This window comes from Durio zibethinus, chromosome 16 (genome assembly GCF_047325235.1).
Source record: "Durio zibethinus cultivar Kanyao isolate XHJ-2024 chromosome 16, ASM4732523v1, whole genome shotgun sequence".
In the NCBI taxonomy this organism is placed as follows: Eukaryota; Viridiplantae; Streptophyta; class Magnoliopsida; order Malvales; family Malvaceae; genus Durio; species Durio zibethinus.
Genome location: NC_143177.1, coordinates 11311201 through 11383289, shown reverse-complemented (window position 1 = coordinate 11383289; position 72089 = coordinate 11311201).

Genomic DNA, 72089 nt, shown 5'->3' with positions numbered 1-72089 from the left:
CAACCGACGAAACGAGCAAGCAGATGGTCGGACAGGAACTAAATCGTTTAGAGAGACGGGATGCGCAAGCCGTGGATCAATAGGGTGGTAGGTGGGTTTAGGCACATCTTCATATTGCTGCATGCCAATGCCATTTTTATGGCTTGTAAATTCATACAATGGTCCCTTAAGCATTCACGTGAAGTTTCATGGCAAGATGACTCATTTTCTATTTTTCACGATTTTTGAAACTTTTTACGGTTCGAGATTTTTTAAAATTTTTTCGGAAGGAGTTTTGGCTCCAAACTTGGTAGACGTGATCCTTGTGTTTTTTTGGGCATGCACAATAACATTCAGCTAAAAACTAGAAGTTTACAAGATTTTGTGACCATTTTGGAAAAAGTGTCCCCATTTCAGACACTTTAATGGCTACTGGCAGTGAACCTGTAAAATCTCAAAGGCTCTTTAAGGGGGTGTAAGTTCTCAAGGTTTAATTAGGGATAGGGGCCAATATATGGGCCAAGTACCAGCACCCATTGCACATCATGTGCGCACACCCCCCGACCCCCCCGATCGTCGGAACCCTAATGCCGTCGGTCAGGTTCTTTGGCGATACTTTGGCAATGGTGCCTCGGCGAAGAAAAATACGGCACCAGCGCATGCCCGAGCCTAGCATGTGCTATCGGAACCCTCGATCCGGTCCGATCTTAGACTGGGAATGAACTCCGTATGCTTAGATTGGGAATGAACTCCGTATGCCTAAGTCAACCAATGAAACAATCATGTGGGCGTTCAGCCGACCAGAGGGGTGGGATATGCAAGTCGGGGATCGATCGGGTCCCCCTCTGTGTGCTACCGATCCTACTACCGCAACCCTCGATCCAGTCTGATCTTAGACTGGGAATGAACTCTGTATGCCTAAGTCAACCCGCGGCCAGATGGGCAGGATGCGCGAGTCGAGGATCGGCCAGGTCCCCCTCTGCATGCTATCGATCCTGCTGCCGCAACCCTCGGTCCTGTCCAATCTTAGACTGGGAATGAACTCTGTATGCCTAAGCCAACTGACAAAATGAGCGGGTGGGCGGGCGGGTGGGCACTACGTCAGCCAGAGAAACGGGATGCGCATGCCGTGGATCGATAGAGTGGTAGGTGGGTTTAGGCACATCTTCATATTTCTGCATGCCAATGACATTTTTATGGCTTGTAAATTCATACAATGGTCCCCTAAGCCTTCACGTGAAGTTTCATGGCAAGACGACTCGTTTTCTATTTTTCACGATTTTCAAAACTTTTTGCGGTTCGGGATTTTTTAAAATTTTTTCAGAAGGAGTTTTGGCCCCAAACTTGGTAGATGTGATCCTTGTATTTTTGTTGGCATGCACAAAAAAATTCAGCTAAAAACTCGAAGTGTACAATATTTTGTGACTATTTGAAAAAAGTGTCCCCATTTTAGACACTTTAATGGCTACTGGCAGCAAACCTGTAAAATCTCAAATGCTCTTTAAGGGGGTGTGAGTTCTCAAAGTTTGATGAGGGATAGGGGGACAATATAAGGGCCAAGTACCAGCACCCATCGCACATCATGTGTGCACACCCCCCCGGCCCCCCCGATCGTCGGAACCCCAATGCCGCCAGTAAGGTTCTCCGACGATGCTCTGGCAATGGTGCCCCGATGAAGAAAAATGCGGCACCAGCACATGCTCGAGCCCAGCATGTTCTGCCGCAACCCTCACTCTGGTCGATCTTAGATTGGGAATGAACTCCGTATGACTAAGCCAACCGACGAAACGAATTAGCGGGCGGGCGGGCGGGCACTACGCCGGCCAGAAAGACGGGTTGCGCAAGCCATGGATTGATAGGATGGTAGGTGGGTTTAGGCACATCTTCATATTTTTGCATGCCAATGCCATTTTTATGGCTTGTAAATTCATACAATGGTCCCTTAAGCCTTCACGTGAAGTTTCAAGGCAAGACGACTCATTTTCTATTTTTCATGATTTTTGAAACTTTTTACGGTTCTGAATTTTTTAAAATTTTTTCGGAAGGCGTTTTGGTCCCAAACTTGGTAGACGTGATCCTTGTATTTTTATTGGCATGCACAAAAAAATTCAGCTAAAAACTCGAAGTGTACAAGATTTTGTGACCATTTGAAAAAAGTGTCCGCATTTTAGACACTTTAATGGCTACTGGCAGCAAACCTGTAAAATCTCAAAAGCTCTTTAAGGGGGTGTGAGTTCTTTAGGTTTGATGAGGGACAGAAGGCCAATATAAGGGCCAAGTACCAGCACCCATCGCACATCATGTGCGCACACCCCCCGGCCCCCCCGATCATCGGAACCCCAATGCCGCCGGTCAGGTTCTCCGGCGATGCTCCGGTGATGGTACCCCGACGAAGAGAAATGCGGCACCAGTACATGCCCGGGCCCAGCATGTGCTGCCGTAACACTCGGTCTGGTCCAATCTTAGACTGGGAAATGAACTCCGTATGCCTAAGCCAACTGACGAAACGAGCGGGCGGGCGGGCGGGCACTATGTCGACCAGAGAGACGAGATGCGCAAGCCGTGGATCGATAGGGTGGTAGGTGTGTTTAGGCACATCTTCATATTTCTGCATGCCAATGCCATTTTTATGGCTTGTAGATTCATACAATGGTCCCTTAAGCTTTCACGTGAAGTTTCATAGCAAGACGACTTGTTTTCTATTTTTCACAATTTTTGAAACTTTTTACAGTTCAGGATTTTTTAAAATTTTTTCGGAAAGAGTTTTGGCCCTAAACTTGGTAGACGTGATCCTTGTAATTTTGTTGGCATGCACAAAAAAAATCAGTTAAAAAATCGAAGTGTACAAGATTTTGTGACCATTTGAAAAAAGTGTCCCCATTTCAAACACTTTAATGGCTACTGGCAGGAAACCTGTAAAATCTCAAATGCTCTTTAAGGGGGTGTAAGTTCTCAAGGGAGGGATAGGGGGCCAATATAAGGGCCAAGTACCAACACCCATCGCACATCATTTGCGCACACCCCCGCCGGCCCCCTCGATCGTCGGAACACCAATTTCATCGGTCAGGTTCTCGGTGATGCTCCAACGATGGTGCCCCGGTGAAGAAAAATGCCGTACCAGCACAAGCCCGAGCCCAGCATGTGCTGCCGTAACCCTTAGCCTGGTCGGATCTTAGACTGGAAATGAACTTCATATGCTTAGACTGGGAATGAACTCTGTATGCCTAAGTCAACCCACGAAACGAGCGTGCGGGCGTTCAGCAGGCTAGAGGGGCCGGATGCGCAAGTCGAGGATCTACCGGGTCCCCCTCTGCGTGTAGCCAATCCTACTGCTGCCACCCTCGGTCTGGTCTGATCTTAGACTGGGAATGAACTCCGTATACCTAAGCCAACCGATGAAAATAGCGGGCGGGCGGGCAGGCGGGCACTGCGTCGGCCAGAGAGACGGGATGCGCAAGCCGTGGATCGATAGGGTGGTAGGTGGGTTTAGGCACATCTTCATATTTCTACATGCCAATGCCATTTTTATGGCTTGTAAATTCATACAATGGTCCCTTAAGCCTTCATGTGAAGTTTAATGGGAAGACGACTCGTTTTCTATTTTTCATGATTTTTGAAACTCATTGCGGTTCGGGATTTTATAAACTTTTTCAGAAGGAGTTTTTCCCCCAAACTTGGTAGACGTGAACCTTGTATTTTTGTTGGCACGTAAAAAAAATTCAGCTAAAAACTTGAAGTGTACAAGATTTTGTGACCATTTGAAAAAAGTGTCCCCATTTCAGACACTTTAATGGCTACTGGCAGCAAACCTGTAAAATCTCAAATGCTCTTTAAGGGGGTGTGAGTTCTCTAGGTTTGATGAGGGATAGGAGGCCAATATAAGGGCCAAGTACCAGCACCCATCGCACATCATGTGCGAACACCCCCTCGGCCCCTGCGATCATCGGAACCCTAATGCCGCCGGTCAAGTTCTCCGACGATGCTCCGGCGATGGTACCGCGGGGAAGAAAAATACGGCACCAGCACATGCCCGAGCCCAGCATCTGTTGCCGCAACCCTCGGTTCGGTCCGATCTTAGACTGGGAATGAACTTCGTATGCTTAGACTAGGAATGAACTCCGTATCCCTAAGTCAACCCACGAAATGAGCGTGCGGGCGCTCAACCAGCAAGAGGGGCAGGTTGCGCAAGCCGGGATCGATCGGGTCCCCCTCTATGTGCTGTTGATCCTACTGCTGCCACCCTCAGTCTGGTCTGATCTTAGATTGGGAATGAACTCCGTATGCCTTAGCCAACCGATGAAACAAGCGGGCAGGCGGGTGGGCGGGTGCTACGTCGGCCAGAGAAACGGGATGTGCAAACCGTGGATCGATAGGGTGGTAGTTGGGTTTAGGCACATCTTCATATTTCTACGTGCCAATGCCATTTTTATGGCTTGTAAATTCATACAATTGTCCCTTAAGCCTTCACGTGAAGTTTCATGGTAAGACGACTCGTTTTCTATTTTTCATGATTTTCAAAACTTTTTACGGTTCAAGATTTTTTAAAATTGTTTCGAAAGGAGTTTTGGCCCCAAACTTGGTAGACGTGATCCTTGTATTTTTGTTGGCATGCACAAAAAAATTTAGCTAAAAACTCGAAGTGTACAAGATTTTGTGACCATTTGAAAAAAGTGTCCCCATTTTAGACACTTTAATGGCTACTGGCAACAAACCTGTAAAATCTCAAATGCTCTTTAAGGGGGTGTGAGTTCTCGAGGATTGATGAGTGATAGGGGGCCAATATAAGGGCCAAGTACCAACACCCATCGCACAACATTTGCGCACACCCCTTCCGGCCCCCCCGATCGTCGGAACACCAATGCCGTCGGTCAGGTTCTCTGGTGATGCTCCGGCGATGGTGCCCCGACGAAGAAAAATGTGGCACCAGCACAAGCTCGAGCCCGGCATGTGTTTCTGTAACCCTCAGCCTGGTCCGATCTTAGACTGGGAATGAACTCCGTATGCTTAGACTAGGAATGAACTCCGTATGCCTAAGTCAACCCACGAAATGAGCGTGCGGGCACTCAGTCGGCTAGAGGGACGGGATACGTAAGCCGAGGATCGATCGGGTCCCCCTCTACGTGCTGCCGATCCTACTACCGTAACACTCAGTCTGATCCGATCTTAGACTGGGAATAAACTCCATATGCCTAAGCCAACCGACGAAATGAGCGGGCGGGCGGACGGGCAGGCACTACGCCGGCCAGAGAGACGGGATGTGCAAGCCGTGGATCAATAGGGTGGTAGGTGGGTTTAGGCACATCTTCATATTTCTACGTGCCAATGCCATTTTTATGGCTTGTAAATTCATACAATGGTCCTGTAAGCCTTCACGTGAAGTTTCATGGCAAGACGAAACGTTTTTTATTTTTCACGATTTTTGAAACTTTTTGTGGTTTGGGATTTTTCAAAATTTTTTTGGAAGGAGTTTTGGCCCCAAACTTGGTAGACGTGATCCTTGTATTTTTGTTGGCATGCACAAAAAAATTCAGCTAAAAACTCGAAGTGTACAAGATTTTGTGACCATTTGAAAAAAGTGTTCCCATTTCAAACACTTTAATGGCTACTGGCAGCAAACCTGTAAAATCTCAAATGCTCTTTAAGGGGGTGTGAGTTCTCGAGGTTTCATGAGGGATAGGGGGCCAATATAAGGGCCAAGTACCAGCACCCATCGCACATCATGTGCGCACACCCTCTGGCCCCCCCGATCACCGGAACCCCAATGCCGCCGGTCAAATTTTTCGACGATGCTCCGACGATGGTGCCCCAACGAAGAAAAATGCGGCACCAGCACATGCCTGAGCCTAGCATATGCTGCCGCAACCCTCGGTCCAGTTCGATCTTAGACTGGGAATGAACTCCGTATGCTTAGACTGGGAATGAACTCCGTATGCCTAAGTCAACTCACGAAATGAGCGTACGAGCGCTCAGCCAGTAAGAGGGGTAGATGCACAAGCCGAGGATCGGCCGGCCCATTCTGTGTGCTGCCGATCATGCTACCGCAACCCTCAGTCTAGTCCAATCTTAGGCTGGGAATGAACTCCGTATGCCTAAGCCAATCGACGAAATGAGCGGACGGGGGGCGGGCACTTCGTCGGCCAGAGAGACGGGATGCGCAAGCCGTGGATCGATAGGGTGGTAGGTGGGTTTAGGCACATCTTCTTATTTCTTCACGCCAATGCCATTTTTATGGCTTGTAAATTCATACAATGGTCCCTTAAGCCTTCACGTGAAGTTTCATGGCAAGACGACTCGTTCTCTATTTTTCATGATTTTCAAAACTTTTTACGGTTTGGGATTTCTTAAAATTTTTTCAGAACTAGTTTTGGCCCCAAACTAGGTAGACGTGATCCTTGTATTTGTGTTGGCATGCACAAAAAAATTCAGCTAAAAAATTGAAGTGTACAAGATTTTGTGACCATTTGAAAAAAGTGTCCCCATTTCAGACACTTTAATAACTACTAGCAGCAAACCTGTAAAATCTCAAATGCTCTTTAAGCGGGTGTGAGTTCTCGAGGTTTGATGAGGGATAGGGGGCCCATATAAGGGCCATGTACCAGCACCCATTGCACATCATGTGCGCACACCCCCCCGGCCCCCTCAATCGCCGGAACCCCAACGCCACCGGTCAGGTTCTCTGATGATGCTCTGGCGATGGTGCCCCGACAAAGAAAAATACGGCACCAGCACATGCCCGAGCCTAGCATGTGCTCCCAAAACCCTCGGTCCGGTCCGATCTTAGACTGGGAATGAACTCCGTATGCTTAGACTGGGAATGAACTCCGTATGCCTAAGTTAACCCACAAAACGAGCGTGCGGGCGCTCAGCCAGCCAAAGGGGTGGGATTGCCAAGTCGGGGATCGGTCGGGTCCTCTTTTGCGTGCTGTCGATCCTACTGCCACAACCCTCGGTTCAGTCTGATCTTAGACTGGGAATGAACTCCGTAGGCCTAAGCCAACCGATGAAATGAGCAGACTGGCGGGCGAGCGAGCACTACGCCGGCCAGAGAGACGGGATGCGCAAGCCGTGGATCGATAGGGTGGTAGGTGGGTTCAGGCACATCTTCATATTTCTACATGCCAATGCCATTTTTATGGCTTGTAAATTCATACAATGGTCCCTTAAGCCTTCACGTGAAGTTTCATGGCAAGACAACTCGTTTGTTATTTTTCACGATTTTTGATCCTTTTTTCTGTTTGGGATTGTTTAGAATTTTTTCGCGAGGCGTTTTGGCCCCAAACTTGGTAGACATGATCCATGTATTTTTGTTGGCACGTATAAAAACAGTCCGCTAAAAACTCGAACTGTACAAGATTTTGTGACCATTTGAAAAAAATGTCCCCATTTCAGACACTTTAATGGCTACTAGCAGAAAACTTGTAAAATCTCAAACGCTCTTTAAGGGGTGCGAGTTCTCGAGGTTTGATGAGGGATAGGGGGCCAATATAAGGGCCAAGTACCAGCACCCATCGCACATCATGTGCGCACACCCCCCGGCCCCCCGATCGTCGGAACCCCAATGCCATCAGTCAGGTTCTTCGGTGATGCTCCAGTAATGGTGCCCCGACGAAGAAAAAAATGGCACCAGCACATGCCCGAGCCCAGCATGTGCTGCCGCAAACCTCGGTCCGGTCCGTTCTTAGACTGGGAATGAACTCCATATGCCTAAGTCAACCCACGAAACGAGCGTGCGGGCGCTCAGCCTGTCTGAGGGGCGAGATGCACATGTCGGGGATCGACCGGGTCCCCTTCTGCGTGCTGCCGATCCTGCTATCACAACCCTCGGCCCGGTCCGATCTCAGACTAGGGATGAACTCCGTATAACTAAGCCAACCGATGAAACGAACGGGCAGGCGGGCGGGCGGGCACTACGCTGGCCAGAGAGATGGGATACGCAAGCCGTGAATCGATAAGGTGGTTGGTGGGTTTAGGCAGATCTTCATATTTCTATGTGCCAATGCCATTTTTATGGCTTGTAAATTCATACAATGGTACTTTAAGCCTTCAGGTGAAGTTTCATGGCAAGACGACTCGTTTTCTATTTTTCATGATTTTTGAAACATTTTATGGTTCGGGATTTTTTAAAATTTTTTTGAATAGAATTTTGGCCCCAAACTTGGTAGACATGATCCTTGTATTTTTTTTGGTATGCATAAAAAAATTCCGCTAAAAACTCAAAGTGTACAAGATTTTGTGACCACTTGAAAAAAGTGTCCCCATTTCAGACACTTTAATTGCTACTGGCAGCAAACCTGTAAAATCTCGAATGCTCTTTAAGGTGGTGTGAGTTTTCAAGGTTTGATGAGGGATAAGGGGCCAATATAAGGGCCAAGTACGACCACCCATTGCACATCATGTGCGCAGACCCCCCTGGCCCCCCCGATCACCAGAAACCTAATGCCACCGGTCAGGTTCTCCGACGATGCTCAGACGATGGAGCCCCGGTTAAGAAAAATGCGACACCAGCACTTGCCCGAGCCCAGCATGTGCTACTGCAACCCTCGGTCTGGTCTGATTTTAGACTGGGAATGAACTCCGTATGCCTAAGTCAACCCACGAAATGAGCGTGCGGGCAGACGGGTGGATGGGCACTACGTCGGCCAGAGAGACGGGATGCACAAGCCATGGATCGATAGGGTGGTTGGTGGGTTTAGGCACATCTTCATATTTCTACGTGCCAATGCCATTTTTATGGCTTGTAAATCCATACAATGGTCCCTTAAGCCTTCACGTGAAGTTTCATGGCAAGACGACTCGTTTTCTATTTTTCACAATTTTCAAAACTTATTACGGTTCGGGATTTTTTAAAATTTTTTCGGAAGGAGTATTGGCCATAAACTTGGTAGACGTGATCCTTCTATTTTTGTTGGCATGCACAAAAAAATTCAGCTAAAAACTCGAAGTGTACAAGATTTTGTGACCATTTGAAAAAAGTGTCCCAATTTTAGACACTTTAATGGCTACTGGCAGCAAACCTGTAAAATCTCAAATGCTCTTTAAGGGGGTGTCAGTTCTCAAGGTTTGACGAGGGATAGGAGGCCAATATAAGGGCCAAGTACCAGCACCCATCGCACATCATGTGCGCACACCCGCCCGGTCCCCCGATCGTCGGAACCCCAATTCCGTCGGTCAGGTTCTCCGGTGATGCTCCGACGATCTTGCCCCGACGAAGAAAAATACAGCACCAGCACATGCCCAAGCCCAGCATGTGCTGCCACAGCCCTCGGTCTGGACTGATCTTAGACTGGGAATGAACTCCATATGGTTAGACTGGGAATGAACTCCGTATGCCTAAGTCAACCCACGAAACGAGCGTGCGAGCGCTCAGCCGACTAGAGGGGTAGGATACGTAAATCGAGGATCGACTGGGTCCCCCTCACATGCTGCCAATCCTACTGCCACAACCCTCGGTCCGGTCCGATCTTAGACTGGGAATGAACTTTGCATGCCTAAGCCAACCAACGAAACGAACGGGCGGGCGGGCACTACATCGGCCAGAGAGACGGGATGCGTAAGCCGTGGATCGATAGGGTGGTAGGTGGGTTTAGGCACATCTTCATGTTTCTGCATGACAATGCCATTTTTATGGCTTGTAAATTCATACAATGCTCCCTTAAGCCTTCACATGAAGTTTCTTTGCAAGACGACTCATTTCTATTTTTCACGATTTTTGAAACCTTTTACAGTTTGATTTTTTTAAAATTGTTTCGGAAGGAGTTTTGGCCCCAAATGTGGTAGGCGTGATCCCTGTATTTTTGTTGGCATGCACAAAAAAATTCAGCTAAAAACTCGAAGTGTACAAGATTTTGTGACCATTGGAAAAAAGTGTCCCCATTTCAGACACTTTAATTGCTACTGGCAGCAAACCTATAAAATCTCAAATGCTCTTTAAGGGGGTGTGAGTTCTCGAGGTTTGATAAGGGATAGGGGGACAATATAAGGGCCAAGTACCAGCACCCATCACACATCATGTGCGCACACCCCCCAGCCCCCCCGATCATCGAAACCCCATTGCTGCCGATCAGGTTCTCTGGCGATGCTCCAATGATGGTGCCCCGACAAAAAAAAATGCAGCACCAACACATGCCCGAGCCCAGCATGTGCTACCGCAACCCTCGGTCTGGTCTGATCTTAGACTGGGAATGAACTTCGTATGCTTAGACTGGGAATGAACTCCGTATGCCTAAGTCAACCCACGAAACGAGTGTGCATCCCGGGGATCGGCCGGGTCCCTCTCTGCGTGCTGTCGATCCTGCTGCCGCAACCCTCGGTCTGGTCCGATCTTAGACTGGGAGTGAACTCCATATGCCTAAGCCAACCGACGAAACGAGCGGGCGGGCAGGTGGGCGGGCGGGCACAATGCCAGCCAGAGAGACGGGATGCGCAAGCCGTGGATCGATAGGGTGGTAGGTGGGTTTAGGCACATCTTCATATTTCTGCATGCCAATGCCATTTTTACGGCTTGTAAATATATACAATGGTCCCTTAAGCCTTCACGTGAAGTCTCATGGCAAGATGACTCGTTTCCTATTTTTCACGATTTTTGAAACTTTTTACGGTTCGAGATTTTTTAAAATTTTTTCGGAAGGAGTTTTGGCCCCAAACTTGGTATACGTGATCCTTTTATTTTTTTTGGCATGCACAAAACAATTCAGCTAAAAACTCGAAGTGTGCAAGATTTTGTGACCATTTGAAAAAAGTATGCCCATTTCAGAAACTTTAATGGCTACTGGCAGCAAACCTGTAAAATCTCAAATGCTGTTTTAGGGGGTGTGAGTTCTCGAGGTTTGATAAGGGATAGGGGGCCAATATAAGAGCCAAGTACCAGCACCCATTGCACAACATGTGCGCACACCCCCCCGGCCCCCACGATCGTCAGAACCCCAATCCTGTTGGTCAGGTTCTCTGACAATCCTCCGACGATGGTGCCGCGACGAAGAAAAATATGGCACCAACACATGCCCGAGCCCAGAATGTGCTGTTGCAACCCTTGGTCTGGTCTGATCTTAGACTAGGAATGAACTCCATATGCTTAGATTGGGAATGAACTCCGTATGCCTAAGTCAACCAACGAAACGAGCGTGCGGGCACTCAGTCGGCCAGAGGGGCGAGATGCGTAAGCCGGGGATCGACCGGGTCCCCCTCTGCATGACGCAGATCCTGCTACTGCAACCCTCTGTCCGGTCTGATCTTAGACTGGGAATGAACTCCATATGCCTAAGCCAACCGACGAAACGAGCGGGTGGGCGGGCGGACAGGCACTACGTCATCTAGAGAGACGAGATGCGCAAGCCGTGGATCGATAGGGTGGTAGGTGGGTTTAGGCACATCTTCATATTTCTACGTGCCAATGCCTTTTTTATGACTTGTAAATTCATACAATGGTCCCTTAAGCCTTCACGTGAAGTTTAATGGCAAGATGACTCGTTTTTTATTTTTCACGATTTTCAAAACTCTTTACGGTTCGAGATTTTTTTAAATTTTTTTGGGAGGATTTTTGGCCCTAAACATGGTAGACATGATCCTTGTATTTTTGTTGGCATGGATAAAAAAATTCAGCTAAAAAACTCGAAGTGTATAAGATTTTGTGACCATTTGAAAAAAGTGTCCCCATTTCAGACAATTTAAGGGCTACTGGCAACAAACCTATAAAATCTCAAATGCTCTTTAAGGGGGTGTGAGTTCTCGATGTTTGATGAGGGATAGGCAGCCAATATAAGGGCCAAGTACGAGCACCCACCGCACATCATGGGCGCACACCCCCCGACCCCCCCGATCGCCAGAACCCCAATGTCGCCGGTCAGGTTCTCTGACGATGCTCCGGTGATGGTGCCCCGATGAAGAAAAATGTGATACCAGCACATGCCCGAGCCCAGCATGTGCTGCCGCAACCCTCCATCTGGTCCGATCTTAGACTGGGAATGAACTTCGTATGCTTAGACGGGGAATGAACTCCGTATGCCTAAGTTAACCCACGAAACGAGCATGCATCTTAGGGATCGGCTGGGTCCCCCTCTCCGTGCTGTCGATCCTACTTCCTCAACCCTCAGTCTGGTCTGATCTTAGACTGGGAATGAATTTCGTATGCCTAAGCCAACCGACAAAACGAGCGGGCGGGCGGGTGGGCACTATGCCGACCAGAGAGACGGGATGCGCAAGCCATGAATCGATACGGTGTTAGGTGGGTTTAGGCTCATCTTCATATTTCTGTGTGCCAATGGCATTTTTATAGCTTCTAAATTCATACAATGGTCCCTTAAGCCTTCACGTGAAGTTTCATGGCAAGACGACTCGTTTTCTATTTTTCACGATTTTCAAAACATTTTACGGTTTGGGATTTTTAAAAATTTTTTTGGAAGGAGTTTTGGCCCCGAACTTGGTAGACGTGGTCCTTTTATTTTTTTTGGCATGCAAAAAAAAATTCAGCTAAAAACTCGAAGTGTACAAGATTTTGTGACCATTTGAAAACAGTGTCCCCATTTCAGAGACTTTAATTGCTACTAGCAGCAAACCTGTAAAATCTCAAATGCTCTTTAAGGGGGTGTGAGTTCTCGAGGTTTGATGAGGGATAGGGGCCAGTATAAGGGCCAAGTACCAGCATCCATCACACATCATGTGTACACACCCCCCCGGCCCCCCTGATCGTCGGAACCCCAATGCCGCCGATCAGGTTCTCCGGCGATGGTGCCCCGACGAAGAAAAATGCGACACCAGCACATGCCCGAGCCAAGCATGTGCTGCCACAACTCTCGGTCTGATCCGATCCTAGACTGGTATTGAACTCCGTATGCTTAGACTGGGAATGAACTCCGTATGCCTAAGTCAACCCATGAAACGAGCGTGCGGGCGCTAAGCCGGCCAGAGGGGCGGGCTGCGCAAGCTGGGGATCAGCCGGGTCCCCTTTTTCGTGCTGCCGATCCTGCTGCCTTAACCCTTGGTTTGGTCCTATCTTAGACTGGGAATGAACTCCATATGCCTAAGCCAACCGATGAAATGAGCGGGCGGGCAGGCGGGCAGGCGGACGGGCGTTACGTCAGCCAGAAAGACGGGATGCGCAAGCCGTGGATCGATACGGTGGTAGGTCGGTTTAGGCACATCTTCATATTTCTGCATGCCAATGCCATTTTTACAGCTTGTAAGTTTATACAATGGTCCCTTAAGCCTTCACATGAAGTTTCATGGCAAGATGACTTGTTTTCTATTTTTCACGATTTTTGAAACTTTTTACGGTTCGACATATTTTAAAATTTTTTCGGAAAGAGTTTTGGCCCCAAACTTGGTAGACGTGATCCTTGTATTTTTGTTGGCATGCATAAAACAATTCAGCTAAAAACTCGAAGTGTACAAGATTTTGTGACCATTTAAAAAAAGTGTCCCCATTTCAGACACTTCAATGGCTACTGGCAGCAAACCTGTAAAATCTCAAATGCTCTTTAAGGAGGTGTGAGTTCTCGAGGTTTGATGAGGGATAGGGGGCCAATATAATGGCCAAGTACCAGCACCCATCGCACATCATGTGCGCAGAAGCCCCCCGACCCCCCTGATCGTCGGAACCCCAAAGCCGCCGGTCAAGTTCTCCGATGATGCTCCGACAATGGTGCCCCGACGAAGAAAAATGCGGCACCAGCACATGCCCGAGCCCAGCATGTGCTGCCAAAACCCTCGGTCCGGTCTGATCTTAGACTGGAATGAACTCTGTATGCTTAAACTGGGAATGAACTCTGTATGCCTAAGTCAACCCACAAAATGAGCGTGCGGGCGTTTAGTCGGCCAGAGGGATGGGATGCGCAAGCCGAGGATCGGTTGGGTCCCCCTCTGCGTGCTGCCAATCCTGCTGTCACAACCCTTCATCTGGTCTGATATTAGACTAGGAATGAACTCCGTATGCCTAAGCCAACCGATGAAATGAGCGAGCGGGCACTACGCCGGCCAGAGAGACGGGATGCGCAAGCCATGGATCGATAGGGTGGGAGGTGGGTTTAGGTACATCTTCATATTTCTGCATGCCAATGTGATTTTTATGGCTTGTAAATTCATACAATGGTCCCTTAAGCCTTCAGGTGAAGTTTCATGGCAAGACGATTCATTTTTTATTTTTCACGATTTTTGAAGCTTTTTACGGTTTGGGATTTCTTAAAATTTTTTCGAAGGAGTTTTGGCCCCGAACTTGGTAGACATGATCCTTGTATTTTTGTTGGCATGCACAAAAAAATTCAGCTAAAAACTTGAAGTGTACAAGTTTTTGTGACCATTTGAAAAAAGTGTCCCCATTTCAGACACTTTAATGGCTATTGGTAGCAAACCTGTAAAATCTCAAATGCTCTTTAAGGGGGTGTGAGTTCTCAAGGTTTGGTGAGGGATAGGGGGCCAATATAAGGGCCAAGTACCAGCACCCATCACACATCATGTGAGCACACTCCTCCCGGCCCCCCCGATCGTCGAAACCCGAATGCCGTCGGTCAGGTTCTCCGACGATGCTTCGACGATGGTGCCCTGGCGAAGAAAAATGTGGCACCAGCACATGCTCGAGCCCAGCATCTGCTGCCACAACCCTCAGATCAATCCGATCTTAGACTGGGAATGAACTCTATATGCTGACACGGGAATGAACTTCGTATCCCTAAGTCAACCAATGAAACGATTGTGCGAGCACTCAGTCGGCCAGAGGGGCGGGATGCGCAAGTCGAGGTTCAGCCTGGTCCCCCTATGTGTGCTGCCGATCCTGTTGCTGCAACCCTCGGTTCGATCCAATCTTAGACTGGGAATGAACTCCGTATGCCTAAGCCAATCGGTGAAACATGCGGGCGGGCGAGCGGGCAGGCACTACGCCGGCCAGAGAGACGGGATGCGCAAGCTGTGGATCGATAGGGTGGTTGGTGGGTTTAGGCACATCTTCATATTTCTACATGCCAATTTCATTTTTATGGCTTGTAAATTCATACAATGGTCCCTTAAGCCTTCACGTGAAGTTTCATGGCAAGACGACTCGTTTTCTATTTTTCATGATTTTTGAAACTTTTTACAGTTCGAGATTTTTTTAAATTTTTTTGAAAGGAGTTGTGGCCCCAAACTTGGTAGACGTGATCCTTTTATTTTTATTGGCATGCACAAAGAAATTTAGCTAAAAACTCGAAGTGTACAAGATTTTGTGACCATTTGAAAAAAGTGTCCCCATTTCAAACACTTTAATGGCTACTGGCAGCAAACCTGCAAAATCTCAAATGCTTTTTAAAGGGGTGTGAGTTCTCAAGGTTTGATGAGGGATAGGGGGCCAATATAAGGGCCACGTACCAGCACCCATCGCACATCATGTGCGCACACCCCCCCCGGCCCCCTCGATCGCTGGAACCCCAATGCCGCCGGTCAGGTTCTCCGGCGATGCTCCGGCGATGGTGCCCCAGGGAAGAAAAATGCAGCACCAGCACATGCCCAAGCCCAGCATGTGCTACCGCAACTCTCGGTCCAGTCCGATCTTAGACTGGGAATGAACTCCATATGCTTAGACTGGGAATGAACTCCGTATGCCTAAGTCAACCCACAAAACGAGTGTACGGGCGCTCAATCGGCCAGAGGGGCAGGATGCGCAAGCCGAGGATCGACCGGGTCCCCCTCTATGTGCTGGTGCTCCTATTGCTGCAACCCTCGGTTCGGTCTGATCTTAGACAGGGAATGAACTCCGTATGCCTAAGCCAACCGACGAAACGAACGGGCGGGCGGGCACTACGTCGACTAGAGAGACGGGATGCGCAAGATGTGAATCGATAGGGTGGTAGGTGGGTTTAGGCACATCTTCATATTTCTGTGCGCCAATGCGATTTTTATGGCTTGTAAATTCATACAATGGTCCCTTAAGCCTTCACGTGAAGTTTCATGGCAAGACGACTCGTTTTCTATTTTTCATGATTTTAGAAACTTTTTGCGGTTCGGGATTTTTTAAAATTTTTTCGGAAGAAGTTTTGGTCCCAAACTTGGTAGACGTGATCCTTGTATAAGATTTTGTGACCATTTGAAAAAATGTCCACATTTCAGAGACTTTAATCGCTACTGGCAGCAAACCTGTAAAATCTCAAATGCTCTTTAAGGGGGTGTGACTTCTGGAGGTTTGATGAGGGATAGGGGGCCCATATAAGGGTCAAGTACCAGCACTCATCGCACGTCATGTGCGCAGACCCCCCCGGCCCCCCCGATCGCCAAAACCCCAACGCCGCCGGTTAGGTTCTCCGACGATGCTCCGGCGATGGTGCCCCGACGAAGAAAAATGCGACACCAGCACATTTCAGATACTTTAATGGCTACTGGCAGCAAACCTGTAAAATCTCAAATGCTCTTTAAGGGGGTGTGAGTTCTCGAGGTTCGATGAGGGATAGGCGGCCAATATAAGGGCCAAGTACCAACACCCACCGCACATCATGTGCGCACACCCCCCCGACCGCCCAATCATCGAAACCCCAATGCCGTCGGTTAGGTTCTCCAGCGATGCTATGGCGATCGTGCCCCGACGAAAAAAATTGTGGCACCAGCACATGCCGGAGCCCAGCATTTGCTGGCGCAACCCTCGGTTCGGTCCGATCTTAGACTGGGAAAGAACTCCATATGCTTAGACTGGGAATGAACTCCATATGCCTAAGTGAACCCACGAAACAAGCGTGCGGGCGCTCAGCCTGCCAAAGTGGTGGTATACGCATGCCAGGGATTGGTCGGGTCCCCCTCTACGTGCTGCCGATCTTGCTGCCGCAACCCTCAATCCATTCTGATCTTAGACTGGGAATGAACTCTGTATGCTTAAGCCAACCGACGAAACTAGTGGGCGGGTGGGCAAGCAGGCACTACGCCGGCCAGAGAGACGGGATGCGCAAGCCGTGGATCGATAGGGTGGTAGGTGGGTTTAGGCACATCTTAATATTTCTACATGCCAATGCCATTTTTATGGCTTGTAAATTCATACAATGGTCCCTTAAGCCTTCACGTGAAGTTTCATGGCAAGACGACTCATTTTTTATTTTTCATGATTTTGAAAACTTTTTGCGGTTCGGGATTTTTTAAAAATTTTTTGAAAGGAGTTTTGGCCCCAAACATGGTAGACGTGGTCCTTGTATTTTTGTTGGCATGCACAAAAAATTCAGCTAAAAACTCGAAGTGTACAAGATTTTGGGACCATTTGAAAAAAGTGTCCCCATTTCAGACACTTTAATGGCTACTGGCAGCAAACCTGTAAAATCTCAAATGCTCTTTAAGGGGGTGTGAGTTCTGGAGGTTTGATGGGGGATAGGGGGCCAATATAAGGGCCAAGTACCAGCACCCATCACACATCATGTGTGCACACCCCCGGCCCCCCCGATCGCCAGAACCCAAATGTCGCCGGTCAGGTTCTCCGGCGATGCTCCGACGATGGTGCCCCGAAGAAGAAAAATGCGGCACCAACACATATTCAAGCCCAGCATGTGCTGCCGCAACCCTCGGTTCAGTCTGATCTTAGACTGGGAATGAACTCTGTATGGTTAGACTGGGAATGAACTCCATATGCCTAAGTCAACCCATGAAACGAGCGTGCGGGCGCTCAGCCGGCCAAAGGGGCGGGATGCACAAACCAGGGATCGATCGGGTCCCGCTTTGTGTGCTGTCGATCTTGCTACCGTAACCCTCGGTCTAGTCTGATCCTAGACTGGGAATGAACTCCATATACCTAAGCCAACCGATGAAATGAGCGGGCGAGCGGGCGAGCGGGCGGGTAGGCGCTATGCCAGGTAGAGAGACGGGATGCGCGAGCCTTGGATCGATTGGGTAGTAGGTGGGTTTCGGCACATCTTCATATTTCTGCATGCGAATGCCATTTTTATGGCTTGTAAATTCATACAATGGTCCCTTGAGCCTTCATGTGAAGTTTCATGGCAAGACGACTCATTTTTTATTTTTTATGATTTTTAAAACTTTTTGCGGTTTGAGATTTTTTTAAATTTTTTTGGAAGGTGTTTTGTCCCAAACTTGGTAGACGTGATCCTTGTATTTTTGTTGCCATGCATAAAAAAATTCAGCTAAAAACTCGAAGTGTACAAGATTTTGTGACCATTTGAAAAAGTGTCCACATTTCAGAGACTTTAATATCTACTGGCAGCAAACCTATAAAATCTCAAATGCTCTTTAAGGGGGTGTGACTTCTCAAGGTTTGATAAGGGATAGGGGGCCGATATAGGGGCCAAGTACCAGCACCCATTGCACATCATGTGTGAACACCCCCCGGCCCCCCCGATCGTCGAAACCCTAATGTCGTCGGTTAGGTTCTCCGACGATGGTGCCCCGATGAAGAAAAATACGGCACCAGCACATGCCCGAGCCCAACATATGCTACCGCAACCCACGGTTCGGTCTGATCTTAGACTGGGAATGAACTCCGTATGCCTAAGTCAACCCACGAAATGAGCGTGCGGGTGCTCAACAGGCCACAGGGGCGGGATGCGCAAGTCGGGGATCGGTCGGGTCCCCCTTTGGGTGCTGCTGATCCTGCTGCCCCAACCCTCGATCTGGTCCGATCATAGACTGGGAATGAACTCCGTATGCCTAAGCCAACCGACAAAACGAGCGGGCGGACGGGGGGTCGGGCACTACGTCGGCCAGAGAGACGGGATGCGTAAGCCGTGGATCGATAGGGTGGTAGGTTGGTTTAGGCACATCTTCACATTTCTACGTGCCAATGCCATTTTTATGGTTTGTAAATTCATACAATGGTCCCTTAAGCCTTCACGTGAAGGTTCTCTCGTGATGCTCCGATGATGGTGCCCCGGCGAAGAAAAATGCGACACCAGCACATGCCCGAGCCCAGCATGTGCTGCCGTAACCCTCGGTCCGATCCAATCTTAGACTCAGAATGAACTCCGTATGCCTAATCCAACCGACGAAAGAAGCGGGTGGGTAGGCGGGCGGGCACTACGTCGGTCAGAGGGACGGTATGCGCAAGCCGTAGATCTATAGGGTGGTAGGTGAGTTTAGGCATATCTTCATATTTCTACGTGCCAATGCCATTTTTATGGCTTGTAAATTCATACAATGGTCCTTTAAGCCTTCACGTGAAGTTTCATGGCAAGATGACTCGTTTTCTATTTTTTATGATTTTTGAAACTTTTTAGGTTTGGGATTTTTTAAAATTTTTTCGGAAGGATTTTTGGCCCCAAACCTGGTAGACATGATCCTTGCATTTTTGTTGGCATGCACAAAAAAATTCAGCTAAAAACTCAAAGTGTACAAGATTTTATGACCATTTGAAAAAAGTGTCCCCATTTCAGACACTTTAATTGCTACTGGCAGCAAACCTATAAAATCTCAAATGCACTTTAAGGGGGTGTGAGTTCTCGAGGTTTGATGAGGGATAGGGGGCCAATATAAGGGCCAAGTACCCGCACCCATCGCACATCATGTGCGCACACCCCCCGGCCCCCTGATCGCCGGAACCCCAACGCCGTCGGTCTGGTTCTCCGGCAATGCTCCGGCGATGGTGCCCCGATGAAGAAAAATATGGCACCAGCACATGCTCGAGCCCAACATGTGCTGCCGCAACCCTCGGTCCAGTTCGATCTTAGACTGGGAATGAACTCCGCATGCCTAAGCCAACCGACGGAACGAGCCGGCGGGCGGGCACTACACCGGCCAGAGAGATGGGATGCGCAAGCTGTGGATCGATAGGGTGGTAGGTGGGTTTACGCACATCTTCATATTTCTGCATGCCAATGCTATTTTTATGGCTTGTAAATTCATACAATGGTCCCTTAAGCCTTCACGTGAAGTTTCATGGCAAGACGACTCGTTCTCTATTTTTCACGATTTTCAAAACTTTTTACGGTTTGGGATTTTTTAAAATTTTTTCGATATTAGTTTTGTCCCTAAACTTGGTAGACGTGATCCTTGTATTTTTGTTGGCTTGCACAAAAAAATTCAGCTAAAAACTCAAAGTGTACAAGATTTTGTGACCATTTGAAAAAAGTGTCCCCATTTTAGACACTTTAGTGGCTACTGGCAGTAAACCTGTAAAATCTCAAATGCTCTTTAAGAGGGTGTGAGTTCTCTAGGTTTGCTGAGGGATAAGGGGCCAATATAAGGGCCAAGTACCAGCACCCATCGCACATCATGTGCGCACACCCCTCGGCACCCCCGATCGTCGGAACCCTAATGCTACCGGTCAAGTTCTTCGACGATGCTCCGGTGATGGTGCCCCGGGGAAGAAATATGCGGCACCATCACATGCCCGAGCCCAGCATGTGTTGCTGTAACCCTCGGTCCGGTCTAATCTTAGACTGGGAATGAACTCCTTATGCTTAGACTGGGAATGAACTCCGTATGCCTATGTCAACCCACGAAACGAGTGTGCGGGGGCTCAGCCGGCCAGAGGGGCGAGATGCGCAAGCCGGGGATTGGTCGGGTCCCCCTCTGCATGGTATTGATCCTACTACCACAACCATCAGTCTGGTCCGATCTTAGACTGAGAGTGAACTCGGTATGCCTAAGCCAACCGACGAAATTAGTGGGCGGACGGACGGGCGGGTACTACACCGGCTAGAGAGACAGGATGCGCAGGCCGTGGATCAATAGAGTGGTAGGTGGGTTTAGGCACATCTTTATATTTCTGTGTGCCAATGCCATTTTTGTGGCTTGTAAATTCATACAATGGTCCCTTAAGCCTTCATGTGAAGTTTCATGGCAAGACGACTCGTTTTCTATTTTTCATGATTTTTGAAACTTTTTGCGGTTCAAAATTTTTTAAAATTTTTTCGAAAGGAGTTTTGTCCCCAAACTTGGTAGATATGATCTTGTATTTTTGTTGGCATGCACAAAAAAATTCAGCTAAAAAGTCGAAGTGTACAACATTTTGTAACCATTTGAAAAAAGTGTCCCCATTTCAGACACTTTAATGGCTACTGGCAGCAAACCAGTAAATTGTCAATTCTCTTTAAGGGGGTGTGAGTTCTCGAGGTTTGATGAGGGATAGGGGTCCAATATAAGGGCCAAGTACCAGCACCCATCACACATCATGTGCGCACACCCCCCTGTCCCCCCCGATCGTCGGAACCCCAATGCCGCAGGTCAGGTTCTCTGGTGATGCTCCGACGATGGTGCCTCGGTGAAGAAAAATGCGGCACCAGCACATGCCCAAGCCCAGCATGTGCTGCCACAACCCTCGATCCAATCCGATCTTAGACTGGGAATGAACTTTGTATGCCTAAGCCAACCGACGAAACGAGCGGGCGGGCACTACGCCAGCCAGAGAGACGGGATGCGCAAGCCGTGGATCGATAGTGTGGTAGGTGGGTTTAGGCACATCTTCATATTTCTATGTGCCAATGCCATTTTAATGGCTTTTAAATTCATACAATGGTCCCTTAAGCCTTCACGTGAAGTTTCATGGCAAGACGACTCGTGTTTTATTTTTCACGATTTTTGAAACTTTTTACGGTTCGGGATTTTTTAAAATTTTTTTGGAAGGATTTTTGGCCCCAAACTTGGTAGACGTGATCCTTGTATTTTTGTTGGCTTGCATAAAAAATTCAGATGACAACTCGAAGTGAACAAGATTTTGTGACCATTTGAAAAAAGTGCCCCCATTTCAGACACTTTAATGGCTACTGGCAGCAATCCTGTAAAATCTCAAATGCTTTTTAAGGGGGTGTGAGTTCTCGAGGTTTGATGAGGGATAGGGGGCCAATATAAGGGCCAAGTACCAGCACCCATCGCACATCATGAGTACACACCACCCCCCGGCCCCCCCGATCGTCGGAACCCCAATGCAGCCGGTCAGGTTCTCCGGCGATGCTCTGGTGATGGAGCCCCGACGAAGAAAAATGCGACACCAGCACATCCCCGAACCCAGCATGTGCTGCTGTAACCCTCAGTCCAGTCCGATCTTAGACTCGAATGAACTCCGTATGCTTAGACTGGGAATGAACTCCTTATGCGTAAGTTAACCCACAAAACGAGCGTGCGGGCGCTCAGCCGGCCAAAGGGGCGAGATGCGCAAGTCGGGGATTGGTCGGGTCCCCCTCTGCATGCTCCGATCTTGCTACCAAAAACCTCTTGGTCCGATCTGATCATAGATTGGGAATGAACTCCGTATGCCTAAGCCAACCGACGAAAAGAGCGGGTGGGCACTACGCCGGCCAGAGAGATGGGATGCACAAGCCGTGGATCGATAGGGTGGTAGCTGGGTTTAGGCACATCTTCATATTTCTGCGTGCCAATGCCATTTTTATGGCTTATAAATTCATACAATGGTCCCTTAAGCCTTCAAGTGAAGTTTCATGGCAAGATGACTCGTTTTCTTTTTTTCACGATTTTCAAAACTTTTTGCGGTTCGAGATTTCTCAAAATTTTATCGAAAGGAGTTTTGGCCCCAAACTTGGTAGACGTGATCCATGCATTTTTGTAGGCATGCACAAAAAAATTCAGCTAAAAACTCGAAGTGTACAAGATTTTGTGACCATTTGAAAAAAGTGTCCTCATTTCAGACACTTTAATGGCTATTGGCAGCAAACCTATAAAATCTCAAATGCTCTTTAAGCGGGTGTGAGTTCTCGAGGTTTGATAAGGGTTAGGGGGCCAATATAAGGGCCAAGTACCAGCACCCATCGCACATTATGTGCGCACACCCCCCGGCCCCCCCGATTATTGAAACCCCAATGCTGCCGGTCAGGTTCTCCAGTGATGTTCCCCCGAAGAAGAAAAATGCAGCACCAGCACATGCCCGAGCCAAGCATGTGCTGCCGTAACCCTCGGCCCGGTCTGATCTTAGTCTGGGAATGAACTCCGTATGCTTAGATTGGGATTGAACTCCATACGCCTAAGTCAACCCATGAAACGAGCATACGGGCGTGCAGCCGGCCAGAGGGGTGGGATGCGCAAGCCGGGATCGGTCGGGTCCCCCTCTGCGTGCTGTCGATCCTGCTGCCGCAACCCTTAGTTTGATCTGATCTTAGACTGCGAATGAACTCCGTATGCCTAAACCAACCGACGAAACGAGCGGGCAGGCAGGCGGGCACTATGCGAGCCAGAGAGACGGGATGCGCAAGCCGTGAATCAATAGGGTGGCAGGTGGGTTTAGGCACATCTTCATATTTCTGCATGCCAATGCCATTTTTATGGCTTGCAAATTCATACAATGGTCCCTTAGGCCTTCACATGAAGTTCCATGGCAAGACGACTCGTTTTCTATTTTTCACGATTTTTGAAACTTTTTGCAATTTGGGATTTTTTAAAATTTTTTCAGACGGAGTTTTGGCCCCAAACTTGGTAGTCATGATCCTTGTATTTTTGTTGGCATGCACAAAAAAATTCAGCTAAAAACTCGACGTGTACAAGATTTTGTGACCATTTGAAAAAAGTGTCCCCATTTCACACACTTTAAATGCTACTGGCAGCAAACCTGTAAAATCTCAAATGCTCTTTAAGGGGGTGTGAGTTCTCGAGTTTTGATGAGGGATAGGGGGCCAATATAAGGGCCAAGTACCAGTACCCATAGCACATCATGTGCGCACACCCCTTCCGGGCCCCCCGAACGTCGGAACCCCAATGCCGTCGGTCAGGTTCTCCGACAATGCTCCGACGATGGTGCCCCGACGAAGAAAAATGTGGCACCAACACATGCCCGAGCCCAGCATGTGCTGCCGCAACCCTTGATTCGGTCTGATCTTAGACTGGGAATGAACTCTGTATGCTTGGACTGGGAATGAACTCTGTATGCCTAAGTCAACTCACGAAACAAGCGTGCGGGCACTCAGCCGGCTAGAGGGGTGGGATACGCAAGCCGAGGATCGGTCGGGTCCCCCTCTACGTGCTGCCAATCCTGCTACCGTAACCCTCGGTCCGGTCTGATCTTAGATTGGGAATGAACTGCTTATACCTAAGCCAACCAACAAAACAAGCAGGCGGACGGGCGGGCGGGCACTACGCCGGCAAGAGAGACGGGATGAGCAAGCCGTGGATCGATAGGGGGTAGGTGGGTTTAGGCACATCTTCATATTTCTAGGTGCCAATGCCATTTTTATGGCTTATAAATTCATACAATGGTCCCTTAAGCCTTCAAGTGAAGTTTTATGGCAAGATGACTCGTTTTCTATTTTTCACGATTTTCAAAACTTTTTACGGTTCGGGATTTTTTAAAATTTTTTTGGAAGGAGTTTTGGGCCCAAACTTGGTAGACGTGATCCTTATATTTTTTTTGGCACGCACAAAAAAGTTCAGCTAAAAACTCGAAGTGTACAAGTTTTTGTGACCATTTGAAAAAAGTGTGCCCATTCCGGACACTTTAATGGCTACTGGCAGCAAAGTTATAAAATCTCAAATGCTCTTTAAGGGGCTGTGAGTTCTCAAGGTTTGATGAGGGATAGGGGGCCAATATAAGGGCCAAGTACCAGCACCCATCGCACATCATGTGCGCACACCCCTCCCGGCCCTCCCGATCGTCGGAACCCCAATGCCGCTGGTCAGGTTCTCCGACGATGCTTCGAAGATGGTGCCTCGACGAAGAAAAATGCAGCACCAGCACATACCTGAGCCCAGCATGTGCTGCCACAACCCTCGGTCCATCCGATCTTAGACTGGGAATGAACTCCGTATGCCTAAGTCAACCCACGAAACGAGCGTACGGGCGCTCAACCGGCCAGAGGGGCGGGATGTGCAAGCTGGGGATCGGTCAGGTCCCCTTCTGCGTGCTGCCGATCCTGCTGCCGCAACCCTTGGTCTGGTCTAATCTTAGACTGGGAATGAACTCTGTATGCCTAAGCCAACCGATGAAACGAACAGGCGGGCGGGCGGGCGAGCACTACGCCTGCCAGAGAGACGGGATGCGCAAGCTGTGGATCGATAGGGTGGTAGGTGGGTTTAGGCACATCTTCATATTTCTGTGTGCCAATGCCATTTTTATGGCTTGTAAATTCATACAATGGTCCCTTAAGCCTTCACGTGATGTTTCATGGCAAGACGACTTGTTTTCTATTTTTCACGATTTTTGAAACTTTTTACGGATCGAGATTTTTTAAAATTTTTTCGGAAGGAGTTTTGGCCCCAAACTTGGTAGACGTGATCCTTGTATTTTTGTTGGCATGCACAAAAAAATTCAGCTAAAAAATTTAATGGCTAGAAGTGTACAAGATTTTGTGACCATTTGAAAAAAGTGTCCCCATTTCATACACTTTATTGGCTGCTGACAGCAAACCTGTAAAATCTCAAATGCTCTTTAAGGGGGTGTGAGCTCTCGAGGTTTGATGAGGGATAGGGGGCCAATATAAGGGCCAAGTACCAGCACCCATCGCACATCATGTGCGCAGACCCCCTTGGCCCCCTCGATCGCCGGAACCCCAATGCCGCCCGTCAGGTTCTCCGGTGACGCTCCGGCGATGGTGCCCTGGGGAAGAAAAATATGGCACCAACAGATGCTCGAGCCCAGCATGTGCTGCTGCAACCCTCGGTCCAGTCCGATCTTAGAGTGGGAATGAACTCTGTATGCCTAAGTCAACCCACGAAATGAGCGTGCGGGCGCTCAGCCGGCCAGAGGGGCGGAATGCGTAAGCCGACGATCGGTCGGTTCCCCCTCTGCGTACTGCCAATCCTGCTGTTGCAACCCTCAGTTCGGTCTGATCTAAGACTGGGAATGAACTCTCTATGCCTAAGCCAACCGATGAAACGAACGGGCGGACGGGCGGGGGGGGTACTACGTCGGCTAGAGAGACGGGATGTGCAAGCTGTGGATCGATAGGGTGGTAGGTGGGTTTAGCCACATCTTCATATTTCTACTTGCCAATCCCATTTTTATGGCTTGTAAATTCATACAATGGTCCCTTAATCCTTCACGTGAAGTTTAATGGCAAGACGACTCGTTTTCTATTTTTAATGATTTTCGAAACTTTTTATGGTTCAAGATTTTTTAAAATTTTTTCGGAAGGCGTTTTGGCCCCAAACTTGGTCGATGTGATCCTTGTATTTTTTTTGGCATGCACAAAAAAATTCAGCTAAAAATTCGAAGTGTACAAGATTTTGTGACCATTTGATAAAAATGTCCCCATTTCTGACACTTTGATGGCTACTGGCAGCAAACCTGTAAAATCTCAAATGCTTTTTAAGGGGGTGTGAGTTCTCGAGGTTTGATGAGGGATAGGGGGCCAATATAAGGGCCAAGAACCAGCACCCATCGCACATCATGTGCAGACGCCCCCTGACCCCCTCGATCATCGGAACCCCAATGCCTTCGGTCAGGTTCTTCGATGATGCTCCAACGATGGTGCCCCGACGAAGAAAAATGCGGCACCAGCACATGCCCGAGCCCAGCATGTGCTGCCGTAACCCTCAATCCGGTCTGATTTTAGACTTGGAATGAACTTTGTATGCTTAGACTGGGAATGAACTCCATATGCCTCAGTCAACCCACGAAACGAGCGTGCGGGCCCTCAGCCGGCCAGAGGGGCGAGATGCGCAAGCCACGGATCAATTGGGTCCCCCTCTGCGTGCTGCCAATCTTGCTGCGCAACCCTCAGTTCAGTCCGATCTAAGACTGGGAATGAACTCTGTATGCCTAAGCCAACCGACGAAACGAGTGGGCGGGCGGGCGGGCGAGCATTCACGACGCCGGCCAGAGAGACGGGATGCACAAGCTGTGGATCGATAGGGTGGTAGGTGGGTTTAGCCACATCTTTATATTTCTACATGCCAATGCCATTTTTATGGCTTGTAAATTCATACAATGGTCCCTTAATCCTTCACGTGAAGTTTCATGGCAAGACGACTTATTTTTTATTTTTCACAATTTTTGAAACTTTTTGTGGTTCGAGATTTTTTAAAATTTTTTTGGAAGGTGTTTTGGCCCCAAACTTGGTAGATGTGATCCTTATATTTTTGTTGGCATGCACAAAAACATTCAGCTAAAAACTTGAAGTGTACAAGATTTTATGACCATTTGAAAAAAGTGTCCCCATTTCAGACACTTTAATGGCTACTGGCAGAAAACCTGTAAAATCTCAAATGCTCTTTAAGGGGGTGTGAGTTCTTGAGGTTTGATGAGGGATAGGGGGCCAATATAAGGGCCAAGTACCAGCACCCATCACACATCATGTGCGCACACCCCCCACCAGCCCCCCCGATCGCCGGAACCCCAATGTCGCTGGTCAGGTTCTCCGGCGATGCTCCGATGATGGTGCCCCGGCGAAGAAAAATACGGCACCAGCACATGCCCGAGCCTAGTATGTGCTGCCGCAACCCTCGGTCCGGTCCGATCTTAGACTGGGAATAAACTCCGTATGCTTAGACTGGGAATGAACTCCGTATGCCTAAGTTAACACACGAAACGAGCATGCGGGCGCTCAATAGGCCGGATGGGCGGGATGCGTAAGCTGGGGATCGGTCGGGTCCCCCTCTGCGTGCTGCCGATCCTACTGCCACAACCCTTGGTCCGGTCTGATCTTAGACTGGGAATGAACTTCGTATGCCTAAGTCAACCCACGAAACGAGCATGTGGGCGCTCAGTCGGCCAGAGGGCCAGGATAGGCAAGTCAGGGGTCGGTCGGGTCCCCCTCTGTATCCTACCGATCCTACTGCTGCAACCTTTGGCTCGGTCTAAGCTTAGACTGGGAATGAACTCCGTATGCCTAAGCCAACCGACGAAACGAGTGGGTGGGCGGGCACTACGCCGTACAGAGAGACGGGATGCGTAAGCCGTGGATCGATAGGGTGGTAGGTGGGTTTAGGAACATCTTCATATTTCTATGTGCCAATGCCATTTTTATGGCTTGTAAATTCATACAATGGCCCCTTAAGCCTTCACGTGAAGTTTCATGGCAAGACGACTCGTTTTCTATTTTTCACGATTTTTGAAACTTTTTACGGTTTGGAATATTTTAAAATTTTTTCAAAAAGAGTTTTGGCCCTAAACTTGGTAGACGTGATCCTAGTATTTTTTTTGGCATGCACAAAAAAATTCAGCTAAAAACTTGAAACTGTACAAGATTTTGTGACCATCGAAAAAAGTGTCCTCATTTCGGACACTTTAATGGCTACTGGCAGCAAACCTATAAAATCCCAAATGCTCTTTAATGGGGTGTGAGTTCTCGAGGTTTGATGAGAGATAGGGGGCCAATATAAGGGCCAACTACCAGCACCCATCACACATCACACTACCCCCGGCCCCCACGATCGCCGGAACCCTAATGCTGTCGGTCAAGTTCTCTGGTGATGTTCGGGATTTTTTAAAATTTTTTCGGAAGGGGTTTTAGCCCCAAACCTGGTAGACATGATCCTTCTATTTTTGTTGGCATGCACAAAAAAATTCAGCTAAAAACTTGAAGTGTATAAGATTTTGTGACCATTTGAAAAAAGTGTCCCCATTTCAGACACTTTAATGGCTACTGGCAGCAAACCTGTAAAATCTCAAATGCTCTTTAAGGGGGTGTGAGTTCTCGAGGTTTGATCAGGCAGAGGGGGCCAATATAAGGGCCAAGTACCAGCACCCATTGCATATCATGTGCGCACAGCCCCCCTGGCCCCCCCGGTCGACAGAACCCCAATGCCGCCGGTCAGGTTCTCCGCCGATGGTGCCCCGACGAAGAAAAATGCGGCACCAGCACATGCCCGAGCCCAACATGTGCTGCTGGAACCCTCGGTCCGGTCTGATCTTAGATTGGGAATGAACTCTGTATGCTTAGACTACGAATGAACTTCGTATGCCTAAGTCAACCCACGAAACGAGCGTGCGGGCGCTCCGCCGGCTAGAGGGGTGAAATGCGCAAGTCGAGGATCGATCGGGTCCCCCTCTACGTGTTGCCATTCTTGATGCCGTAACTCTCGATCTGGTTCGATCTTAGACTAGGAATGAACTCTATATGCCTAAGCCCACTGACGAAACGAGCGGGCGGGCGGGCGGGCACTACGCCAGCTAGAGAGACGGGATGCGCAAGCCGTGGATCGATAGGGTGGTAGGTGGGTTCAGGAACATCTTCATATTTCTGCATGCCAATGCCATTTATATGGCTTGTAAATTCATACAATGGTCCCTTAAGCCTTCACGTGAAGTTTCATGGCAAGATGACTCGTTTTCTATATTTCATGATTTTTGAAACTTTTTGTGGTTCGGGATTTTTTAAAATTTTTTCAGAAAGAGTTTTGGCCCAAAACTTGGTAGACATGATCCTTGTATTTTTATTGGCATGTACAAAAAAATTCAGCTAAAAATCGAAGTGTACAAGATTTTGTGATCATTTGAAAAAAGTGTCCCCATTTCAAACACTTTAATGGCTACTGGCAGCAAACCTATAAAATCTCAAATGCTCTTTAAGGGGGAGTGAGTTCTTGAGGTTTGATGAGGGATAGGGGGCCAATATAAGGGCCAAGTACCAGCACCCACCGCACATCGTGTGCGCACACCCCCCGGCCCTCCCAATCCCTGGAACCCCAATGCCGTCGGTCAAGTTCTCCAACGAGCATGCGGGCGCTTAGCCTGCCAGAGGGGCGGGATGCCAAGCCGAGGATCGACCGGGTCCCCTCTGCGTGTTGTCGATCCTGCTGCCGCAACCCTCAGTCTGATCCGACCTTAGATTGGGAATGAACTCCTTATGCCTAAGCCAACCGACGAAACGAACGGGCGGCCGGGCGGGCGGGCGCTACGCCGGTAAGAGAGACGGGATGCGCAAGCCGTGGATCGATAAGGTGGTAGGTGGGTTTAGGTACATCTTCATATTTCTACATGCCAATGCCATTTTTATGGCTTATAAATTCTAACAATGGTCCCTTAAGCCTTCACGTCAAGTTTCATGGCAAGACGACTCGTTTTCAACTTTTCACGATTTTTGAAACTTTTTACAGTTCAGGATTTTTTAAAATTTTTTCGGAAGGAGTTTTCATCGCAAACTTGGTAGACATGATCCTTGTATTTTTGTTGGCATGCACAAAAAAATTCAGCTAAAAACTCAAATTGTACAAGATTTTGTAACCATTTGAAAAAAGCGTACCCATTTCAGACACTTTAATGGCTACTGGCAGCAAACCTATAAAATCTGAAATACTCTTTAAGGGGGTGTGAGTTCTCGAGGTTTGATGAGATATAGGGGGCCAATATAAGGGCCAAGTACCAGCTCCCATCGCACATCATGTGCGCACACCCCCCGGCCCACCCAATGCCGCCGATCAAGTTCTGTGGCGATGGTGCCCCGATGAAGAAAAATGCGACACCAGTACATGCTTGAGCCCAGCATGATCTGTCGCAACCCTCAGTCCGGTGATGGTCAGACGATGGTACCCCGATGAAGAAAAATGTGGCACCAGCACATGCTCGAGCCCAGCATGTGCTGTCGCAAACCTCGGTACAGTTCGATCTTAGACTGGGAATGAACTCCGTATGCTTAGACTGGGAATGAACTCCGTATCCCTAAGTCAACCCATGAAACGAGCGTGCGGGAGCTCAGCCAGCCAGAGGGGCGGGATGCGCAAGCCGGGGATCGGTCGGGTCCCCCTCTGCGTGCCATCGATCCTGTTGCCGCAACCCTCGGTCTGGTCCGATCTTAGACTGGGAATGAACTCCGTATGCCTAAGCCAATCGACGAAATGAGCCGTAAGGCGGGCGGGTACTACGCCGGCTAGAGAGACGGGATGCGCAAGCCATGGATCGATAGGGTGGTAGGTGGGTTTAGGCACATCTTCATATTTCTACATGCCAATGCCATTTTTATGGCTTGTAAATTCAAACAATGGTCCGTTAAGCCTTCACGTCAAGTTTCATGGCAGGACGACTCGTTTTTTATTTTTCACAATTTTGGAGACTTTTTACGGTTTGAGATGTTTTAAAATGTTTTCGGAAGGAGTTTTGGCCCCAAACTTGGTAGTCATGATCCTTGTATTTTTCTTGGCATGCACAAAAAAATTCAGCTAAAAACTTGAAGTGTACAAGATTTTGTGATCATTTCAAAAAAGTGTCCCCATTTCACACACTTTAATGGCTACTGGCAGCAAACCTGTAAAATATCAAATGCTCTTTAAAGGAGGGTGAGTTCTCGAAGTCTGATGAGGGATAGGGGCCAATATAAGGGCCAAGTACCGGCACTCATCGCACATCATGTGCGCACTCCCCCCGACCCCCCCGATCGTCGGAACCCTAATGCCGCTGGTCAAGTTCTCCGGCGATCCTCCGACGATGGTGCCCCGATGAAGAAAAATGCCGCACCAGCACATGTCCGAGACCAGCATGTGCTGTCGTAACCCTCGGTCTGGTCCAATCTTAGACTGGGAATGAACTCCGTATGCTTAGACTGGGAATGAACTCTGTATGCCTAAGTCAACCCACGAAACGAGCGTGCGGCCGCTCAGCCTGCCAGAGGGGCGGGATGCGCAAGCTGAGGATCGATCGGGTCCCCCTCTACGTGCTATCGATCCTACCGCCGTAACCCTCGGTTTGGTTTCACCTTAGACTGGGAATGAACTTCGTATGCCTAAACCAACTGACGAAACGAGCGGGCAGGCGAGCACTACGCCGACCAGAGAGACGGGATGCGCAAGCCGTGGATCGATAGGGTGGTAGGTGGGTTTAGGCACATCTTCATATTTCTGCATGCGAATGCTATTTTTATGGCTTGTAAATTCATACAATGGTCCCTTAAGCCTTCACGTGAAGTTTCATGGCAAGACGACTCGTTTTCTATTTTTCACGATTTTTGAAACTTTTTATGATTCAAGATTTTTTAAAATTTTTTTGGAAGGAGTTTTGGCCCCAAACTTGGTAGACGTAATCCTTGTATTTTTGTTGGCATGCACAAAAAAATTAAGCTAAAAACTCGAAGTGTACAAGATTTTGTGACCATTTGAAAAAAGTGTCCCCATTTCAGACACTTTAATGGCTACTGGCAGCAAACCTATAAAATCTCAAATGCTTTTTAAGGGGGTGTGAGTTCTCAAGGTTTGATGAGGGATAGGGGGCCAATATAAGGGCCAAGTACCAGCACCGATCGCACATCATGTGCGCACACCCCCCGGCCCCCCCGTTCGTTGGAACCCCAATGCCACCGATCCGGTTCTCCAGCGATGCTCCGTCGATGGTGCCCCGGTGAAGAAAAATGTGACACAGCACATGCTCGAGCCTAGCATGTGCTACCGCAACCCTCGGTCTGGTCTGATCTTAGACTGGGAATGAACTCCGTATGCTTAGACTGGGAATGAACTTTGTATGCCTAAGTCAACCAACGAAACGAGCGTGCGGGTGCTCAGCCTGCCAGAGGGGCAGGATGCACAAGCCGAGGATCGATCGGGTCCCCCTCTGTGTGCTGCTGATCCTGCTATCGCAACCCTCGGTCTGGTCCGATCATAGATTGGGAATGAACTCCGTATGCCTAAGCCAACCGACGAAACGAATGGACGGGTGGGCACCACGGCGGCCAAAGAGATGGGATGCGCAAGCCGTGGATCGATAGGATGGTTGGTGGGTTTAAGCACATCTTCATATTTCTGCATGCCAATACCTTTTTTATGGCTTGTAAATTCATACAATGGTCCCTTAAGCCTTCACGTGAAGTTTCATGCCAAGACGACTCGTTTTCTATTTTTCACGATTTTTGAAACTTTTTATGGTTCGAGATTTTTTAAAATTTTTTCGGAAGGAGTTTTGGCCCCAAACTTGGTAGATGTGATCCCTGTATTTTTTATAGGCACGCACAAAAAAATTCAGCTAAAAACTCGAAGTGTACAAGATTTTGTGACCATATGAAAAAAGTGTCCCCATTTTAGGCACTTTAATGGCTCCTGGCAGCAAACCTGTAAAATCTCAATGCTCTTTAAGGGGTGTGAGTTCTGAAGGTTTGATGAGGGATAGGAGGCCAATATAAGGGCCATGTATCAGCACCCATCGCACATCATGTGCACACACCTCCAGCCCCCCCGATCGTCGGAACCCCAATGCCGTCGGTCAGGTTCTCTGGTGATGCTCTGACGATGGTGCCCCGTTGAAGAAAAATGCGGCACCAGCACATGCCCGAGCCCAGCATGTGCTGTCGTAACCCTCGGTCCGATCCGATCTTAGACTGGGAATGAACTCCGTATGCTTAGACTGGGAATGAACTCCGTACGCCTAAGTCAACCCACGAAACGAGCGTGATGGTGCTCAATCGGCCAGAGGGGCGGGATGCGTAAGCCAGGAATCGATCGGGTCCCCCTCTGCGTGCTGCCGATCTTGCTACCGAACCCTTGGTCGGGTCCAATCTTAGACTGGAATGAAATCCATATGCCTAAGCCACCCGACGAAACAAGCGGACGGGCGTGCGGGCAGGCACAATGCTGATGAGAGAGACAGGATGCGCAAGCCGTGGATCGATAGGGTGGTTGGTGGGTTTAGGCACATCTTCATATTTATGGCTTGTAAATTCAAACAATGGTCCCTTAAGCCTTCACGTCAAGTTTCATGGTAAGATGACTCGTTTTCTATTTTTCATGATTTTGAAACTTTTTGCGGTTCGAGATTTTCTAAAATTTTTTTGGAAGGAGGTTTGGCCCCAAACTTGGTAGACGTGATCCTTGTATTTTTGTTGGCATGCACAAATATATTCAACTAAAAACTCGAAGTGTAGAAGATTTTGTGACCATTTGAAAAAAATGTCCCTATTTAAGACACTTTAATGGCTACTGGCAGCAAACCTGTAATATCTCAAATGCTCTTTAAGAGGGTGTGAGTTCTTGAGGTTTGATGAGGGATAGGGGGCCAATATAAGGGCCAAGTACCAGCACCCATCGCACATCATGTGCGCACACCCCCCTTGCCCCCCCAATCGCCGGAACCCCAATTCCGCCGGTGAAGTTCTCCGACGATGGTGCCTCGACGAAGAAAAATGCGGCACCAGCACATGCCCGAGCCCAGCATGATCTGCCGCAACCCTCAGTCCGGTCTAATCTTAGAATGCGAATGAACTCCGTATGCTTAGACTAGGAATGAACTCCGTATGCCTAAGTCAACCCACGAAATGAGCGTGCAGGCGTTCAGCCTGCTAGAGGGGCGGGATGCGCAAGCTGACGATCGGTCGGGTCCCCCTCTACGTGCTACTGATCCTACTGTTGCAACCCTCAGTCCGGTCCGATCTCAGACTGGGAATGAACTCCGTATGCCTAAGCCAACCGACGAAACGAGCGAACGGGCGGGCGGGCACTATGTCAGCCAGAGAGACGGGATGCGCAAGCCGTGGATCGATAGGGTGGTAGGTGGGTTTAGGCACATCTTCATATTTCTACGTGCTAATGCCATTTTTATGGCTTGTAAATTTATACAATGGTCCCTTAAGCCTTCACGTGAAGTTTCATGGCAAGACGACTGGTTTTCTAAGTTTCATGATTTTGAAAACTTTTTATGGTTCGAGGTTTTTTAAAATCTTTTCGAAAGGACTTTTGGCCCCGAACGTGGTAGACGTGATCCTTGTATTTTTTTGGCATGCACAAAAAAATTCAGCTAAAAACTCGAAGCGTACAAGATTTTGTGACCATTTGAAAAATGTGTCCCATTTCAAACACTTTAATGGCTACTGACAGGAAACCTATAAAATCTCAGATGCTCTTTAAGCGGGTGTGAGTTCTCAAGGATTGATGAGGGATAGGGGGCCAATATAAGGGCCAAGTGCCAGCACCCATTGCACATCGTGTGCGCACACCCCCCCGGCCCCCCGATCATCGGAACCCCAATGCCGCCGATCAGGTTCTCTGGCGATGCTCCGGTGATGGTGTCCCGACGAAGAAAAATGCAACACCAGCACATGCCCGAGCCCAGCATGTGCTGCCACAACCCTCGGTCTGGTCCGATCTTAGATTGGGAATGAACTCCGTATGCTTAGACTGGGAATGAACTCCGTATGCCTAAGTCAACCCATGAAATGAGCGTGCTGGCGCTTAGCCGGCCAGAGGGGCGGGATGCACAAGCTGGTGATCGATTGGGTCCCCCTCTGCATGTTACCGATCCTACTGTCGCAACCCTCAGTTCGGTTCGATCTTAGACTAGGAATGAACTCTGTATGCCTAAGCCAACTGACGAAACGAGCGGGCGGGCGGGCGGGCGGGCGGGCGGGCGGTCACTACGCCAGCCAGAGAGACGAGATGTGTAAGCCGTGGATCGATAGGGTGGTAGGTGGGTTTAGGCACATCTTCATATTTCTGTGTGCCAATGCCATTTTTATGGCTTGTAAATTCATACAGTGGTCCCTTAAGCCTTCAGGTGAAGTTTGATGGCAAGACGACTCGTTTTCTATTTTTCCCGATTTTGGAAACTTTTTGCGGTTCGGGATTTTTTAAAATTTTTTCGAAAGGAGTTTGGGCCCCAAGTTGGTAGACGTGATCCTTGTATTTTTTTTGGCATGCACAAAACAATTCAGCTAAAAACTCGAAGTGTACAAGATTTTGTGACCATTTGAAAAATGTGTCCCCATTTCAGACACTTTATTGGCTACTGGCAGCAAACCTGTAAAATCTCAAATGCTCTTTAAGGGGGTGTGAGTTCTCAAGGTTTGATGAGGGATAGGGGGCCAATATAAGGGCCAAGTACCAGCACCCATTGCACATCATGTGCACACACCCCCCGACCCCCCAGATCGTCGGAACCCCAATGCCGTCGGTCAGGTTCTCCGGTGATGGTGCCCCGACGAAGAAAAATGTGGCACCAGCAGATGCCTGAGCCCAGCATGTGCTTCCACAACCCTCGGTCTGGTCCGATCTTGGACTGGGAATGAACTCCGTATGCTTAGACTGGGAATGAACTCCGTATACCTAAGTCAACCCACAAAACGAGCGTGCGGGCACTCAACCGGCTAGGGTAGGATGCGCAAGTCGGGGATCGGCCGGGTCCCCTTCTGTGTGCTACTAATCTTGCTGCCACAACCCTCGATCCAGTCCGATCTTAGACTGGGAATGAACTCCGTATGCCTAAGCCAACCTACGAAACGAGCGGGCGGGCGAGCGAGTGGGCACTACGTCGGCCAGAGAGATGGGATGCGCAAGCCGTGGATCGATAGGGTGGTCAGTGGGTTTAGGCACATCCTCATATTTCTGTGTGCCAATGCCATTTTTATGGTAAATTCATACAATGGTCCCTTAAGCCTTCACGTGAAGTTTCATGGCAAGACGACTCGTTTTTTATTTTTCACGATTTTCGAAACTTTTTTTGGTTCGGGATTTTTTAAAATTTTTTTGCAAGTAGTTTTGGCTCCAAACTTGGTAGACGTGATCCTTTTATTTTTGTTGGCATGCAAAAAAAAATTCAGCTAAAAACTCGATGTGTACAAGATTTTGTGACCATTTGAAAAAAGTGTCCCAATTTCAGACACTTTAATGGCTACTGGAAGCAAACCAGTAAAATCTCAAATGCTCCTTAAGAGGGTGTGAGTTCTCGACGTTTGATGAGGGATAGAGGGCCAATATAAAGGCCATGTACCAGCACCCATCGCACAACATGTGCGCACACCCCCCAGCCCCCCCGATCGTCGGAACCCCAATGCCGCCGGTCAGGTTCTCCGGTGATGCTCCGGTGATGGTGCCCTGGTGAAGAAAAATGCAACACTAGCACATGCCCAAGCCCAGCATGTGCGGTCGCAACCCTCGGTCTGATCTGATCTTAGACTAGGAATGAACTCCGTATGCTTAGACTGGGAATGAACTCTGTATGCCTAAGTCAACCCACGAATTGAGCGTACAAGCGCTCAGCCGGCCAGAGGAGCAGGATGCGCAAGTCGGGGATCAGCTGGGTCCCCCTCTGCATGCTGCCGATCTTGCAGCCATAACCCCCGGTTCGGTCCAATCTTAGATTGGGAATGAATTACGCAAGCCTCAGCCAACCGACGAAACGAGCGGGCGGGCGAGCGTGCGGGCACAATGCCGGCAAGAGAGACGGGATGCGCAAGCCGTGGATCGATAGGTGGTATGTGGGTTTAGGCACATCTTCCTATTTCTGAATGCCAATGCCATTTTTATGGCTTGTAAATTCATACAATGGTCCCTTAATCCTTCACGTGAAGTTTCATGGCAAGACGACTCGTTTTCTTTTTTTCACGATTTTCAAAACTTTTTACGGTTCGAGATTTTTTAAAATTTTTTCAGAAGGAGTTTTGGCCCCAAACCTGGTAGACGTGATCCTTGTATTTTTGTTGGCATGCACAAAAAAATTCAGCTAAAAACTCGAAGTGTACAAGATTTTGTGGCCATTTGAAAAAAGTGTCCCCATTTCAAACACTTTAATGGCAACTGGCAGCAAACCTGTAAAATCTCAAATGCTCTTTAAGGGGTGTGAGTTCTCAAGGTTTGATGAGAGATAGGGGGCTAATATAAGGGCCAAGTACCAGCACCCGTCGTACATCATGTGTGCACACCCCCCGGCCCCCTCGATCACCGAAACCCCAATGCCGTCGGTCAGGTTCTCCGGTGATGCTCCGGCGATGGTGCCCCTGCGAAGAAAAATGCGGCACCAGCACATGCTCTAGCCCAGCATGTACTGTCGCAACCATCGGTCTGGTCCGATCTTAGACTGGGAATGAACTCCGTATGCTTAGACTGGGAATGATCTCCGTATACCTAAGTCAACCCACGAAATGAGCGTGCGGGCGCTCAGTCGGCCAGAAGGGGGGATGCGCAAGCCAGGGATCGATCGGGTCCCTCTCTACGTGCTACCGATCCTGGTGCCACAACCCTCGGTCTGATCCGATCTTAGACTGTGAATGAACTCTGTATGCCTAAGCCAACCGACGAAACGAGCAGGTGGGAGGGCGGGCGGGCACTACGTCGGCCAGAGAGACGGGATGCGCAAGCCGTGGATCGATAGGCTGGTAGGTGGGTTTAGGCACATCTTCATATTTTTGCATGCCAATGCCATTTTTTTGGCTTGTAAATTCATACAATGGTCCCTTAAGCCTTCACGTGAAGTTTCATGGCAAGACGACTCGTTTTCTATTTTTCACGATTTTTGAAACTTTTTACGGCTCGAGATTTTTTAAAATTTTTTCGGAAGGATTTTTGGCCCCAAACTTCGTAGATGTGATCCTTGTATTTTTGTTGGCATGCACAAAAAAATTCAGCTACAAACTCGAAGTGTACAAGATTTTGTGGCCATTTGAAAAAAGTGTCCCCATTTCAGACACTTTAATGGCAACTGGCAGCAAACCTGTAAAATCTCAAATGCTCTTTAAGGGGGTGTGAGTTCTCGAGGTTTGATGAGGGATAGGGGGCCAATATAAGGGCCAAGTACCAGCACCCATCGCACATCATGTGCGTACACCCCCGGCCCCCTCGATCGTCGGAACCCCAATGCCATCGGTCAGGTTCTCCGGTGATGCTCCGACAATGGTGCCCTAGCGAAGAAAAATGCGGCACCAGCGCATGCCCGAGCCCAGCATGTGCTGCCGCAACCCTCGGTCCGGTCCGATCTTAGACTGGGAATGAACTCTGTATGCTTAGACTGGGAATGAACTTCGTATGCCTAAGTCAACCCACGAAACAAGCGTGCGGGAGCTCAGTCGGCCAGAGGGGCGGGATGCGTAAGCCGGGGATCGATTAGGTCCTGCTCTGGGTGCTGTCAATCCTGCTGCTTCAACCCTTGGTCCGGTCTGATCTTAGACTGGGAATGAGCTCTGTATGCCTATGCCAACCGACGAAACGAGCAGGTGGGCGGCCGGGCACTACGTCGGCCAGAGAGACGAGATGCGCAAGCCGTGGATCGATAGGGTGTAGGTGGGTTTAGGCACATCTTCATATTTTTGCATGAAAATGCCATTTTTATGGCTTGTAAATTCATACAATGGTCCCTTAAGCCTTCACGTGAAGTGTCGTGGCAAGACGACTCGTTTTCTATTTTTTACGATTTTTGAAACTTTTTACGGTTTGGGATTTTTTAAAATTTTTTCGGAAGGAGTTTTGGCCCCAAACTTGGTAAACGTCATCCTTGTATTTTTGTTGGCATGCCCAAAACAATTCAGGTAAAAAATTGAAGTGTACAAGATTCTGTGACCATTTGAAAAAAGTGTCCCCACTTCAGACAGTTTAATGGCTACTGGCAGCAAACCTGTAAAATCTCAAATGCTCTTTAAGGGGGTGTGAGTTCTCAAGGTTTGATGAGAGATAGGGGGCCAATATAAGGGCCAAGTACAAGCACCCATCGCACATTATGTGCGCACACCCCCTCGGGCCCCCCGATCGTCGGAACCCTAATGTCGTCGGTTAGGTTCTCCGATGATGCTCCGGTGATGGTGCCCCGACGAAGAAAAATGCGGCACTAGAACATGCCCGAGCCCAGCATGTGCTGCCGTAACCCTCGGTCCGGTTTGATCTTAGACTGGGAATGAACTCCGTACGCCTAAGTCAACACACAAAATGAGCGTGCGGGCGCTCAGTCGGCCAGAAGGGCGGGATGCACAAGCCGGTGATCGGTCAGGTCCCTTTCTACATGCTGCCAATCTTGCTACCGCAACCCTCAGTCCGGTCTGATCTTAGACTAGGAATGAACTCCATATGCCTAAGCCAACCGACGAAACGACCGGACGGGCTGGCGGCTGGGCACTATTTTGGCCAAAGAGACGGGATGCGCAAGCTGTGGATCGATAGGGTGGTAGGTGGGTTTAGGCACATCTTCATATTTCTATGTGCCAATGCCATTTTTATGGCTTGTAAATTCATACAATGGTCCCTTAAGCCTTCACGTGAAGTTTCATGGTAAGACGACTCGTTTTCTATTTTTAACTATTTTTGAAACTTTTTACGGTTCGGGATTTTTTTAAATTTTTTTGGAAGGAATTTTTGGCCCCAAACTTGGTAGACGTGGTCCTTGTATTTTTTTTGGCATGCACAAAAAAATTCAGGTAAAAACTCGAAGTGTACAAGATTTTGTGACCATTTGAAAAAAGTGTCCCCATTTCAGACACTTTAATGGCTACTTGCAGCAAACGTGTAAAATCTGAAATGCCCTTTAAGGGGGTGTGAGTTCTCAAGGTTTGATGAGGGATAAGGGGCCAATATAAGGGCCAACTACCAGCACCCATCGCACATCATGTGCGCACACCGCCCCCAGCCCCCCCGATCGCCAGAACCCCAATGCCGTCGGTCAGGTTCTCCGGTGATGCTCCGGTGATGGTGCCCCGACGAAGAAAAATGCGGCACCAGCACATGCCCAAGCCCAGCATGTGCTACCGTAACCCTTGATCTGGTCCGATCTTAGACTGGGAATGAACTCTGTATGCTTAGATTAGGAATGATCTCTGTATGCCTAAGTCAACCATTGAAACGAGCGTGTGGGCGCTCATTCGACTAGAGGGGCGGGATGCGTAAGTCGAGGATAGGCTGGGTCCCCCTCTGCATGCTGCCACAGCCCTCGATCCGGTCCGATCTTAGACTGGGAATGAACTCAATAAGCGTAAGCCAACCGACGAAACGAGCGGGCGGACGGGTGGGCACTACGCCAGCCAGAGAGACGAGATGCGCAAGCCGTGCATCGATAGGGTGATAGGTGGGTTTAGGCACATCTTCATATTTCTGCATTCCAATGCCATTTTTATGTCTTGTAAATTCATATAATGGTCCCTTAAGCCTTCACGTGAAGTTTCATGGCAAGACGACTCGTTTTCTAGTTTTCACGATTTTTGAAACTTTTTACGGTTCGAGATTTTTTAAAATTTTTTTGGAAGGAGTTTAGTGCCAAACTTGGTAGACGTGATCATTGTATTTTTGTTGGCATGCATAAAAAGATTCAGCTAAAAACTCAAAGTGTACAAGATTTTGTGACCATTTGAAAAAGGTGTCCCCATTTCAAACACTTTAATGGCTACTGGCATCTAACCTGTAAAATCTCAAATGCTCTTTAAGGGGGTGTGAGTTCTCGAGGTTTGATGAGGGATAGGGGGCCAATATAAGGGCCAAGTCTCGCACATCATGTGCGCACACCCCCCGGCCCCCTCGATCATCGGAACCCCAATGCCGTCGGTCAGGTTCTCCAGCGATGCTCCGACGATGGTGCCCCTGCGAAGAAAAATGCGGCATCAGCACATGCTCGAGCCCAGCATGTGCTGTCGCAACCCTCGGTCTGGTCTGATCTTACACTGGGAATGAACTCCGTATGCTTAGACTGTGAATGATCTCCGTATGCCTAAGTCAACCCACGAAACGAGCGTGCGGGCACTCAGCCGGCTAGAAGGGGGGGATGCGCAAGTCGAGGATCGACCGGGTCCCTCTCTACGTGCCACTGATCCTGCTGCCACAACCCTCGGTTCGGTCTGATCTTAGACTGTGAATGAACTCCATATGCCTAAGCCAACCGATAAAACGAGCAGGCGGAAGGGCGGGCAGGCACTACGCCGGCCAGAGAGACGGCCATGGATCGATAGGGTGGTAGGTGAGTTTAGGCACATCTTCATATTTTTGCATGCCAATGCCAGTTGAATGGCTTGTAAATTCATACAATGGTCCCTTAAGCCTTCAAGTGAAGTTTCATGGCAAGACGACCCGTTTTCTATTTTTCACGATTTTTGAAACTTTTTACGGCTCGGGATTTTTCAAAATTTTTTCGGAAGGAGTTTTCGCCCCAAACTTGGTAGATGTGATCCTTGTATTGTTTTTGGCATGCACAAAAAAAATTTAGCTAAAAACTCGAAGTGTACAAGATTTTGTGACCATTTGAAAAAAGTGTCCCCATTTCAGACACTTTAATGGCTACTGGCAGCAAACCTGTAAAATCTCAAATACTCTTTAAGGGGGTGTGAGTTCTCGAGGATTGATGAGGGATAGGGGGCCAATATAAGGGCCAAGTACCAGCACCCACCACACATCATGTGCGCACACCCCCCCGACCCCCTCGATCGTCGGAACCCCAATGCCGTGGGTCAGGTTCTCCGACGATGACCCGACGATGGTGCCCTGACGAAGAAAAATGCGGCACCAGCACATGCCCGAGCCCAGCATGTGCTGTCGCAACCCTTGATCCTGTCCGATTTTAGACTGGGAATGAACTCCGTATGCTTAGACTGGGAATGAACTTCGTATGCCTAAGTCAACCCACGAAACAAGCGTGCGGGCGCTCAGTCGGCCAGAGGGGCGGGATGCGCAAGTCGAGGATCGATCGGGTCCCCCTCTGGGTGTTGTCGATCCTGTAACTACAACCCTCGGTCTGGTGTGATCTTAGACTGGGAATGAGCTTCGTATGCCTATGCCAACTGACGAAACGAGCAGGTGGGTGACCGGGCACTACGTCGGCCAGAGAGACGAGATGCACAAGCCGTGTATCGATAGGGTGTAGGTGGGTTTAGGCACATCTTCATATTTTTGCATGACAATGCCATTTTTATGGCTTGTAAATTCATACAATGGTCCCTTAAGCCTTCACGTGAAGTTTCATGGCAAGACGACTCGTTTTCTATTTTTCATGATTTTTGAAACTTATTGCGGTTTGAGATTTTTTAAAATTTTGTCGGAAGGAGTTTTGGCCTCAAACCTGGTAGACGTCATCCTTGTATTTTTGTTGGCATGCACAAAACAATTCAGGTAAAAGCTCGAAGTGTACAAGATTCTGTGACCATTTGAAAAAAGTGTCCCCATTTCAGACACTTTAATGGCTACTGGCAGCAAACCTGTAAAATCTCAAATGCTCTTTAAAGGGGTGTGAGTTATCGAGGTTTGATGAGAGATAGGGGGCCAATATAAGGGCCAAGTACCAGTACCCATTGCACATTATGTGCGCACACCCCCTCGGGCCCCCCGATCGCCGGAACCCCAATGTCGTCGGTCAGGTTCTCCGACGATGCTCCGGCGATGGTGCCCCGGCGAAGAAAAATGCAGTATCAGCACATGCCCGAGCCCAGCATGTGCTATCGCAACCCTTGGTCTGGTCTGATCTTAGACTGGGAATGAATTTCGTATGCTTAGACTGGGAATGAACTCTGTATGCCTAAGTTTACCCACGAAAAAAACGTGCGGGCGCTCAGCCTGCCAGAGGGGTGGGATGCGCAAGCCGAGGATTGGCTGGGTCCTCCTCTACTTGCTACCGATCCTGCTGGTGTAACCCTTGGTCCGGTCCAATCATAGACTGGGAATGAACTCCGTATGCCTAAGCCAACTGATGAAATGAGCAGGCGGGCGGACGGGTGGGCACTACGTCGGCCAAAGAGACGGGATGCGCAAGACGTGGATTGATAGGGTGGTAGGTGAGTTTAGGCACATCTTCATTTTTCTGCATGCCAAAGCCATTTTTATGGCTTGTAAATTCATACAATGGTCCCTTAAGCCTTCATGTGAATTTTCATGGCAAGACGACTCGTTTTCTATTTTTTGTGATTTTTGAAACTTTTTGTGGTTCAAGATTTTTTAAGTAGGAGTTTTGGCCCCAAACTTGGTACACGTGATCCTTGTACTTCTTTTGGCATGCACAAAAAAATTCAGCTAAAAAATCGAAGTGTACAAGATTTTGTGACCATTTGAAAAATGTGTCCCCATTTCAGACACATGAATGGCTACTGGCAACAAACCTGTAAAATCTCAAATGCTCTTTAAGGGGGTGTGAGTTCTGGAGGTTTGATGAGGGATACGGGGCCAATATATGGGCCAACTACCCCCCTGGTTGCCGAAACCCCAATGCCGCCGGTCAGGTTCTTCGACGATGCTCCGACAATGGTGCCCCGACGAAGAAAAATGTGGCACCAGCACATGCCCCAGCCCAGCTTGTGCTGTCGAAACCCTCGGTCCGATCTGATCTTAGACTGGGAATGAACTCTGTATGCTTGACTGGGAATGAACTCTGTATACGTAAGTCAACCCATGAAATGAGCGTGCAGGCGCTCAGCCAGCCAGAGGGGCGGGATGCGCAAGCCGGGGATCGATCGGGTCCCCTTCTGCGTGCTACTGAACCTATTGCCTAACCCTTGGTCCGGTCTGATCTTAGACTGGGAATGAACTCTGTATGCCTAAGCCAACCGATGAAATGAGCGGGTGGGTGGACGGGCGGGCACTACGTCGGCCAAAGAGGCGGGATGCGCATGCCGTGGATCGATATGATGGTAGGTGGGTTTATGCACATCTTCATATTTCTGTGTGCCAATGCCATTTTATGGCTTGTAAATTCATACAATTGTACCTTAAGCCTTCACGTGAAGTTTCAAGGCAAGACGACTCGTTTTCTATTTTTCATGATTTTTGAAACTTTTTACGGTTTGGGATTTTTTTAAAATTTTTTGGAAGGAGTTTTGGCCCCGAGCTTGGTAGACGTGATCCTTGTATTTTTATTGGCATGCACAAAAAAATTAAGCTAAAAACTCGAAGTGTACAAGATTTTGGGACCATTGGAAAAAAGTGTCACCATGTCAGACACTTTAACAGCTACTGGCAGCAAACCTGTAAAATCTCAAATGCTCTTTAAGGGGGTTTGAGTTCTTGAGGTATGATGAGGATAGGAGGCCAATATAAGGGCCAAGTTCCAGCACCCATCACACATCATGTGCGCACACACCCCTGGCCCCCCGATCGTCGAAACCCCAATGCCGCCGGTCAGGTTCTCCGGCGATGGTGCCCCGGCGAAGAAAAATGTGGCACCAGCACATGCTTGAGCCCAGCATGTGCTGCCGCTACCCTCGATTCGGTCCAATCTTAGACTGGAAATGAACTCCGTATGCTTAGACTGGGAATGAACTCCGTATGCCTATGTCAATCCAAGAAACTAGCGTGCGGGCTCTTAGCAGACCAAAGGGCCGGGATGCGCAAGTCGGGGATCGGTCGGATCCCCCTCTGTGTGCTGCCAATCTTGCTACCTCGACCCCCAATCCGGTTCGATCTTAGACTGGGAATGAACTCTGTATGCCTAAGTCAACCGAGCGGGCGGGCGGGCACTACGCCGGCCAGAGAGACGGGATGCGCAAGTCATGGATCGATAGGATGGTAGGTGGGTTTAGTCACGTCTTCATATTTCTGTGTGCCAATGCCATTTTTATGGCTTGTAAATTCATACAATGGTTCCTTAAGCCTTCACGTGAAGTTTCATGGCAAGACGACTCGTTTTCTATTTTTCATGATTTTTGAAACTTTTTACGGTTCGAGATTTTTTAAAATTTTTTCGAAAGGAGTTTTGGCCACAAACATGGTAGACGTGATCTTTTTATTTTTGTTGGCATGCACAAAACAATTCAGGTAAAAACTCAAAGTGTACAAGATTTCATGACCATTTGAAAAAAGAGTCCCCATTTCAAACACTTTAATGGCTACTGGCAGCAAACCTGTAAAATCTCAAATGCTCTTTAAGGGGGTGTGAGTTCTCGAGGTTTGATGAGGGATAGGGGGCCAATATAAGGGCCAAGTACCAGCACCCATCGCACATCATGTGCGCACACCCCCTGGCCCCCTCGATTGCCGGAACCCCAATGCCGCCGGTCAGGTTCTCCAGCGATGCTCCGACGACGATGCCCCAACGAAGAAAAATGCGGCACCAGCACATGCCAGAGCCCAGCGTATGCTGCCGCAACCCTCGGTTCGGTCCGATCTAAGACTGGGAATGAACTCCGTATGCTTAGAGTGGGAATGAACTCCGTATGCCTAAGTCAACCCACGAAACGAGTGTGCGGGCGCTCAACCGGCCAGAGGGGTGAGATACGCAAGTCGAGGATCGGCCGGGTCCCCCTCTGCCTGCTGTCGCAACCCTTGGTTCAATCTGATCTTAGACTGGGAATGAACTCCGTATGCCTAAGCCAATCGATGAAACGAACGGGCGGGCGGGCGGGCGGGCACTACGCCGACTAGAGAGACGGGATGCGCAAGCCGTGGATCGATAGGGTAGTAGGTGGGTTTAGGTACATCTTCATATTTCTGCATGCCAATGCCATTTTTATGGCTTGTAAATTCATATAATGGTTCCTTAAGCCTTCACGAGAAGTTTCATGGCAAGATGACTCGTTTTCTATTTTTCATGATTTTTGAAACTTTTTACGGTTCAGGATTTTTTAAAATTTTTTGGGAAGGAGTTCTGGTGCCAAACTTGGTAGATGTGATCCTTGTATTTTTGTTGGCATGCACAAAATAATTCAGCTAAAAACTCAAAGTGTACAAGATTTTGTGACCATTTGAAAAAAGTGTCCCCATTTCAGATACTTTAATGGCTACTGGCAGCAAACCTATAAAATCTCAAATGCTCTTTAAGGTGGTGTGAGTTCTCGAGGTTTGATGAGGGATAGGGGGACAATATAATGGCAAAGCACCAGCACCCATCGCACATCTTATGCGCACACCCCCCCGGCCCCCCCGATCGCCGGAACCCCAATGCCGTCGGTCAGGTTCTCCGGCGATGCTCCGGCGATGCTCTCCGACGAAGAAAAATGCGGTACCAGCACATGCTCGAGCCTAGCATGTGCTGCCGCAACCCTCGGTCCGGTCCGATCTTAGACTGGGAATGAACTCCATATGCTTAGAATGGGAATGAACTCCGTATGCCTAAGTTAACCCGAGAAATGAGCGTGCTGGTGCTCAGCCGACCAGAGGGACGGGACGCGCAAGTCGGGGATCGGCTGGGTCCCCCTCTGTGTGCTGCCGATCCTGCTGCCGCAATGCTCAGTCTGGTCCGATCTTAGATTGGGAATGAACTCTGTATGCCTAAGCCAACCGACGAAATGAGCGGGCGGGCGGGCGGGCGGGCGGGCACAACACCTGCCAGAGAGACGGGATGCATAAGCCGTTGATCGACATAGTGGTATGTTGGTTTAGGCACATCTTTATATTTCTACATGCCAATGCCATTTTTATGGCTTGTAAATTCATGGAATGGTCCTTTAAGCCTTCACATTAAGTTTCATGGCAAGACGACTTGTTTTCTATTTTTCACGATTTTTGAAACTTTTTACGGTTTGGGATTTTTCAAAATTTTTTGGGAAGGAGTTTTGGCCCCAAACTTGGTAGACGTGATCCTTGTATTTTTTTTGGCATGCACAAAAAAATTCAGCTAAAAACTAGAAGTGTACAAGATTTTGTGACCATTTAGAAAAAGTGTCCCCATTTCAGACACTTTAATGGCTACTGGTAGCAAACCTGTAAAATCTCAAATGCTCTTTAAGGCGGTGTGAGTTCTAGAGGTTTGATGAGGGATAGGGGGCCAATATAAGGGCCAAGTACCAGCACCGATCGCACATCATGTGCGCACACCCCTCGGCCCCCCTGATCGTCGGAACCCCAATGCCGCCGATCAGGTTCTACGGCAATGCTCCGACGATGGTGCCCTGGCGAAGAAAAATGTGGCACCAGCACATGCCCGAGCCCAGCATGTGCTGCCGCAACCCTCGGTCTGGTCCGATCTTAGACTGGGAATGAACTTCGTATGCCTAAGTCAACCCATAAAATGAGCCTACGGGCGCTCAACCGGCCAGAGGGGTGGGATGCGTAAGTCGGAGATCGACCAGGTCTCCCTCTACGTGCTATCAATCCTGCTGTCGTAACCCTCGGTCCAGCCCATTCTTAGACTGGGAATGAACTCTGTATGCCTAAGCCAACTGACGAAACTAGTGGGCGGGTGGGTGGGCACTATGCCGGGCAGAGAGACGGGATGCACAAGCCGTGGATCGATAGGGTGATAGGTGGGTTTAGGCACATCTTCATATCTCTGCGTGCCAATGCCATTTTTATTGTAAATTCATACAATGGTCCCTTAAGCCTTCACATGAAGGTTCATGGCAAGACGACTCATTTTCTATTTTTCATAATTTTTGAAACTTTTTACGGTTCGGGATTTTTTAAACTTTTTTCAGAAAGAGTTTTGGCCCCAAACTTGGTAGACGTGATCCTTGTATTTTTGTTTGCATGCAAAAAAAAAATTCAGCTAAAAACTCGAAGTGTACAAGATTTTGTGACCATTTGAAAAAAGTGTCCCCATTTTGGACACTTTAATGGCTACTGGAAGCAAACCTGTAAAATCTCAAATGTCCTTTAAGGGGTGTGAGTTCTCGAGGTTTGATGAGGGATAGGGGCCCAATATAAGGGCCAAGTACCAGCACCCATCGCACATCATTTGCGCACACCCCCTCGGCCCCCCTGATCGTCAGAACCCCAACGTCGCCGATCAGGTTCTCCGGCGATGCTCCGGTGATGGTGCCCGGCGAAGAAAAATGTTGCACCAGCATATGCCCAAGCCCAGCATGTGCTGTCGCAACCCTCAATTCGGTCCGATCTTCGACTGGGAATGAACTTCGTATGCTTAGACTGGGAATGAACACCGTAAGCCTAAGTCAACCCACGAAAAAAGCATGTGCACGTTCAGCCGGCTAGAGGGGCGGGATGCACAAGCCGAGGATCGACCGGGTCCCCCTCAACGTGCTGCTAGTCCTGCTGGCACAACCCGTGGTCCGATTCGATCTTAGACTAGAAATCAACTCCGTATGCCTAAGCCAACCGACGAAACGAGCGAGCGGATGGGCTAGCGGGCGGGCACTACGCCGGCCAGAGAGACGGGATGCGCAAGCCGCGGATCGATAGGGTGGTAGGTGGGTTTAGGCGTATCTTCATATTTCTGCATGCCAATGCCATTTTTATGGCTTTTAAATTCATACAATGGTCCCTTAAGCCTTCACGGGAAGTTTCATGGCAAGACGACTCGTTTTTTATTTTTTACGATTCTTAAAACTTTTTACGGTTTGAGATTTTTTAAAATTTTTTTGAAAGGATTTTTGGCCCCAAACTTGGTAGACGTGATCCTTGTATTTTTTTTGTTATGCGTAAAAAAATTCAGCTAAAAACTCGAGGTGTACAAGATTTTGTGACCATTTGAAAAAAGTGTCCCCATTTCAGACACTTTAATGGCTACTGGCAGCAAACCTGTAAAATCTCAAATGCTCTTTAAGGGGGTGTGAGTTCTCGAGGTTTGATGAGGGATAGGGGGCCAATATAGGGGCCAAGTACTAGCACCCATCGCACATCATGTGCGCACACCCCCCGGCCCCCCCGATCGCCGAAACCCCAATGCCGCCAGTCAGGTTCTCTGACGATGCTCCTGTGATGGTGCCTCGGCGAAGAAAAATGTGGCACCAGCACATGCCCGAGCCCAGCATGTGCTGTCGCGACCCTCGGTCTGGTCCGATCTTAGACTGGGAATGAACTCCGTATGCTTAGACTGGGAATGAACTCAGTATGCCTAAGTCAACCCACGAAACGAGCGTGTAGGCACTCAGCCGGCCAGAAAGGCGAGATTCCTCAAGTCGGGGATCAACCGGGTCCCCCTCTATGTGCTGCCGATCCTGCTGCCTTAACCTTCAGTCCGGTCTGATCTTATACTAGGAATGAACTTCGTATGCCTAAGCCAACCGACGAAATGAGCGGGCGGGCACTACAAGATTTTCTGACCATTTGAAAAAAATGTCCCTATTTCAGACACTTTAGTGGCTACTGGCAGCAAACCTGTAAAATATTAAATGCTCTTTAAGGGGGTGTGAGTTCACCAGGTTTGATGAGGGATAGGGGGCTAATATAAGGGCCAAGTCCTAGCACCCATCGCACATCATGTGTGCACACCCCCCCGGCGCCCCCGATCGCCAGAACCCCAATGCCGCCGGTCAGGTTCTCCGACGATGCTCTGGCGATGGTGCCCCGACGAAGAAAAATGCGACACCAACACATGCCCGAGCCCAGCATGTGCTGTCGTAACCCTCAGTCTGGTCTGATCTTAGACCAGGAATCATCTCCGTATGCTTAGACTGGGAAACAACTCTGTATGCCTAAGTCAACCCACGAAACAAGCGTGCAGGCGCTGAGCAGGCCAGAGGGGTGGGATAAGCAAGCCGAGGATCGACCGGGTCTCTTTCTGTGTGCTGCCGATCCTGCTGTCGCAACCCTCGGTCCGGTCCAATCTTACACTAGGAATGAACTCCGTATGCCTAAGCCAACTGATGAAACGAGCAGCGGACGAGCGGGCGGGCACTATGCCGGCCAGAGAGACGAGATGCGTAAGCCATGGATCGATAGGGTGGTAGGTGGGTTTAGGCACATCTTCATATTTCTACGTACCAATGCCGTTTTTATGGCTTGTAAATTCATACAATGGTCCCTTAAGCCTTCACGTGAAGTTTCCTGGCAAGACAACTTGTTTTCTATTTTTCATGATTTTTGAAACTTTTTGCGGTTCAGGATTTTTTAAAATTTTTTAGGAAGGCGTTTTGACCCCAAACTTGGTAGACATGATCCTTGTATTTTTTTTTTGCATGCACAAAAAAATTCAGCTAAAAACTCGAAGTGTACAAGACTTTGTGACCATTTGAAAAAAGTGTCCCCATTTCAGACACTTTAATGACTACTGGTAGCAAACCTTTAAAATCTCAAAAGCTCTTTAAAGGGGTGTGAGTTCTCGAGGTTTGATGAGTGGTAGGGGGCCAATATAAGGGCCAACTACCAGCACCCATTGCACAACATGTGCGCACACCCCCCGGCCCCCCCGATCACCGGAACCCTAATGTCGCCGGTCAGGTTCTCCGATGATGCTCCGATGATGGTGCCCCAGCGAAGAAAAATGTGGCACCAGCACATGCCCGAGCCCAGCATGTGCTGTCGCAGCCCTCGGTCCGATCTGATCTTACACTGGGAATGAACTCCGTATGCTTAGACTGGGAATGAACTCTGTATGCCTAAGTCAAACCATGAAACGAGCGTGCGGGCGCTCAGCCGGCCAAAAGGGCGGGATGCGCAAGTCGGGGATCGGCCGAGTCCCCTTCCACGTGCTGGCGATCCTGCTGCATCAACCATCAGTTGGGTCTGATCTTAGACTGGGAATGAACTCCGAATGCCTAAGCCAACCGTCGAAACGAACGGGCGGGCGGGCGGGAGGGCACTATGCCTGCCAGAGAGACAAGATGTGCAAGCCATGGATCGATAGGGTGCTAGGTGGGTTTAGGCACATCTTCATATTTCTGCATGCCAATGCCATTTTTATGGCTTGTAAATTCATACAATGGTCCCTTAAGCCTTCACGTGAAGTTTCATGGCAAGACGACTAGTTTTCTATTTTTTACGATTTTTGAAACATTTTGTGGTTCAGGATTTTTTAAAATTTTTTTGGAAGGAGTTTTGGCCCAAAACTTGGTAGACGTCATCCTTGTATTTTTGTTGGCATGCACAAAAAAATTCAGCTAAAAACTTGAAGCGTACAAGATTTTGTGACCATTTGAAAAAAATGTCCCCATTCCAGGCACTTTAATGGCTACTGGCAGCAAACCTGCAAAATCTCAAATGCTCTTTAAGGGGGTGTGAGTTCCCAAGGCTTGATGAGGGATAGGGGGCCAATATAAGGGCCAAGTACCAGCACCCAACGCACATCATGTGCGTACACCCCCCCGACCCCACAATCGCTAGAATCGCAATGCTGTCGGTCAGGTTCTTCGGCGATGCTCCGACGATGGTGCCCCGATGAAGAAAAAGCAGCACCAGCACATGCCCGAGCCCAGCATGTGCTGCCGTAACCCACGGTCTGATCCGATCTTGGACTAGGAATGAACTCCGTACGCCTAAGGCAACCCACGAAACGAGCGTACGTGCGGGCGGGCGGGCACTACGTCGGCCAGAGAAACGAGATGCGCAGGCCGTGGATCGATAGGGTGGTAGGTGGGTTTAGGCACATCTTCATATTTCTGCGTGCCAATGCCATTTTTATGGCTTGTAAATTCATACAATGGTCCCTTAAGCCTTAAGACTAGTTTTTTATTTTTCCTGATTTTTGAAACTTTTTACGGTTCGGGATTTTTTAAAATTTTTTCGGAAGGAGTTTTGGCCCCAAACTTGGTAGACGTGATCCTTGTATTTTTGTTGGCATGCAGAAAACAATTCAGCTAAACACTCGAAGTGTACTAGATTTTGTGACCATTGGAAAAAAGTGTCCCCATTTCAGACACTTTAATGGCTACTGGCAGCAAACCTGTAAAATCTCAAATGCTCTTTAAGGGGGTGTGAGTTCTTGAGGTTTGATGAGGGATAAGGGGCCAATATAAGGGCCAAGTACCAGCACCCATTGCACATCACGTGCGTACACCCCCCGGCCCCCCCGATCGCCATAACCCCAATGCCTCCGATCAGGTTCTCCGACGATGCTCAGGCGATGGTACCCCGACGAAGAAAAATGCGGCACCAGCACATGCCCGAGCCAAGCATGTGCTGTCGTAACCCTCGGTCCGATCCGATCATAGACTGGGAATGAACTCCGTATGCCTAAGTCGACCAACAAAACGAGCGTGCGGGCGTTCAACCGGCCAGAGGGGCGGGATGCAAAAGTCGGGGATCGATCGGGTCCCCCTCTGCGTGCTGCCGATCTTGCTGCCGCAACCCTCGATTCGCTCCAATCTTAGACTGGGAATGAACTCCATATGCCTAAGCTAACCGACGAAACGAGCGGGCGGGCGAGCGGGCGGGCACTACGCCGACCAGAGGGACGGGATGTGCAAGCCGTGGATCGATAGGGTTGTAGGTGGCTTTAGGCACATCTTCATATTTCTGCATGCCAATGCCATTTTTATGGCTTGTAAATTCGTACAATGGTCCCTTAAGCCTTCACGTGAAGTTTCATGGCAAGTCGACTCGTTTTCCATTTTTCATGATTTTTGAAACTTTTTACGGTTCTAGATTTTCTAAAATTTTTTTGGAAGTAGTTTTGGCCTCAAACTTGGTAGACGGGATCTTTGTATTTTTGTTGGCATTCACAAAAAAATTCAGCTAAAAAACTCGAAGTATACAAGATTTTGTGACCATTTGAAAAAAGTGTCCCCATTTCAGACACTTTAATGGCTACTGGCAGCAAACCTGCAAAATCTCAAATGCTCTTTAAGGGGGTGTGAGTTCCCAAGGCTTGATGAGGGATAGGGGGCCAATATAAGGGCCAAGTACCAGCACCCAATGCACATCATGTGCGCACACCCCCCCCGGCCCCCCAATCGCTAGAATCACAATGCTGCCGGTCAGGTTCTTCGGCGATGCTCCGACGATGGTGCCCCGATGAAGAAAAATGCAGCACCAGCACATGCCCGAGCCCAGCATGTGCTACCGTAACCCACGGTCTGATCCGATCTTGGACTGGGAATCAACTCCGTATGCCTAAGGTAACCCACGTAATGAGCGTACGTGCGGGCGGGCGGGCACTACGCCGTTCAGAGAAACGGGATGCGCAGGCCGTGGATCAATAGGGTGGTAGGTGGGTTTAGGCACATCTTCATATTTCTGTGTGCCAATGCCATTTTAAACAATTTAGCTAAACACTCGAAGTGTACAAGATTTTGTGACCATTGGAAAAAAGTGTCCCCATTTCAGACACTTTAATGGCTACTGGCAGCAAACCTGTAAAATCTCAAAAGCTCTTTAAAGGGGTGTGAGTTCTCAAGGTTTGATGAGGGATAAGGGGCCAATTTAAGCGCCAAGTACCAGCACCCATCGCACATCATGTGCGCACAACCCCCCGCCGGCCCCCCCGATCGCCGGAACCCCAATGCCGTCTGTCAGGTTCTCCGACGATGCTCCGGCAATGGTGCCCTGGCAAAGAAAAATGCGGCACCAGCACATGCCCGAGCCCACCATGTGCTACCGCAACCCTCGATCTAGTCTGGTCTTAGACTAGGAATGAACTCCGTATTCTTAGACTGGGAATGAACTCCGAATGCCTAAGTCAACCCACAAAACAAGCGTGCGGGTGCTCAACCGGCTAGAGGGGTGGGATGCGCAAGCCGGGGATCAGTCGGGTCCCCCTTTGCATGCCGCCGATCCTGCTGCTGCAATGCTCAGTCGGGTCTGATCTTAGACTAGGAATGAACTCCGTATGCCTAAGCCAACTGACGAATCGAAGGGGCGAGCGGGCGGGCGGGCGGGCACTATGTCGGCCAGAGAGACGGGATGCGCAAGCCGTGGATCGATAGGGTGGTAGGTGGGTTTAGGCACATCTTCATATTTCTGCATGCCAATGCCAGTTTTATGGCTTGTAAATTCATACAATGGCCCTTTAAGCCTTCACGTGAAGTTTCATGGCAAGACGACTCATTTTCTATTTTTCACGATTTTTGAAACTTTTTACGATTCGGGATTTTTGAAAATTTTTTCGAAAGGGGTTTTGGCCCCAAACTTGGTAGACGTGATCCTTGTATTTTTGTTGGCATGCAAGAAACAATTCAGCTAAAAACTCGAAGTGTACAAGATTTTGTGACCATTTGAAAAAAGTGTCCCCATTTCAAACACTTTTAATGGCTACTGGCAGCAAACCTATAAAATCTCAAATGCTCTTTAAGGGGGTGTGAGTTCTCGAGGTTTGAGGAGGGATAGGGGGCCATTATAAGGGCAAGTACTAGCACCAATAGCACATTATGTGCGCACCCCCCGATCATCGGAACCCCAATGCCGTCGGTCACTTTCTCTGGCGATGCTTCGGTGATGGTGCCTCGACGAAGAAAAATACGACACCAGCACATGCCCGAGCCCAGCATGTGCTACCACAACCCTCGGTCTGGTACGATCTTATCCTTGGAATGAACTCCGTATGCTTAGACTGGGAATGAACTCTGTATGCCTAAGTCAACCCACGAAACGAGCATGTAGGCACTCAGCCGGCCAGAGGGGTGGGACGCGCAAGCCCGGGATCAACCGGTTCCCCCTCAATGTGCAGCCAATCCTGCTGCCGCAACCCTTGGTCTGGTCCGATCTTAGACTGGGAATGAACTCCGTATGCCTAAGCCAACCGACGAAACGAGCAGGCGGGTGGGCGGGCACTATGTCGATCGAGGGACAGGATGCGCAAGCCGTGGATCGATAGGGTGGTAGGTGGGTTTAGGCACATCTTCATATTTCTGCATGGAAATGCCATTTTTATGGCTTGTCAATTCATATAATGGTCCCTTAAGCCTTCACGTGAAGTTTCATGGCAAGATGACTCGTTTTCTATTTTTCACGATTTTTGAAACTTTTTGCGATTCGGGATTTTTTAAAATTTTTCAAAACGATTTTTGGTCCCAAACTTGGTGGACGTAATCCTTGTATTTTTGTTGACATGCACAAAAAAATTCAGCTAAAAACTTGAAGTGTACAAGATTTTGTGACCATTTGAAAAAAGTGTCCCCATTTCAAACACTTTAATTGCTATTGGCCACAAACCTGTAAAATCTCAAATGCTCTTTAAGGGGGTGTGAGTTCTTGAGGTTTGATGAGGGATAGGGGGCCAATATAAGGGCCAAGTACCAGCACCCATCGCACATCATGTGTGCACACCCCCTCGGCCCCCCGATCGTCGGAACCCCAATATCGCAGGTCAGGTTCTCCGGTGATGCTCCGACGATGGTGCCCCGACGAAGAAAAATACAGCACCAGCACATGCCCGTGCCCAGTATGTGCTGTCGTAACCCTCGGTCCGGTCCGATCATAGATTGGGAATGAACTTCATATGCTTAAACTGGGAATGAACACCGTATGCCTAAGTCAACCCACGAAACGAGCGTGCAGGCGCTCAGCCGGCCATAGGGGCGGGATGCGCAAGCGGGGGATCGATTGGGTCCCCCTCTACATGCTACCGATCCTACTACCGCAACCCTAGGTCCGGTCCAATCTTAGATTGGGAAAGAACTCCATATGCCTAATTCAACCGACGAAACGAGCGGGCGGGCGGGCAGGCGGGAACTACCTCGGCCAGAGAGGCGGGATGCGCAAGCCGTGGATCGATAGGGTGGTAGGTGGGTTTAGGCACATCTTCATATTTTTGAGTGCCAATGCCACTTTTATGGCTTGTAAATTCGTACAATAGTCCCTTAAGCCTTCACGTGAAGTTTCATGGCAAGACGACTCGTTTTCTATTTTTCACGATTTTTGAAACTTTTTGCGGCTCGAGATTTTTTAAAATTTTTTCGGAAGGAATTTTGCCCCCAAACATGGCAGACGTGATCCTTCTATTTTTGTTGGCATGCACAAAAACATTTAGCTAAAAACTCGAAGTGTACAAGATTTTGTGACAATTTGAAAAAAGTGTCCCCATTTCAGACACTTTAATGGCTACTGGCAGCAAACCTGTAAAATCTCAAATGCTATTGAAGGGGGTGTGAGTTCTCGAGGTTTGATGAGGGATAGGGGGCCAATATAAGGGCCAAGAACCAGCACCCATCACACATCGTGTGCACACACCCCCCGGGCCGGCCCGATCGTCGGAACCCCAATGCGGTCGGTCAGGTTCTCCAGCGATACTCTGGCGATGGTACCCCGACGAAGAAAAATGCAGCATCAGCACATGGTCGAGCCCAGCATGTGCTGCCGTAACCCTCGGTCTGGTCCGATCTTAGTTTGGGAATGAACTCTGTATGCTTAGACTGGGAATGAACTCCATATGCCTAACTCAACCCATGAAATGAGCGTGCGGGCGCTAAACCGGCTAGAGGGGTGGGATGCGCAAGTCGAGGATCGGCCGGGTCCCCCTCTGTGTGCTGCCGATCTTGCTCTACAACCCTCGGTCTGGTCTGATATTAGATTGGGAATGAACTCCGTATGCCTAAGCCAACCGACGAAATGAGCGGGTGGGTGGACGTGCGGGCACTACGTCCGCCAGAGAGATGGGATGCGCAAGCCATGGATCGATAGCGTGGTAGGTGGGTTTTGGCACATCTTCATATTACTGTGTGCCAATGCCATTTTTATGGCTTGTAAATTCATACAATGGTCCCTTAAGCCTTCACGTGAAGTTTCATGGCAAGATGACTCGTTTTCTATTTTTCACGATTTTTGAAACTTTTTTCGGAAGGATTTTTGCCCCCAAACTTGGTAGACGTGATCCTTCTATTTTTGTTGGCATGCACAAAAACATTCAGCTAAAAACTCAAAGTGTACAAGATTTTGTGACCATTTGAAAAAAGTGTCCCCATTTCAGACACTTTAATGGCTACTGGCAGCAAACCTGTAAAATCTCAAATGCTCTTGAAGGGGTTGTGAGTTCTCGAGGTTTGATGAGGGATAGGAGGCCAATATAAGGGCCAAGAACCAGCACCCATCACACATCGTGTGCACACACCCCCCGAGCCGGCCCGATCGTCGGAACCCCAATGCCGTCGGTCAGGTTCTCCGGTGATGCTCTGGCGATGGTACCCCGACGAAGAAAAATGCAGCACCAGCACATGCCCGAGCCCAGCATGTACTGCCGTAACCCTCGGTCCTATCCGCTCTTAGACTGGGAATGAACTCCGTATGCTTAGACTGGGAATGAACTCCGTATGCCTAACTCAACCCACGAAACGAACGTGCGGGCGCTCCGCCGGCTAGAAGGGCGGGATGCGCAAGTTAGGGATCGGCCGGGTCCCCCTCTGTGTGCTGCTGATCTTGCTACCACAACCCTCGGTCTGTCTGATATTAGACTGGGAATGAACTCCGTATGCCTAAGCCAACTGACGAAACGAGCGGGCAGGTGGGCGGGCGGGCACTACGTCCGCCAGAGAGACGGGATGCGTAAGCCATGGATCGATAGGGTGGCAGGTGGGTTTTGGCACATCTTCATATTACTGTGTGCCAATGCCATTTTTATGGCTTGTAAATTCATACAATGGTCCCTTAAGCCTTCACGTGAAGTTTCATGGCAAGACGACTCGTTTTCTATTTTTCACGATTTTTGAAACTTTTTACGGTTCGAGATTTTTTAAAATTTTTTAGGAAAGAGTTTTGCCCCCAAACTTGGTAGACATGATCCTTCTATTTTTGTTGGCATGCACAAAAACATTCAGCTAAAAACTCGAAGTGTACAAGATTTTGTGACAATTTGAAAAAAATGTCCCCATTTAAGACACTTTAATGGCTACTGGCAGCAAACCTGTAAAATCTCAAATGCTCTTGAAGGGGGTGTGAGTTCTCGAGGTTTGATGAGGGATAAGGGGGCAATATAAGGGCCAAGAACCAGCACCCATCACACATCGTGTGCACACACCCCCCGGGCCAGACCGATCGCTGGAACCCCAATGCCGTCGGTCAGGTTCTCCAGTGATGCTCCGGTGATGGTACCCCGAAGAAGAAAAATGCAGCACCAGCACATGCCCGAGCCCAGCATGTGCTGCCGCAACCCTCGGTCCGGTCCGATCTTAGACTGGGAATGAACTCGTATGCTTAGACTGGGAACGAACTCTGTATGCCTAACTCAACCCACGAAACGAGCGTGCGGGCGCTCAGTCGGCTAGAAGGGCGGGATGCGCAAGTCGGGGATCGGCCGGGTCCCCCTCTGTGTGCTACCGATCTTGCTGCCACAACCCTCGGTTTGGTCTGATATTAGACTAGGAATAAACTCCGTATGCCTAAGCCAACTGACGAAACGAGCGGGCGGGTGGGCGGGCGGGCACTACGTCCGCCAGAGAGACGGGATGCGCAAGCCATGGATCGATAGGGTGGTAGGTGGGTTTTGGTACATCTTCATATTACTGTGTTCCAATGCCATTTTTATGGCTTGTAAATTCATACAATGGTCCCTTAAGTCTTCACGTGAAGTTTCATGGCAAGACGACTCGTTTTCTATTTTTCATGATTTTTGAAACTTTTTACGGTTCGAGATTTTTTAAAATTTTTTCAGAAGGAGTTTTGCCCCCAAACTTGGTAGACGTGATCCTTCTATTTTTGTTGGCATGCATAAAAACATTCAGCTAAAAACTCAAAGTGTACAAGATTTTGTGACCATTTGAAAAAAGTGTCCCCATTTCAGACACTTTAATGGCTACTGGCAGCAAACCTGTAAAATCTCAAATGCTCTTTAAGGGGGTGTGAGTTCTCGAGGTATGATGAGGGATAGGGGGCCAATATAAGGGCCAAGTACCAGCACCCATTGCACATCATGTGCGCACACCCCCCTCCGAAAGGGGGTGTGAATTCCGTATGCCTAAGCCGACCGACGAAACGAGCGGGCGGGCGGGCGGGCACTACGTCGGCTAGAGAGACGGGATGTGTAAGCCGTGGATCGATAGGGTGGTAGGTGGGTTTAGGCACATATTCATATTTCTATGTGCCAATGCCATTTTTATGGCTTGCAAATTCATACAATGGTCCCTTAACCCTTCACGTGAAGTTTAATGGCAAGACGACTCGTTTTCTATTTTTCATGATTTTCAAAACTTTTTGCGGTTCAGGATTTTTTAAAATTTTTTGGAAAAGAATTTTGGCCCCAAACTTGGTAGACGTGATCCTTGTATTTCTGTTGGCATGTGCAAAAAAATTCAGCTAAAAACTTGAAGTGTACAAGATTTTGTGACCATTTGAAAAAAGTGTCCCCATTTTAGACACTTTAATGGCTACTGGCAGCAAACCTGTAAAATCTCAAATGCTCTTTAAGGGGGTGTCAGTTCTCGAGGTTTGATGAGGAATAGGGGGCCAATATAAGGGCCAAGTACCAGCACCCATTGCACATCATGTGAGCACACCCCCCTCCGACCCCCCCGATCGCCGGAACGCCAATGCCGCCGGTCAGGTTCTCCGACGATGCTCCGGCGATGGTGCCCCGATGAAGAAAAATGCGGCACCAGCACATGCCCGAGCCTAGCATGTGCTTCCACAAACCTTGATTCAATCCGATCTTAGACTGGGAATGAACTCTGTATGCTTAGACTGGGAATGAACTCCGTATGCCTAAGTCAACCCACGAAACGAGCGTGCGGGCGCTTAGCCAGCCAGAGGGGCGGGATGCGCAAGCCGGGGATTGACTGGGTCTCCCCCTATGTGCTGCCGATCCTGCTGCCGCAACCCTCGGTCCGGTCCGATCTTAGACTGGGAATGAACTCCGTATGCCTAAGCCAACCGACGAAACAAGCGGGTGGGCGGGCGAGCGGGCGCTACGTCGGCCAGAGAGACGGGATGCGCAAGTCGTGGATCGATAGGGTGGTAGGTGGGTTTAGGCACATCTTCATATTTGTACGTGCCAATCCCATTTTTATGGCTTACAAATTCATACAATGGTCCCTTAAGCTTTCACGTGAAGTTTCACGGCAAGATGACTTGTTTTCTATTTTTCATGATTTTCAAAACTTTTTGCAGTTCGGGATTTTTTAAAATTTCTTTGGAAGGAGTTTTGGCTGCAAATTTGGTAGACGTGATGCTTGTAATTTTGTTGGCATGCACAAAAAAATTCAGGTAAAAACTCGAAGTGTACAAGATTTTGTGACCATTTGAAAAAAGTGTCCCTATTTCAGACACTTTAATGGCTACTGGCAGCAAACCTGTAAAATCTCAAATGCTCTTTAAGGGGGTGTGAGTTCTCGAGGTTTGATGAGGGATAGGGGGCCAATATAAGGGCCAAGTACCAGCACCCATTGTACATCATGTGCGCACACCCCCTCCGACCCCCCCGATCGCCGGAACGCCAATGCCGCCGATCAGGTTCTCTGGCGATGCTCCGATGATGGTGCCCCGACGAAGAAAAATGCGGCACCAGCACATGCCCGAGCCTAGCATGTGCTGCCACAAACCTTGATCCGATCCGATCTTAGACTGGGAATCAACTCTGTATGCTTAGACTGGGAATGAACTCCGTATGCCTAAGTCAACCCACGAAATGAGCGTGCGGGCGCTTAGCCAGCCAGAGGGGCGGGATGCGCAAGCCGGGGATCGGTCGGGTCTCCCACTGCATGCTGCCGATCCTGCTGCCGCAACCCTTGGTCTGGTTTGATCTTAGACTGGGAATGAACTCCGTATGCCTAAGCCAACCGACGAAACAAGCGGGCGGGCGGGCGGGCGTTACGCCAGCCAGAGAGACGGGATGCCCAAGCCGTGGATCGATAGGGCGGTAGGAGGGTTTAGGCACATCTTCATATTTCTGCATGCCAATGCCATTTTTATGGCTTGTAAATTCATACAATGGTCCCTTAAGCCTTCACGTGAAGTTTTAATGGCAAGACGACTCGTTTTCTGTTTTTCATGATTTTTTAAACTTTTTGCGGTTTGGGATTTTTTAAAATTTTTTTGGAAAGAATTTTGGGCCTAAATTTAGTAGACATGATCCTTGTATTTTTTTTTGGCATGCATAAAAAATTCAGCTAAAAACTCGAAGTGTACAAGATTTTGTTACCATTTGAAAAAAGTGTCCCCATTTCAGACACTTTAATGGCTACTGGCAGCAAACCTGTAAAATCTCAAATGCTCTTGAAGGGGGTGTGAGTTCTTGAGGTTTGATGAGGGATAGGGGTCCAATATAAGGGCCAAGTACCAGTACCCATCACACATCATGTGCGCACCGCCCCCCAGCCCACCCGATCATCGGAACCCCAATGCCATCGGTCAGGTTCTCCGACGATGCTCCGGTGATGCTGCCCCGACGAAGAAAAATGCAGCACCAGCACATTCCCGAGCCTAGCATGTGCTGCCACAACCTTCGGTCCGGTCCGATCTTAGACTGGGAATGAACTCCGTATGCCTAAGTCAACCCACGAAACTAGCGTACGGGCACTCAGCCAGCCAGAGGGGTAGGATGCGCAAGCCAAGGATCGGTCGGGTCTCCCTCTGCATGCTGTCGATCCTGCTGCCGCAAGCCTCGGTCTGGTTCGATCTTAGACTAGGAATGAACTTCGTATGCCTAACCCAATCGACGAAACAAGCGGGCGGGTGGGCGAGCGGGCGTTACACCGGCTAGAGAGACGGGATGCCCAAGCCGTGGATCGATAGGGTGGTAGGTGGGTTTAGGCACATCTTCATATTTCTGCATGCCAATGCCATTTTTATGGCTTGTAAATTCATACAATGGTCCCTTAAGCCTTCACGTGAAGTTTCATGGCAAGACGACTTGTTTTCTATTTTTCAAGATTTTCAAAACTTCTTGCGGTTCGAGATTTTTTAAAATTTTTTTGGAAGGAGTTTTGGCCCCAAACTTGGTAGACGTGATCCTTGTATTTTTGCTGGTATGCACAAAACAATTCAGCTAAAAACTGGAAGTGTACAAGATTTTGTGACCATTTGAAAAAATTATCCCCATTTTAGATACTTTAATGGCTACTGGTAGCAAACCTGTAAAATCTCAAATGCTCTTTAAGAGGGTGTGAGTTCTCAAGGTTTGATGAGGGATAGGGGGCCAATATAAGGGCCAAGTACCAGCACCAATTGCACATCATGTGTACACACCCCTTCAGCCCCCCCGATTGTCGGAAGCCCAATGCTTAGATTGGGAATGAACTTCGTATGCTTAGACTGGGAATGAACTCCGTATGCCTAAGTCAACCCACGAAATGAGCGTGTGGGTGCTCAGCCGGCTAGAGGGGCAGGATGCGCAAGTTGAGGATCGGTCGGGTTCCCCTCTGTGTGCTGCCGACCTATTACAAGGACCCTCGGTCTGGTCTGATCTTAGACTGGGAATGAACTCTGTATGCCTAAGCCAACCGACGAAATGAGCGGGCGAGTGGGCACTACGTCGGCCAGAGAGGCGGGATGCGCAAGCCATGGATAGATAGGGTGGTAGGTGGGTTTAGGCACATCTTCATATTGCTGCGTGCCAATGCCTAAGCCCAGCATGCAATGTCGCAACCCTCGATCCGGTCTGATCTTAGACTGGGAATGAACTCCATATGCTTAGACTGGGAATGAACTCCGTATGCCTAAGTCAACCCACGAAACGAGCGTGCGGGCGCTCAGCCAACCTGAAGGGCGGGATGGGCAAGCTGGGGATCAGTCGGGTCCCCCTCTACATGCTATCGATCCTCCTACCATAACCCTCGGTCTGGTTCGATCTTAGAGTGGGACTGAACTCCGTATGCCTAAGCCAACGGACGAAACGAACGGGCGGGAGAGCGGGCGGGCACTACGCCGGCCAGAGAGATGGGATGCGTAAGTCGTGGATCGATAGGGTGGTAGGTGGGTTTAGGCACATCTCTATATTTCTACGTGGCAAGGCCATTTTTATGGCTTGTAAATTATACAATGGTCCCTTAAGCCTTCACATGAAGTTTCATGGCAAGACGACTCGTTTTCTATTTTTCATGATTTTTGAAACTTTTTATGGTTCGAGATTTTTAAAAAAATTTTTGGATGGAGTTTTGGCCCCAAACTTGGTAGACGTGATCCTTGTATTTTTGTTGGCATGCACAAAAAAATTCAGCTAAAAACTCGAAGTGTACAAGATTTTGTGACCATTTGAAAAAAGTGTCCCCATTTCAGACACTTTAATGGCTACTGGCAGCAAACCTGTAAAATCTCAAATGCTCTTTAAGGGGGTGTGAGTTCTCAAGGTTTGATGAGGGATAGGTGGCCAATATAAGGGCCAAGTACTAGCACCCATCACACATCATGTGCGCCCACCCCCCCGACCCCCCGATCGTCGGAACCCCAATGCCACCGGTCAGGTTCTCCGGCGATGCTCCGACGATGGTGCCCCGACGAAGAAAAATACGGTACCAGCACATGCTCGAGCCAAAAATGTGCTGCCCCAACCCTCGGTCTGGTCCGATCTTAGACTGAGAATGAACTCCGTATGCTTAGACTGGGAATGAACTCCGTATGCCTAAGTCAACCCACGAAACGAGCGTACGGGGGCTCAGCCGACCAGAGGGGCGGGATGCGCAAGCCGGGGATCGACCGGGTCCCCCTCTGTGTGCTGTCAATCCTATTGCCGCAACCCTCAAACCAGTCCGATCTTAGACTAGGAATGAACTCCGTATGCTTAAGCCAACCGACGAAACGAACGGGCGGGCGGGCACTACGCCGGCCAAAAAGACGGGATGCGCAAGCCGTGGATCGATAGGGTGGTAGGTGGGTTTAGGCACATCTTCATATTTCTACGTGCCAATGCCATTTTTATTTCTTGTAAATTCAGACTATGGTCCCCTAAGCCTTCACGTGAAGCTTCAAGGCAAGATGACTCGTTTTCTATTTTTCACGATTTTTGAAACTTTTACGTTTTGGGATTTTTTAAAATTTTTTCGGAAGGAGTTTTGGCCCCAAACTTGGTAGACATGATCCTTGTATTTTCGTTGGCGTGCACAAAAAAATTCAGTTAAAAAATCGAAGTGTACAAGATTTTGTCACCATTTGAAAAAAAGTGTCCCCATTTCAGACACTTTAATTGCGACTGACAGCAAACCTGTAAAATCTCAAATGCTCTTTAAGGGGGTGTGAGTTCTCAAGGTTTGATGAGGGATAGGGGGCCAATATAAGGGCCAAGTACCAGCACCCATCGCATATCATGTGCGCACACCCCCCCGGCCCCCCCGATCGTCGAAAGCCCAATGCCGCCGGTTAGTTTCTCCGACGATGCTCTGGCGATGGTGCCCCGGCAAAGAAAAATGTGGCACCAGCACATGCCCGAGCCCAGCATGTGCTGCCGCAACCCACGGTCTGGTCTGATCTTATACTGGGAATGAACTCCGTATGCTTAGACTAGGTATGAACTCCGTATGACTAAGTCAACCCACGAAACGAGCGTGCGGGCGCTCAGTCGGCCAGAGGGGTGGGATGTGTAAGTCGGGGATCGGTCGGGTCCCCCTTTGCGTGCTGCCGATCCTGCTACCACAACGCTCGGTCCGATCCAATCTTAGAATGGGAATGAACTCCGTATGCCTAAGCCAACCGATGAAACGAGCTGGCGGGTGGGCACTACACCGACCATAGAGAAGGGATGCGCAAGCCGTGGATCGATAAGGTGGTAGGTAGGTTTAGGCACATCTTCATATTTCTGCATGCCAATGCCATTTTTATGGCTTGTAAATTCATACAATGGTCCCTTAAGCCTTCACGTGAAGTTTCATGGTAGATGTGATCCTTGTATTTTTATTGGCATGCACAAAAAAAATCAGCTAAAAACTCGAAGTGTACAAGATTTTGTGACCATTTGAAAAAAGCGTCCCCATTTCAGACACTTTAATAGCTACTAGCAGCAAACCTGTAAAATCTCAAATGCTCTATAAGGGGGTGTGAGTTCTCGAGGTTTGATGAGGGTAGGGGCCCAATATAAGGGCCAAGTACCAGTACCCATCGCACATCATGTGCGCACACCCCCCTCGACCCCCCGATAGTCGGAACCCCAATGCCGCCGATCAGGTTCTCTGGCGATGCTCCGATGATGGTGCCCCGGTGAAGAAAAATATGGCACCAGCACATGCCCGAGCCCAGCATGTGCCGTCGCAACCCTCGCTCTGATCTGATCTTAGACTGGGAATGAACTCCGTATGCATAGAGTGGGACTGAACTCCATATGCCTAAGTCAACCCACGAAACGAGTGTACGGGCGCTCAGTCATCCAGAGGGGCGAGATGCACAGGCTGGGGATCGACCGGGTCCCCCTCTACGTGCTACCGATCCTCCTGCCGTATCCCTCGGTCTGGTCCAATCTTAGACTGGGAATGAACTGCATATGCCTAAGCCAATCGACGAAACAAGCGGGCGGACGGGCAGGCAGGCACTACGCCGGCTAGAGAGACGGGATGCACAAGCCGTGGATCGATAGGGTGGTAGGTGGGTTTAGGCACATCTTCATATTTTTATGGCTTGTAAATTCATACAATGGTCCCTTAAGCCTTCACGTGAAGTTTCATGGCAAGACGACTCGTTTTTTATTTTTCAAGATTTTCAAAACTTTTTGGGGTTTGGGATTTTTTAAAATTTTTTCGAACGGAGTTTTGGCCCCAAACTTGGTAGACATGTTCCTTGTATATTTTTTGGAATGCATAAAAACATTCAGCTAAAAACTCGAAGTGTACAGGATTTTGTGACTATTTGAAAAAAGTGTCCCCATTTTAGACACTTTAATGGCTACTGGCAGCAAACCTGTAAAATCTCAAATGCACTTTAAGGGGGTGTGAGTTCTCGAGGTATGATGAGGGATAGGGGGCCAATATAAGGGCCAAGTACCAGCACAAATCACACATCATGTGCGCTCACCCCTCGGCCCCCACGATCGCCGGAACCCCAATGCCGTCGGTCAGGTTCTCCGACGATGCTCAAGCGATGGTGCCTCGATGAAGAAAAATGTGGCACCAGCACATGCTTGAGCCTAGCATGGGCTGCTGCAACTCACGGTCTGGTCCAATCTTAGACTGGGAATGAACTCTGTATGCTTAGACTGGGAATGAACTCCGTATGCCTAAGTTAACCCACGAAACGAGCGTGCGGGCGCTCAGTCGGCCAGAGGGGCGGGATGTGCAAGCTGGGGATCGGTCGGGTCCCCCTCTGCATGCTGCCGATGTTATTGCTGCAACCCTTAGTCCGGTCCAATCTTAGACTGGGAATGAACTTCGTATTTCTAAGCCAACCGACAAAACTAGCGGGCGGGCGGAAGGGCACTACGTCGGCCAGAGAGACGGGATGCGCAATCCGATAATCGATAGGGTGGTAGGTGGGTTTAGGCACATCTTCATATTTCTGCATGCCAATGCTATTTTTATGGCTTGTAAATTCATACAATGGTCCCATAAGCCTTCACGTGAAGTTTCATGGCAAGGCGACTCCTTTTCTATTTTTCACAATTTTCAAAACTTTTTACGGTTTGGGATTTTGTAAAATTTTTTCAGAAGGAGTTTTGGCCCCAAACTTGGCAGACGTGATCCTTGTATTTTTGTTGGCATGCCCAAAACAATTCAGCTAAAAACTCGAAGTGTACAAGATTTTGTGACAATTTGAAAAAAGTGTCCCCATTTTAGACACTTTAAAGGCTACTGGCAGCAAACCTGTAAAATCTCAAATGCTCTTTAAGGGGGTGTGAGTCCTCGAGGTTTGATGAGGGATAGGGGGCCAGTATAAGGGCCAAGTACCAGTACCAATCGCACATCCTGTGCGCACAACCCTAGCCCCCCGGTCACCGAAACCCCAATGCTATCAGTCAGGTTCTCCAGCGATGCTCCGGTGATGGTGCCCCGGTGAAGAAAAATCTGGCACCAACACATGCTCGAGCCCAGCATGTACTGTCGCAACCATCGGTCTGATCCGATCCTAGACTGGGAATGAACTCCGTATGCCTAAGTCAACCCACGAAACAAGCGTGCAGGCGTTCAGCCGGCCAGAGGGGCGGGATGTGCAAGCCAAGGATCGGTCAGGTCCCCCTCTGCGTGCTGTCGATCCTACTACCGTAACCCTCAGTCTGGTCCAATCTTAGGCTGGGAATGAAGTCCGTATGCCTAAGCCAACTGACGAAACGAGTGGGCGGGTGGGTGGGCGGGCACGACGTCGGCCAGAGAGAAGGGATGCGCAAGCCGTGGATCAATAGGGTGGTAGGTGGGTTTAGGCACGTCTTCATATTTCTATATGCCAATGCCATTTTTATGGCTTCTAAATTCATACAATGGTCCCTTAAGCCTTCACGTGAAGTTTCATGGCAAGACGACTCGTTTTCTTTTTTTCACGATTTTCAAACCTTTCTGCGGTTCGAGATTTTTTAAAATTTTTTCGGATGGAGTTTTGGCCCCAAACTTCTTAGACGTGATACTTGTATTTTTTTTTGCATGCACAAAAAAATTCAGCTAAAAACTAGTAATGTACAAGATTTTGTGACCATCTAAAAAAAGTGTCCCCATTTTAGACACTTTAATTGCTACTGGCAGCAAACCTGTAAAATCTCAAATGCTCTTTAAGGGGGTGAGAGTTCTTGAGGTTTGATGAGGGATAGGGGGCCAATATAAGGGCCAAGTACTAGCACCAATCGCACATCATGTGCGCACACCCCCCAGCCCTCCCGGTCACCGAAACCCCAATGCCATCGGTCAAGTTCTCTAGCGATGCTCCGACAATGGTGCCCCGATGAATAAAAATATGGCACCAGCACATGCTCGAGCCCAACATGTGCTGTCGCAACCCTCGATCCAGTCCGATCTTAGACTGGGAATGAACTCTGTATGCATAGACTGGCAATGAACTCCATATGCCTAAGTCAACCCATGAAACAAGCGTATGGGCGCTCAGCCGACCAGAAGGGCAGGATGCGCAAGCCGGGGATCGGTCGGGTCCCTCTCTGCGTGCTACCGATCCTGCTGCCGGAACCCTCACTCTGATCTGATCTTGGACTGGGAATGAACTCCGTATGCTTAAGCCAACCGACGAAATGAGCGATCAGGCGGACGGACGGGCACTATGCCGGCCAGAGAGACGGGATGCGCAAGCCATGGATGGATAGGGTGGTAGTGGGTTTAGGCACATCTTCATATTTTTGCATGCCAAATCCATTTTTATGGCTTGTAAATTCATCCACTGGTCCCTTAAGCCTTCCCACAAAGTTTCATGGCAAGACGACTCGTTTTTTATTTTTCATGATTTTTGAAACTTTTTGCGGTTCGAGATTTTTTTAAATTTTTTCGGAAGGAGTTTTGGCCCCAAACTTGGTAGATGTGATCCTTGTATTTTTTTTGGCATGCACAAAAAACTTCAGCTAAAAACTCGAGTGTACAAGATTTTGTGACCATTTGAAAAAAGTGTCCCCGTTTCAGACACTTTAATGGCTACTGGCAGCAAACCTGTAAAATCTTAAATGCTCTTTCAGGGGGTGTGAGTTCTCAAGGTTTGATGAGGGATAGGGGGCCAAGTACCAGCACCCATCACAAATCATGTGCGCACACCCCCCCGGCCCCCTTGATCGACGGAACCCCAATGCCGTCGGTTAGGTTCTCTGGCGATGCTCCGACGATGGTGCCCTGGCAAAGAAAAATGCTGCACCAACACATGCCCGAGCCCAGCATGTGCTGCCGCAACCCTCGGCCCGGTTTGATCTTAAACTAGGAATGAACTTTGTATGCTTAGACTGGGAATGAACTTCGTATGCCTAAGTCAACCCACGAAATGAGCGTACGGGCGCTCAGCCGACCAGAGGGGCAAGATGCGCAAGCCGAGGATCGACTGGGTCCCCCTCTACATGCTACCAATCCTACTACCGTAATCCTCGGTCTGGTTCGATCTTAGACTAGGAATGAACTCCATATGCCTAAGCTAACCGACGAAACGAGCGGGCGGGCGGACGGGCGGGTACTACGTCGGCTAGAGAGATGGGATGCGCAAGCCGTGGATCGATAGGGTGGTAGGTGGGTTTAGGCACATCTTCACATTTCTGCGTGCCAATGCCATTTTTATGGCTTGTAAATTCATACAATGGTCCTTTAAGCCTTCACGTGAAGTTTCATGGCAAGACGACTCGTTTTCTATTTTTTAGGATTTTTGAAACTTTTTACGGTTCGGGATTTTTTTTAATTTTTTTGGAAGGTGTTTTGGCCCCAAACATGGTTGACGTGATCCTTGTATTTTTGTTGGCATGCACAAAAAAATTCAGCTAAAAACTCGAGTGTACAAGATTTTGTGACCATTTTAAAAAAATGTCCCCATTTCAGACACATTAATGGCTATTGGCAGCAAACCTATAAAATCTCAAATGCTCTTTAAGCGGGTGTGAGTTCTTGAGGTTTGATGAGGGATAGGGGGTCAATATAAGGGCCAAGTACCAGTACCCATCGTACATCATGTGCGCACACCCCCCTCCGGTCCCCCCGATCGTCGGAACCCAATGTCGCCGGTCAGGTTCTCCGGCGATGGTGCCCCGACGAAGAAAAATACGGCACCAGCAAATGCCCGAGCCCAGCATGTGCTGCCGCAACCCTCGGTCTGGTCCGATCTTAGACTGGGAATGAACTCCATATGCTTAGACTGGGAATGAACTCCGTATGCCTAAGTCAACCCACGAAACGAGTGTGCGGGTGCTCAGTCGGCCAGAGGGACGGGATGCGTAAGCCGGGGATCGATCGGGTCACCCTCTACGTGCTGTCGATCCTACTACTGCAACCCTCGGTCTAATATGATCTTAGACTGGGAATGAACTCCGTATGCCTAAGCCAACCAATGAAACGAGCGGGCGGGCGGGCACTACACCCGCTAGAGAGACGGGATGCGCAAGCCGTGGATCGATAGGGAGGTAGGTGGGTTTAGGTACATCTTCATATTTCTATGTGCCAATGCCTTTTTTATGGCTTGTAAATTCATACAATGGTCCCTTAAGCCTTCACGTGAAGTTTCATGGCAAGACGACTCGTTTTCTATTTTTCATGATTTTTGAAACTTTTTTGGGTTTAGGATTTTTTAAAATTTTTTCGGAAGGAGTTTTGGCGCCAAACTTGGTAGATGTGATCCTTGTATTTTTTTTGGCATGCACAAAAAAATTCAGCCAAAAACTCAAAGTGTACAATATTTTGTGACCATTTGAAAAAAGTGTCCCCATTGCAGACACTTTAATGGCTACTGGCAGCAAACCAGTAAAATCTCAAATGCTCTTTAAGGGGTGTGAGTTGTCGAGGTTTGATGAGGGATAGGGGGCCAATATAAGGGCCAAGTACCAGCACCCATCGCACATCATGTGCGCACACCCCCCAGCCCCTTGATCGCCGGAACCCCAATGCCGTCGGTTAGGTTCTCCAGCGATGCTCCGATGATGGTGCCGCGGTGAAGAAAAATGCGGCACCAGCACATGCCCAAGGCCAGCATGTCCTGCTGTAACCCTCGGTCCGATCCAGTCTTAGATTGGGAATGAACTCTGTATGCCTAAGTCAACATACGAAACGAACGTGCGGGCGCTCAGCCGGCCAGAGGGGCGGGATGCGTAAGCCGAGGATCGGTCGGGTCCCCCTCTGCGTGCTACTGATCCTACTGCCGCAACCCTCAGTCTGGTCCAATCTTAGACTAGCAATGAACTCCGTATGCCTAAGCCAACCGACGAAACGAGCGTGCGGGCGGGTGGGCGGGTGGGCACTACGCCGGCTAGAGAGACGGCATGCGCAAGCCGTGGATCGATAGGCTAGTAGGTGGGTTTAGGCACATCTTCATATTTCTGCATGCCAATGCCATTTTTATGGCTTGTAAATTCATACAATGGTCCCTTAAGGCTTCACGAGAAGTTTCATGGCAAGACGACTTGTTTTCTATTTTTCATGATTTTCAAAAATTTTTGCGGTTTGAGATTTTTTAAAATTTTTTTGAAAGGAGTTTTAGCCCCAAACTTGGTAGACGTGATCCTTGTATTTTTTTTGGCGTGCACAAAAAAATTCAGCTAAAAAGTCAAAGTGTACAAGATTTTGTGACCATTTAAAAAAAGGGTCCCCATTTCAGACACTTTAATGGCTATTGGCAACAAACCTGTAAAATCTCAAATGCTCTTTAAGGGGGTGTGAGTTCTTGAGGTTTGATGAGGGATAGGGGGCCAGTATAAGGGCCAAATACCTGTACCTATCGCACCTCACGTGCGCACACCCCCCCGCCCCCCCCGATCACCGGAACCCCAATGCTGTCGGTCAGGTTCTCCAGCGATGCTCCGACGATGCCTCAGGGAAGAAAAATGCGGCACCAGCACATGCTCGAGCCCAGCATGTGCTGCCGCAACCCTCGGTCTGGTCCGATCTTAGACCGGGAATGAACTCCGTATGCTTAGACTGGGAATGAACTCCGTATGCCTAAGTCAACCCACGAAACGAGTGTGCGGGCGCTCAGTCGGCCAGAAGGGCGGGATGCGCAAGCCGGGGATCAACCGGGTCCCCCTCTACATGCTGCCAATCCTGTTGCTGCAACCCTCGGTTTGGTCTATTCTTAGACTGGGAATGAACTCCGTATGCCTAAGCCAACTAACAAAACGAGTGGGCGGGCGGGCGGGCACTACACCGGCCAGGGAGACGGGATGCGCAAGCGTGGATCGATAGGGTGGTCGGTGGGTTTAGGCACATCTTCATATTTTTGCATTACAATGCCATTTTTATGGCTTGTAAATTCTTACAATGGTCCCTTAAGCCTTCACGTGAAGTTTCATGGCGAGACGACTCGTTTTCTATTTTTCATGATTTTCGAAACTTTTTGCGGTTCGGGATTTTTTAAAATTTTTTCGGAAGGAGTTTTGGCCCCAGACTTGGTAGATGTGATCCCTGTATTTTTGTTGGCATGCACAAAACAATTCAGCTAAAAACTCGAAGTGTACAAGATTTTGTGACCATTTGAAAAAAGTGTCCCCATTTCAGATACTTTAATTGTTACTGACAGCAAACCTGTAAAATCTAAAATGCTCTTTAAGGGGGTGTGAGTTCTTGAGGTTTGATGAGGGATAGGGGGCCAATATAAGGGCCGAGTACCAGCAGCCATCGCACATCATGTGCGCACACCCCCCTGACACCTCCGATCATCGGAACCCCAATGTCGCCGGTCAAGTTCTCCAGTGATGCTCCGACGATGGTACCCCG